The 71,516-nt window shown below is 47.5% G+C and overlaps 2 protein-coding genes and 1 pseudogene across 2 annotated transcripts; 1 reads left to right on the forward strand and 2 right to left on the reverse strand.

Moving 5' to 3' along the window:
* Positions 1 to 5,928: 5,928 nt before the first annotated feature.
* On the reverse strand, positions 5,929 to 7,737 carry LOC149404107 (uncharacterized). The gene has a single exon (XM_089607404.1). It carries the CDS (start codon positions 7,735 to 7,737, stop codon positions 5,929 to 5,931), a length of 1,809 nt encoding a protein of 602 aa, XP_089463530.1.
* Positions 7,738 to 35,845: 28,108 nt separating this feature from the next.
* LOC149404108 (uncharacterized) lies at positions 35,846 to 40,103 on the reverse strand (annotated as a pseudogene).
* Positions 40,104 to 49,770: 9,667 nt separating this feature from the next.
* LOC149404109 (uncharacterized) lies at positions 49,771 to 51,504 on the forward strand. The gene is made up of 2 exons (XM_089607406.1): positions 49,771 to 50,716; positions 51,470 to 51,504. Exons 1-2 carry the CDS (start codon positions 49,771 to 49,773, stop codon positions 51,502 to 51,504), a joined length of 981 nt encoding a protein of 326 aa, XP_089463532.1.
* The last annotated feature ends 20,012 nt before the right edge of the window (positions 51,505 to 71,516 follow it).

Genomic DNA, 71,516 nt, shown 5'->3' on the forward strand with positions numbered 1-71,516 from the left:
GTCCCACGGTTGTTGGTGTCGGCCAATCTTGTATTGCTTTAACCTTGGTGGTATCCACAGAGATTCCCTTTGCGCTGACTACAAAACCAAGAAACACAACTTCGTCCGTGCAAAAAGAACACTTGGACAGGTTAGCATACAATTTTTCTTTGCGCAAAACCTCAAAAACCATGTTTAAATGAATCATATGGTCATTTAAATTCAGACTATAAATCAATATGTCATCAAAATAAACAACCACAAAGTGTCCAATGAAAGGTCGTAAAACATGATTCATCAAGCGCATGAACGTACTTGGAGCATTAGTTAAACCAAAGGGCATGACTAACCACTCATATAAACCGTGTTTTGTTTTGAAAGCCGTTTTCCATTCATCACCTTCTTTCATTCTAATCTGATGATAACCGCTTCGCAAATCGATTTTTGTAAAAACACATGCACCATGTAATTCGTCAAGCATATCATCCAAACGGGGAATGGGAAAACGATACTTTACCGTGATGTAATTGATGGCACGACAATCTACACACATGCGCCAACTGCCGTCTTTTTTTGGTACGAGTAGAACGGGAACAGCACACGGGCTTAAACTCTCACGGATGTATCCTTTGGCAAGGAGCTCGTCAATTTGTCGTTGGAGCTCTTTCGTCTCGGTTGGGTTGACTCGGTATGCTGGTCTATTGGGGAGGGCAGCGCCTTGTACCAAGTCGATTTGATGTTCGATGCCTCGGAGTGGTGGCAAACCGGCGGGAACATCTTTGGGAAACACGTCCGCAAAATCCTGTAATAACTCAACAATACCACTTGGCAAATTTTTGTCAATCTGGTTAGTAAAAAGCAGGTTCCCTTTGAAGAGGAACATCAAAACAGATTTTTTTTGAAAAATTGCCTTTTTAACCTTGCTTGCACTCACTAGAAAATTTTGTTTTCTCTCAATCGTTTTGGCCAGAGTTTGATTGCCTTTTTCTTTGGTACTCTCGGCCTGTTTGGGAATGTGGGCTAGCTTTTCAATTTGGTTGGCATTTTGGTGGAGGTGAGCTTGATCTTTTAGGACTTGGGAAGGAGAGAGTGGGGGAAAGAATGACCTGGTGGTTTTTGTACATGAACTTGTATTTGTTGGAGTGGCCATCGTGAATAACGCGGCGGTCGAATTGCCAAGGCCGACCGAGGAGGATGTGGCATGCCTCCATTGGTGCAACGTCGCACAAAACCTCGTCCTCGTATTTGCCAATCTTGAAAGGAACAAGGACCTGTTCGGCGACACGAACTTCACCACTGTCGTTCAGCCAATGTAGCTTGTAAGGATGGGGGTGTTTCGTCGTTGTCAAGGACAGCTTGTGGACAAGTATGGTACTGGCGACGTTAGTGCAGCTGCCGCTATCGATAATAAGGCTGCAAACTTTGCCGAGGGTGTGGCAGCGCATGTGAAATATTGTGTCTCGCTGCGCTTGGTCGTCGTCGTCTTTCGCAGACACACTAAGCAACCTTCTGGTGACAAAGGTGAGGTGTTCATCTTCAACGCCATTGTTGTCGTAGATTGGTTCATCGTAGTCGGCGAAGTGGTGCAACTCTGCCTCATCTTCCGTCTCTACATTGCCATTGTCTCGTAGAATCATGGCTCGCTTGTTAGGGCAGTCAGAAGCAACATGTCCTTTCCCTCGACACTTGAAACACATTATGTCACGGTTACGGGAAGGAGTAGAAGCAGAAATAGGAGACCTGCCTTTGTTCACCATAGGTGTTGGTTGTGTTTGGGTGGATGTTGGTGGTGTAGAATGTTTGTCATCAGGTTTGGGGAAGGCTGGTTTCCACGGTGTTTTGTTGGGGAAGTGGCTGAACCGGGTTGAATCGGTTTTGAGTTGTTTCTCGACAGCGATTGCCATGTGCACCATATCTTCAATATCAACGAACTGTTGGAGCTCGACTTGGCGCGCAATATCTCTGTTTAGGCCCGTCAAGAAGCGAGCCATGGTTGCCTCTGGTTCCTCGTCAACCCCCGTGCGTATGAGAGTAATTTCCAAGTCTTGATAATACTCTTCAACAGTGCGTGACCCTTGGCGTAGGCGCTGAAGTCGGTTGAACATATCACGGTAATAGTGGCTGGGAATGAACCGCTTGCGCATGACAATTTTCATCTCGTCCCATGTGTCAATGGGTCGATCTCCGGTGCGTCGCCTACTGATGGACACCTGTTCCCACCAAATTAAGGCATAGTTGCTGAATACTGTGGCGGCCAGCCTCACCTTCTTCAACTCGGAATAATTGTGGCAGTCAAAGACGAGTTCCATCTCGCGTTCCCACTCAAAGTAAGCGTCGGGATCGTTTTTGCCGTTGAAGGAAGGGACACGCATCTTTATGCCTCTAAAATCGTCGTCCTCTCGGTGGCGTGGTGGAAAATTATGTCGGCGACGGTTGTCGAAGTCCCATGCATCGGCAGGAAAATGGTCATCATCGTTCTCATCAGCGTTCACCCAGCGGCCGCGGCGTGCGTGTGGTAGATTTCGGCATGGATGCCTCGGTTGTGGTGGGTTGTCTCGACGAGCTTGTCGTGGAGGAAGGGGTTCATGTGGTTGGTCGTGGAAGGGATTCTCAAACTCGGGTGTTTGGTGTTGTTGTTCTATTTCGTCAAGTCTTCTATGGATGGGATCGAGCATGCGTTGCATTGCTTGAACAATGTCTTCCATCGTCAAAAGTGGCTGAGAAGAGGAAGGACTATCGCGGTCACGGTAATTCGCCATGAATCTGTGCAAAACAGTAATATATATATATATAATATGTAGTGTTAAAGGACCTCACAAAACACTCCCTTACGTGTTTCACTCAAACAATGGAATCACTCGTGTTTATCACTCGTTTTTGGCTTTTTTAGAATGTGTTCTCTCATGCCTTTTTCCACTCGCATACTCTCTTGAAAACTTAAGCTCTAAACAAAGAACCGAACAAGGTAAAAACAAAGTGGCTGTGTGAATTCTAGGGTAAGAATGTGTTCTCTCGTTTTTTTTTTTTTTTTTTTGCTATGAACTGGAATGGTATATGCTAAAAGATTGTGGAGAAGAAGTATTCTAGGATATATAATTTGGAAGAAAGTATTTTGGAGTAAAGGAAAAGAGATAAATTAAAACACACAAAAAAATTAAGAAAAAAAAAGTTTTCTGGAGAGATAGAGTTTTCTGGAGGGATAAAACTTTCTGGAGAGAATAGCTTGCTGGAGGATTTTTTATTTTTTATTTTTTTTGCGTTTTTTTTGCGTTTTTTTGTTTCTTTTTTTCTTTTTTAATGAAAGAAAGAGTAATTCGATCCAAAAAAAAAAAAAATTGACTAATTGAGAGCCTAAGCTCTGATACCAAATGATGAGAACTTCGCTGCCTTTGCGATGAACGAAGCTCAAATCGTTGCGGAATTACGTGGGTTGCCTCAATAAGTCTTTGCTTCAATTTGGATGAAGGTTTGCTGTATTGTTGTTGTAGGGAATTTTTGGTGGTTTTTGGATAGGTTGAAAGGAAGGGTCGGTTTGGTGTTTTGGGTGGAGTACTGATAATCGCCACAATAGTTTGTAATTTGAACTATTGATAAGATTGAAAGGGAAATGAAAGACACCACAATAGTCTATGGAATGAAACTATTGATAAGTCTAGAACTCGAAGAACGCCACAAGTTATTTGTCTTGATAAGTTCAACGATTTAGAACCTAAGAAATTAGAGAGTATTTTCTCACAAAATGTTTTCAGAAATGTTGGTTGATTTTCATTCAGATTGAGTTGCCTATAAATACAACTTCAAATGATGGGTACAAGCATACCAAAAGACATAATTAAAACTTTAAACACTAACATAAATTCAAATGAAAACGAAAAGACTTAGGAAAAGAAAAGTCTTTTGGAAATGAAAAGTTTTGTAAGTGAAAAGTCTTTGAAAATGAAAAGACTTGTGGAAAATGAAAAGTCTTCTTGTAATGGACGTCCAAATGAAGAAGTTGGCTGATTGTGTTGATTTGTGGACCTGGATGAACTTCAAATTGGGCTGTCCAAGACTTTATTTTGGGCTGAAATGATGTTGAGTATTTTTGACTCATCAAAGTCAATGTTTTGAGCTTGGAACTTGCTGAGTAGAATGGATACGTCCTCTTTGACTCTCTTTGCTCGGGCTCGCGTCAATGGGCCATCTGAAGTATCAATGTTTGTGCGAGGCTGATTGTTATTGGTGATGTCCTCATCACATTCTCCTTGAGTTGAGCCTTGCTCCTCGAGTCGAGTCATTCTCCTCAAATCGAGCCTTGCTCCTCGAGTCAAGTCACTCTCCTCAAGTCGAGCCTTGATCCTCGAGTCGAGTCACTCTCCTCAAGTCGAGCCTTGCTCCTCGAGACAAGTCATTCTCCTCGAGTCGAGTCACTCTCCTCGAGTCGAGCCTTGCTCCTCGAGTCGAGTCATTCTCGCTCCTCGAGTCGAGTCAAGCCTTGCTCCTCGAGACGAGTCATTCTCCTCGAGTCGAGCCTCGCTCCTCGAGTCGAGTCACTCTCCTCGAGGCGAGCCTTGCTCCTCTAACCATAAACTTGTTTCAACTTTATTTCAGCAAGATGTCTCTCAACCCTCTCTCCCATCCTTTCCTCAAACAAACTCGAAGGCAAAAACTACGTTGATTGTAAACGTAAATTCTACATCGTCCTTACCGTTGACAAGCACAAGTGGGTACTCACCACCGCGTGTCGTCCTCAGACGAAGGATAATTCGACTCTGGCTCCGCTCGGATGAGATTGCAAGGACACCTTGGCAGCCTGGCTCCGCTCGGATGAGATTGCAAGGACGCCTTAGCATGTATGAACAATGTGCTCCAGCAGCAACATTGTGACACTGGGACAGCCGCTGACATACTCTATAATCTCCATGAGATGTTTGGAGGGAAAGGGCGTCAGACCAGACATCAAGTAGTCCGACAATTTATAAACTGTCGCATGAAGGCTAGGACTCCTGTTAGGCAACATATGATGTTGATCATTAGTTACCTAAATCAGATGGAAATCCTAGGATCCGAAATCGATGGGGAGACCAAAATAGATATGATCTTGGAAACTCTCCTCGAATCTTTCTATACGTTCAAGCTGAACTACTCCATGAACAAGCTAGAGTACACTGTTACCGAGCTTATGACGGAGCTTCACAATGCTGAGGGTGTCACAAAGAAAAAGAGGACTCAAGGAGAGGCGCATGCTACTGAGCACAAAGCCTCCACCTCTGGATCTCAGAAGAGACCTCGCAAGGGCAAGAATAAGAACCAAAGCAAGGATCATAAGAAGAAGAAGCCCCAGGCAATCAAAGTGGACAAGTCTAACGAAAAATGCCACCACTGCAATGAACCCGAACATTGGTACATGATCAGTCATGCCTACCTCAAAGCTAAGGAAATATTTATTACTGAAGCATGCTTAGTACGTAGTGTTATCTCACGAAAATGAACAACTATTATCTACCTCGGGCGGTTCGATCCTAGGCCGGACCAAGTGATCGCACCCGGGCCAAAAGTGTGAACTCGAAAGTCTCGAGCTAGGCTTTCTCCGATCAACCCGCCTCTCAGAAGAGGGTAGGGATGTGGAGGAGGAGTGACCGTGCCTTTGTGGTGTAGGCTGCCTACGTACCCGTGTGTGGGATCAGGTCAGAACGTAGTTCAGGCGTGTGTAACGCTGTGTGAGGCGCGGAGCCTTAATGGAGAAGCGTACTCGACGAAGGAGACGGTGCGTGGAGGAGTCCTCGGTGACGTCTCAGAACTTCAGAGATCGCGAGCGCGAGAGAGAATGTGTGTTTTCTCTCTTTTGGAGACGTGGAAGACTCTAAGTTAAGAGTTCCTTGTTGTGACGGAGATTCCGGACGCGTAGGCGATTTCTAGTCGGAAATGCCGGACGCGTAGGCGATTTCTTGTCAGAAATGGTGGGCGCGTCTAGGGTGCTAGACGCGTTGCTCGCGTGATATCTCTCTTTGTGGCATATGGGCTTTGTTTTCTCTCAGGTTTGCTCTCTTTGGCTAGAACTTGTCTCTCTTGTTTTCTCTCTTTGGGTTGTGTTTGATTTTCTTGTTTTCTCTCATTTTTCTTTTGTTCACTCAATTTGTGTGATCTGTTTTGATCCTCAAAAACTTCATATGGGGTCAGTGGTGCAAGAATGATTTTGCGTTCTTTGTGGAAGAATGAGTGTTTGTTGGTGAAGCCATCATGTTGAACCCGACGATCGAATTGCCATGGCCTTCCCAAGAGAAGATGCCCAGCTTGCATTGGCACTACATCACATTTCACTTCATCTTCATACTTCCCGATTTTGAATGGTACCAAAACCTGCTTTGTTACCCTAACTTCTCCACTATCATTTAGCCATTGAAGCTTGTATGGTCGGGGATGTTTCAGTGTTTTAAGTCCAAGTTTCTCCACCATTGCTGCTCTAGCAACATTAGTGCAACTCCCTCCATCTATGATGACACTGCAAACCTTTTCTTTCACATGGCACCGGGTGTGAAATATGTTCTCACGCCGAACCTTCTCATCGTCTTCTTTGGCATGAGTACTCAAAGCTCTTCTTGAGATCAATAAGAAATCTCCATGTTCAGCACCAAACTCTTCATCTTCCACCGATGCATCCTCCAATTCTGGCATATCCGGATCTACTTCTTCACTCGCCTCTGACTCAATCTCTCCATTCTCTCGGATCACCATAACTCGCTGATTGGGGCATTGATTTGCGATGTGCCCTCTTCCTTGACATTTGAAACACTTGATCTCACTAGATCGAGTTTGTGTAGTCGGCGGTTTAACATTATCCGGGGCTGTCGGTGGGGCTGCCTTTTGCTCAAATCTTCCCTTTGAACTTGAAGGGGCTTCTTCTTTTTTTGGGTTCTTAGATCTCCAAGGATGTGGTGTTGAGTTTTGTTGCACTTGTCTATGACGCATATTACTTTGTTTTAATTGCCTTTCCACCTTCAATACCATATGGACTAGATCCTCCATCTCCACATAATGGTGTAGCTCTATCGCATCCCCAATCTCCCTGTTTAGGCCATTTAGGAACCTAGCCATCGTTGCTTCCCGATCCTCCTCGACATTGGCCCTGATCAACGTCACCTCCATCTCCTTGTGGTACTCATCCACGCTGCGACTACCTTGTCGTAGACTTTGTAATTTGAGGAGTAAATCGCGCCGGTAATGACTTGGCACAAATCTTTTCCTCATCGCCCTCTTCATCTCAGCCCAACTTTCAATGGGTAGTTCACCATCATACCTCCGATTAGTGGTCAGCTTATCGCACCAAACAATGGCATACTCGGTGAACTCAATGGTTGCCAGCTTTACTTTCTTCAACTCGGAGTAGTTATGACAATCGAAAACCAACTCCATCTTCCTTTCCCACTCCAAGTACTCCTCCGGATCTGTTCTTCCTCGAAACGTTGGAATATTCACTTTAATGCTCCCCAGATTATTGTCAACTTCATTACGGTTTCCTCTATCACGTCTTTGGCCATTCCTCCTATGACTCCCTGCAGACTCTCTTTCAAATCTTTCCTCCAAATCGCTCGCGTCAGATTGATCATGGGGATTTTGAGGTTGTTCTCGCTGACCACGTTCTTCAACAAGTTCAAGACGGTTGCTGATGCGATCCACTTCCTGCCTCATTATTCTCCTTACTTCTCCCATGATAGCCTCAACTTGGAAACGGTTGTTATTGTTTTGTGGCTGGTCGTTGTCATTTCCGGACCCCGACATGCTTGTTTAGTTCCTGCACAAGTCAGCAAACGGTGAAATAAAAGGACCTCACAACACTCGCTCATGTGTTTCACTCGTATTATGAAATTCACACAACTTCCACTCGTGTTTTGCAATCAATTATTCGGCTTTTACCCTCTAATGATCTCACTCACTCTTGCCTATTTCCACTCAAATTCTCTTTCGTTTCTTTGAAAACTAGACGAACAATAATGGAAAGCAATTCCTTATACCGATCAAAATCACAACAAGCCAAGCGAAGAAGTACGAACGACAACAACACAAAGAGAGTATATGGTAAAATCTGGACGAATTTGAAAATACATCAAGGGAGCGAAAGAAAATAATGATATTTAACACGAAGATCTAAAGAGAAGCACTTAATTTCAATTCAGGAATTTTTTTTTTCTTGATTCAGGATTCTTCTTCTTTTTTCTTTTTTGATCAGATTGATGATCAGAAAAGGATTTTTTTTCTTTTTTTGGAAGTTTGATATAACAATATAAAAGATAGATTGAACCTTGATGAACTCAAATTAGCTCTGATACCAACTGATGCGAACCAAGCCAACAATGTGACTATGACCCTTCTCAATTTGTTGGATTGGATCAGACCCAAGGATCCTTCGAGATCAGATTCGGTGAATCCGCGACCCGTAGCTTATGTTGAAGCTCGAACTTTGGAATGATGAAGACGCCACAAACGAGAGTGGAAATTCGCTTGATAAGTCAGATTCGAACGCCACAAGAAATTCCCTTGATAAGTTCAGTATAGTTTCTTCAAGAAACAAAGAGAAATCTCTCACAAATTCATTCAAAGTGTTCTGAAAAACTATTCAGACTATTACAACCATTATAAAACGTTTTTCAAAGCTAACAAAGGAAAAAGAAACTGAAATGAAATAAACACACTTAAAGACAATTAAAACTAGACATTAAATGCCATAAAACATGAATCTGATGACATTCCTTGTGAAATTCGGAATCCCCTTTGTTGCTGCTCTAAATGGTGTCATAAATGGCTAATTATGCCTCTCCTTAGATGCCATAAGCCTTCTCTAATCAGATGTTGTTTGGAGAACTAGGTACAACTCTTTATTAGACTTAAAAGAGTGTATTTGGGCTGCTTGTTTTTTGGCCTCATGGATAAAGTTCTCCATCTCCTCATTGAGCTGTTTAGCTCTTGATCTTGTCATTGGTCCTGGTTGATCTTGGATTAAGTCCTTCTTTACTTGTTTATGAATTGAATCCATCTTGACTTGATCTTCATGCGAATCCATCTTGATGTCCACATCATAGGCTTCCTTTGTCATGGCGTTTTTGATGCCCAGAGGGTAAGTTTCCCTCTGTTTGTTTGTTTTTTTTCGCTTTCTTTTGCAATAGTCTCGTTTTGCAATAGTCTTGCTCGAGGAGCGGGACTCGACTCGAGGAGAATGACTCGACTAGAGGAGCAAGGCTCAACTTGAGGAGACTGACTCGACTCGAGGAGCGACGCTCGACTCGAGGAGTAAGACTCGACTCGAGGAGAATGACTTGACTTCGAGGAGCAAGACTCGACTCGAGGAGAATGACTCGACTTGAGGAGCAAGACTCGACTCGAGGAGAATGACTCGATTCGAGGAGTAAGACTCGACTCGAGGAGAATGACTCGACCCGAGGAGTAAGACTCGACTCGAGGAGAATGACTCGACTCGAGGACCAAGGCTCGACTCGAGGGAGTGACTTGACTCGAGAAGCAAGGCTCGACTTGAGGGAGTGTTGTCGCTCGTTTTCGGATAACCATTTAGGAGCCCAAAGTGGTTAGACCCAAGGCCGGACCAAGTGGTCTCACTTCGGCTCGAGCGTGTCGGACTTGGTATCCCAAGTCGTCCCTTAGCTGTGAATGTCCCTTGAGTTCGTCCAAGTACCTGAAAAGGAAGAAAGAACAGGTGAACTAGGAAGGGAAAACAGAAGGGGTGCCTCTGTTTACCTCTCCGACGCCCAACATTGGTAGGATTGAGGTGGAGTCTAGTGGTTTTAGAGGTGGTGAGAAGCCAAAGATGAGAGAAACGAGTGAAGTACGATTTCGACAGCGTTTTGGGACTCAAAATTGGATTATCTATACGAAGGGAGGGGCCCTTGTATTTATAGGCGTGGTTTTAAGACCCCTTTGGCCGAGTAGAGCATGAGGGGGGCGAGTGGAGGTTGAGCACGGGAGGGCGAGCGGAGGTTGAGCCCGGGAGGGCGAGCGGAGGTTGAGCAGGAGAGGACGAGCGGAGGTTGAGCCCGAGAGGGCGAGTGGAGGCCGAGCCCGGGAGGCCGAGTGGAGGACGAGTGGAGCTTGAGCCCGAGAGGGCGAGTGGAGGTTGAGCCCGAGACGGCGAGTGGAGGTTGCGCCCGGGAGGGCGAGTGGAGGTCGCGCCCGGGAGGGCGAGTGGAGGTCGAGCCCGGGAGGGCGAGTGGAGGCCGAGCCCGGGAGGCCGAGTGGAGGTTGAGCCCGAGAGGGCGAGTGGAGGCCGAGCCCGGGAGGCCGAGCCCGGGAGGGCAAGTGGAGGCAGAGCCCGAGAGGGCGAGTGGAGGTCGAGCCCGGGAGGGCGAGTGGAGGCCGAGCCCGGGAGGCCGAGAGAGGGAGAGTGGAGGTCGAGCCCGGGAGGGCGAGTGGAGACCGAGCCTGGGAGGCCGAGTGGAGGCCGAGCCCGGGAGGGCGAGTGGAGGCCGAGCCCGGGAGGCCGAGTGGAGGTTGAGCCCGAGAGGGCGAGTGGAGGTTGAGCCCGAGACGGCGAGTGGAGGCCGAACCCGGGAGGCCGAGTGGAGGTTGAGCCCGGGAGGGCGAGTGGAGCCCGAGCCCGGGAGGCCGAGTGGAGGTGGAGCCCGAGAGGGCGAGTGGAGGTGGAGCCCGGGAGGGCGAGTTGAGGCCGAGCCCGGGAGGGCGAGTTGAGGCCGAGCCCGGGAGGCCGAGTGGAGGCCGAGCCCGGGAGGGCAAGTGGAGGCCGAGCCCGAGAGGGCGAGTGGAGGTTGAGCCCGAGAGGGCGAGTGGAGGTTGAGCCCGGGAGGCCGAGTGGAGGTCGAGCCCGGGAGGCCGAGCCCGGGAGGCCGAGCCCGGGAGGGCAAGTGGAGGCCGAGCCCGAGAGGGCGAGTGGAGGTTGAGCCCGAGAGGGCGAGTGGAGGCCGAGCCCGGGAGGCCGAGTGGAGGTTGAGCCCGGGAGGTCGAGCCCGGGAGGGCGAGTAGAGGCCGAGCCCGGGAGGCCGAGTGGAGGGTGAGCCCGAGAGGGAGAGTGGAGGTCGAGCTCGGGAGGGCGAGTGGAGGCCGAGCCCGGGAGGCCGAGTGGAGGTTGAGCCCGGGAGGGCGAGTGGAGGCCGAGCCCGGGAGGCCGAGTGGAGGTCGAGCCCGGGAGGGCGAGTGGAGGCCGAGCCCGGGAGGCCGAGTGGAGGTCGAGCCCGGGAGGCCGAGTGGAGGCCGAGCCCGGGAGGCCGAGTGCAGGTTGAGCCCGAGACGGCGAGTGGAGGCTGAGCCTCGACCTCCCAAGCATCGGCCGAGTGGGGCGTCCTCGACCTCCCGGGCGCCGGCCGAGAGCCGACCGGACGGGACGTGGCCGGCCGAGAGTCAGCCGGTCGGGACTTGGCCAGCCGGGACTTGGCCGGCCGGGACTTGGCCGGCCCGGAGTCGGCCGGACGAGACATGGCCGGCCGGAAGTCGGCCGGACGGGATTTGTCCGGCCGGGAGTCGACCGGACGGGACTTGGCCGGCCGGGAGTCGACCGGACGGGATTTGGCCGGCCGGGAGTCGACCGGACGCGACTTGGCCGGCCGGGAGTCGGCCTGACGGGATTTGGCCGGCCGGGAGTCGACCGGACGGGAATTGGCTGGCCGGGAGTCAGCCGGACGAGACTTGGCCGGTCGGGACGTGTTGTTACCGTTTTCTCTGATTTCTCCGAACTGGCCAATAATACAATGTTTTCAAGTGATTCTTCGAACCGTGACATCTATTGACATCTTTGCACCTGTCGGTTGTCGACAGGCCGACAACATTAGCCCCCCGAGTTTCCGGTCGAGCGCGGGTCGAGTGGAAACTCAATAGTTGCACCGATGCGCGGACTTGGGACGAACACTCTCGAGTTTGTGGTGGCACCGTAGAAGGACTTTTGATGCATCGCGAGGGATGGCGTTGGTGTGTCACGAGGGACGGCTTTTGTGCGTCGTGAGGGACGGCTTTGGTGCGGCGCGAGGGATGGCTTTTGTGCATTGCGTGGGACGGCTTTGGTGCGTCGCGTGAGACGGCTTTGGACGGCTCGTGTGTTACGTGTCTTGTCTTCTCGATATACTATCGTAATTGATTCGCACGGTTTTATCGATGCGCGTCTTATTTTCTCGATCTGTTGACGAAGGTGTAATCGATTTGCACGTCTCGAAGGTGCGTGGCTTATTTTCTCGACTTACCAATGAAGGCGTAATCGATTTGCACGGCTTTGTTGTGCGTGACTTATTTTCTCGACCTACCAATGAAGGCGTGATCGATTAGCACGGCTTGAGGGTGTGTGGCTTATTTTCTCGACCTACCAACGAAAGCGTGATCGATTTGCACGGCTCGGGCCTCGGGGGGCCTCGATGTCACATTTGTGTGACCGGGTTTTCCGGGTTTTCCGGGGACGCTGGCTAGACCAGTTACGTCCGGCGGGTGCATGCCTTTGAAACCCATATGTGACTCGCTGCCTATCGGCTCACGAGCTGGGCGGCGAGCGTGATGTCACATTTGTGTGACCAGGTTTTTCGTGGACGCTGGCTAGACCAGTTACGTCCGGCGGACGCAGGCCTTTTGAAACCCATTTGTGACTCGCTGCCTATCGGCTCACGAGCTGGGCTGCGAACGTGATGTCACATTTGTGTGACCAGGTTTTCCATGGACGCTGGCTAGACCAGTTACGTCCGGCGGACGCAGGCCTTTGAAACCCATTTGTGACTCGCTGCCTATCGGCTCACGAGCTGGGCGGCGAGCGTGATGTCACATTTGTGCGACCATTCCACCTCACGAGCGTGGCACCCTTGGGTGTGAGTGTCGTGTGATAGGCGGGGTTAGGTGTAGACTTGATCCCCCGGCGAGTGTGGCACCTTAGTGCACTGGTCGCGTTTTCGGGTTGAGTCTCTTGGGTCGAGTCTTGTGCCCTTGTGAATGTGACGCCATGGCGCGCGTTTCACGTTTGGGGACTCAATTGGCCCATTCTTTCTCTCAGGAGAGCGTCGTGGAGCGAATTTTGGTTTGCCGTTAGGGGCGATTTTTGTTGCTTGTGTGAGAGCATTTAGATTTATCATTGAATCTTGTGAGTCTACCGTTGACTGGTGACTGAGGAAGTTGTAGATTTTCGACACGAGGACTTTCAAGTCGATTCGTGGGTTTTGGGAATCAACTTGAGGAATAGACTCGACTCGAGGAGTTACACGTAAGGTCGACTCGAGGGCTAGTAAGGTGTAGAGCTGGCACGATGACTTATCAGTCGACTCGTGGACTCAGACCTATCCTCGAGGAGTGATCTCAACTCGAGGAGTCATGTAGAGTCGGCACAAGGAGTAGTTAGTCGACTTCGTGGACTCGGTATTCGACTCGAGGAGCGAACTCAACTCGAGGAATGAACCCAACTCGAGGAGCGAGCTCAACTCGAGGAGTCATGTGGAGTCGGCACGAGGAGTAGTTAGTCGACTCGTGGACTCGGTATTCGACTCGAGGGGCGAACTCAACTCGAGGAGCGATCTCAACTCGAGGAGTCATGTGGAGTCGACGTGAGGAGTAGTTAGTCGACTCGCGGACTCGGTACTCGACTCGAGGAGCGAGCTCAACTCGACGAGTCATGTGGAGTCGGCACGAGGAGTAGTTAGTCGACTCGTGGACTCGGTATTCGACTCGAGGAGCGAACTCAACTCGAGGAGCGATCTCAACTCGAGGAGTCATATGGAGTCGGCGCGAGGAGTAGTTAGTCGACTCGTGGACTCGGTATTCGACTCGAGGAGCGAACTCAACTCGAGGAATGAACTCAACTCGAGGAGCGAGCTCAACTCGAGGAGTCATGTGTAGATTGTCTATCTTTGGGACCTCCGGCCTAACCATCGGCCCCTTGAGACTTTCTTATACTTTTTGTTTTTGTTTTTGTTTTGTTTTGAGTATTGCTCCCTATTAGCCCCCCGAGTTTCTTGCGTTTGTGAGGCAAAAAGCAGGAAATTCTCGTGTAGGGGATATACAATAATACGTTACAATGTGTGGAATAACTCTTTATTGCGATAAAGGAGGTCGTTACAGGTTGCCGTGGCACTTGGCCTTCTTTGAAAAAAGAAAATTACATGTTTGAAGCAAAGTGATCACAAAGTCGAGCGAGTTCGGGCATGAGTTAAGTGGCGAAAGCTGTGTCGGTCGTGGCCGCAAATGCTAGGCGCATGTTAGGCAGTGCTCATCGTCTCATTGTCTTTGTGCTCGAGGAATCTCCCCTTTTGACAAGTCGGCCGCTCGGTCGGGGTTGTCACCTCGCTAGCGAATGTGATGAACTCTTTGAGATGCCCGTCTCGAATCAGGGAATCAATCTGCTTCCTAAGCTGATAGCATTCAGTCGTCACGTGTCCGTGGTCTTGGTGATATTCGCATTGCTTGCTTCTGTCTTGTGCTGCGGGGTCCGTCTTCAACTGGGGCGGAGACCCTAGCTTCTCCCTGTGTAAGCTCAGGATCCGGTCGGGTGTTGCGTTGAGAGGGACGATGGATTGCTTTGGGGCCGGAGAACGATGGTCATTAGGGACTTGACCATTTCTACGCCTCTTTCTTTTCGGGCCGGGACCGGTGGCCGGTGCTATGAGTGTGGCGGCGCGCTTTTTGTTAGATGCACGGTCAGCAACGTTGGGTGATTGATGTCCCAAGGCAGCCTGCTCTCTTACGGTTTCGCGTCGGGCGTTGTGCTTCTCTCTCAAGTCGCATCCATGGGATTCCCTTCGGGAATCGAGGTGGTCTCTCAAGTCTCCGTTGGCCGTCCCTATCACCCTTGGCAAGGATATGTCGTTCAAGCGACGTCCTCGACGGGCGCCACGACCTTTGATGTCGTCATCTCTTCGGACGCAAATGGTGAGCTTGGAGCATCCCTTTCGGGACCACGAGATTGAGCGTCCTCGGGTATTGTGCGAGCTTTGACGCCTTGACGTGGTCTCTCGAGGGTGTCCCCTCGGGGGCGCACGTGCGTGTTCACCCAACGATTGACGCCTTGACGCGATCGCCTGAGGGTGTCCCCTTGAAGGCGTGCGTGCGCTCTCACTCTCGTGAGTAGCGTGGACGGCGTTCGTCTCGCTGGTTTTTGATTCCGCCACATGGTAGGGATCTTTGTTATTATGGCTGACGTCGTCGACGTTGTTGTAGCCAAGGAGGTCGGTGATGAGTGCGCCATCGAAGCCGGGACGGTCTAGGAGCTCGGCAAGCCTTCGAGCCGTGTCCTCTCGGAGCGCGGCCTTGGGGTCATTCGCCGAGCCACGGGGCTGGCTCTCGTTGTCACGAGGTTGCCCTCCTAGACGGTGCGCGAGGTTTCGGGGGCCGTACCTCGAGCCCGTCGCTCGAGCGTCAGCGAAGGTAGCGGGAACTTGACTCATCTCTCGAGAGTCGTAGAAGTGGGAAGAAAAGGATTGGAGGGGAGAGCGTCGCCAAGGTCGGGAGGTTCCCTCCTTCTAGCGCCAAAATGTTGTCGCTCGTTTTCGGACAACCATTTAGGAGCCCAAAGTGGTTAGACCCAAGGCCGGACCAAGTGGTCTCACTTCGGCTCGACCGTGTCGGACTTGGTATCCCAAGTCGTCCCTAAGCTGTGAATGTCCCTTGAGTTCGTCCAAGTACCTGAAAAGGAAGAAAGAACAGGTGAACTAGGAAGGGAAAACAGAGGGGGTGACTCTGTTTACCTCTCCGACGCTCAACATTAGTAAGATTGAGGTGGAGTATAGTGGTTTAAGAGGTGGTGATAAGCCAAAGATGAGCGAAACGAGTGAAGTACGAGTTCGACAGCGTTTCGGGACTCAAAATTGGATTACCTATACCAAGGGAGGGGCCCTTGTATTTATAGGCGTGGTTTGAAGACCCCTTTGGCCGAGTAGATCATGAGGGGGGCGAGTGAAGGTTGAGCCCGGGAGGACGAGCGGAGGTTGAGCCCGGGAGGGCGAGCGGAGGTTGAGCCCGAGAGGGCGAGCGGAGGTTGAGCCCGGGAGGGCGAGCGGAGGTTGAGACCGAGAGGGCGAGCGGAGGTTGAGCCCGAGAGGGCGAGCGGAGGTTGAGCCCGAGAGGGCGAGCGGAGGTTGAGCCCGAGAGGGCGAGCGGAGGTTGAGCCCGAGAAGGCGAGCGGAGGCCGAACCCGAGAGGGCGAGCGGAGGCCGAGCCCGGGAGGGCGAGCGGAGGTCGAGCCCGAGAGGGCGAGCGGAGGTCGAGCCCGGGAGGCCGAGCGGAGGTCGGGCCCGGGAGGCCGAGCGGAGGTCGAGCCCGAGAGGGCGAGTGGAGGCCGAGCCCGGGAGGGAGAGTGGAGGCCGAGCCCGGGAGGCCGAGTGGAGGTCGAGCCCGGGAGGGCGAGTGGAGGCCGAGCCCGGGAGGCCGAGTGGAGGTTGAGCCCGGGATGGCGAGTGGAGGCCGAGCCCGGGAGGCCGAGTGGAGGTTGAGCCCGAGAGGGCGAGTGGAGGTTGAGCCCGGGAGGGCGAGTGGAGGCCGAGGCCGGGAGGCCGAGTGGAGGTTGAGCCCGGGAGGGCGAGTGGAGGCCGAGCCCGGGAGGCCGAGTGGAGCTTGAGCCCGAGAGGGCGAGTGGAGGTCAAGCCCGGGAGTGCGAGTGGAGGCCGAGCCCTGGAGGCCGAGTGGAGGTTGAGCCCGAGAGGGCGAGTGGAGGTCGAGCCCGGGAGGGCGAGTGGAGGCCGAGCCCGGGAGGCCGAGGGGAAATTGAGACCGAGAGGGCGATTGGAGGCCGAGCCCGGGAGGCCGAGTGGAGGTTGAGCCCGAGAGGGCGAGCGGAGGTCGAGCCCGAGAGGGCGAGTGGAGGCCGAGCCCGGGAGGCCGAGTGGAGGTTGAGCCCGGGAAGGTGAGTGGAGGCCGAACCCGGGAGGCCGAGTGGAGGTTGAGCCCGAGAGGGCGAGTTTAGGTCGAGCCCGGGATGGCGAGTGGAGGCCGAGCTCGGGAGGCCGAGTGGAGGTTGAGCCCGAGAGGGCGAGTGGAGGTTGAGCCCGAGAGGGCGAGTGGAGGTTGAGCCCGAGAGGGCGAGTGGAGGCCGAGCCCGGGAGGCCGAGTGGAGGTTGAGCCCGGGAGGGCGAGTGGAGGCCGAGCCCGGGAGGCCGAGTGGAGGTTGAGCCCGAGAGGGCGAGTGGAGGTCGAGCCCGGGAGTGCGAGTGGAGGCCGAGCTCGGGAGGCCGAGTGGAGGTTGAGCCCGAGAGGGCGAGTGGAGGTCGAGCCCGGGAGGGCGACTGGAGGCCGAGCCCGGGAGGCTGAGGGGAAATTGAGCCCGAGAGGGGGAGTGGAGGTCGAGCCTGGGAGGGCGAGTGGAGGCCGAGCCCGGGAGGCGGAGTGGAGGTTGAGTCCGAGAGGGCGAGTGGAGGCTGAGCCTCGACCTCCCAAGCATCGCCCGAGTGGGGCGTCCTCGACCTCCCGGGTGCCGGCCGAGAGTCAACCGGACGGGACGTGGCCGGCCGGGAGTCAGCCGGTCGGGAGTCGACCGGACGAGACTTGGCCGGCCGGGAGTCGGCCGTATGGGATTTGGCCGGCCGGTAGTCGATCGGACGGGACTTGGCCGGCCGGGAGTCAGCCGGACGAGACTTGGCCGGCCGGGACGTGTTGTTACCGTTTTCTCTGGTTTCTCCGAACTGGCCAATAATACAATGTTTTCAAGTGATTCTCCGAACCGTGACATCTATTGACATCTTTGCACCTGTCGGTTGTCGACAGGCCGACAACAGGGAGTGACTAGGCTCGAGGAGAAAGGCTCGACTCGAGGAGGGTGACTCGACTCGAGGAGCAAGACTCTATTCTAGGAGTAAGACTCGAATCAAGGAGAATGACTCGAATCGAGGAGAATGACTCGACTCGAGGAGAATGACTCGACTCGAGGAGAATGACTCGACTCGAGGAGTAAGACTCGACTCGACTCGAATGACTCGACTCGAGGAGCAAGGCTCGACTCGAGGAGAATGACTCGTCTCGAGGAGAATGACACGACTCGAAGAGCAAGACTCGACTCGAGGAGAATGACTCGACTCGAGGAGAGTGACTCGACTCGAGGAGCAAGACTCGACTCGAGGAGAATGACTCGACTCGAGAAGCAAAACTCGACTCGAGGAGAATGACTCGTCTCGAGGAGAATGACTCGACTCGAGGAGCAAGACTCGACTCAAGGAGAATGACTTGACTCGAGGAGCAAAGCTCGACTCGAGGAGGGTGACTCGACCCGAGGAGCGAGGCTCGACTCGAGGAGATTCCACACGACCTCGTTCATCGCTTGGGACTCTTCCAAGGGGAGCTTGCTCGAATGAAGTCTCAGCTAGCTCAGGTCGAGCGAGGTTCTGGCTCAGAGGTGGAGTTCGCAAGTCTTTACGAGCAGCTTCAATTAGCTCGCATGGAATGGGGAGTCTTCCAAGGCGAGTGTGATCGTGTTCAGTGGACGGTGGCGAAGATGGCATGAACTGCGCCTAGTATGGCGGTTCAGGTGCGCCTTGTGGCGACTTCGAGTGCGTTGTGATTAGTCATCATACTCTGCACCTTGCGGCGACTTAGAGCGCGTCGTGGGAGACGGCTTCGTGCGTCGTGTAGGTGTCTTAGGCACATCGCAAGGTATGACTTAGACGCGCCGTGCGCTATGTAGGCGTCTTTGGTGCGTCGCGATGGACGGCTTGGATGCGCCATGTGGGCGTCTTACATGCGCCATGTAGGCGTCTTAGGTGCATCACGAGAGAAGACTTGGTTGCGCCATGTAGGCGTCTTACGTGCGCCATGTAGGCGTCTTAGGTGCGTCACGAGGGATGACTTGGTTGCGCCATGTAGGCGTCATACGTGCGCCATGTAGGCGTCTTAGCTGCGCCATGTAGGCATCTTAGGTGCGCCATGTAGGCGTCTTACGTGCGCCATGTAGGCGTCTTAGCTGCGCCATGTAGGCATCTTAGGTGCGCCATGTAGGCGCCTTACGTGCGCCACGAGGGATGACTTGGTTGCGCCATGTGGGCGTATAAGTAAAACAGAGATAAAGAGATGTGCAGAATTGATATTTTCTCATTAGCATCAGACGTGTATTTATACACATTACAAGGAAAGGGAAATAAACAAATAAGGAAACCTAATCCTACTATACAAGGAAACAAATAATCAGCTGTTGACAACTAAGGATAGCTAAGAAAAAACGTGTACAGCTAAGGGAATTAATCCCACACACTAACCAGCTCTAACTAAAAAAGGAGAAAAATAAAGCCCATCTAACAATCAACCTAATGGGCCTTTTAGCAATGTTACACGTTAATTAGACTATTCTGGAGAGTATACACGAAATTAACATAATATTTTAACACTCCCCCTCAAGTTGGTGCAAAGATATCTATCATGCCTAACTTGCTTAAAAAATCTTCAAACTTTGTCTTGTAAAGCCCTTTGGTGAGAACATCTGCTAGCTGCTCTGATGTTGGAACGAATGGCATGCAAATTTCCCCCCTTTCTAGCTTCTCTTTGATAAAGTGACGATCTATCTCCACGTGTTTTGTCCGGTCATGTTGAACCGGATTGTTGGCGATGCTGATGGCAGACTTGTTATCACAAAACAGCTTCATGGGAACTGTGAACTTAACCCGGAGCTCATTTAAGATGCCTCGGATCCAAATGATCTCACAAATACCTTGCGCCATAGCTCGAAACTCTGCCTCTACACTACTTCGAGATACAACAGCTTGCTTCTTACTTCTCCACGTCACAAGATTACCCCAAACAAAGGTACAATAGGCTGAGGTTGATCGCCGGTCATCTGAACACCCGGCATAGTCAGCATCTGTGAACACTTCAATCTGCCTCCCATCATCCTTCTTGAATAAAACTCCTTTTCCCGGACTTCCTTTGAGGTAGTGTAGAATGCGATACACAGGCTCTAAATGATTCTTGGATGGATTGTGCATGTGTTGACTTACAAGGCTCTCTGCAAATGCAATGCGTGGCCGTGTGTGAGCCAAGTAAATCAATTTCCCAACCAGCCTTTGATACCTTTTCTTGTCTGCCGGATCCTCATCATCATTTGTCGTTGTGAGCTTATGATTTGGATCAATTGGAGTAGAGGTAGGTCTGCAGCCGAGTAGACATGTTTCCTTGAGTAGATCGAGCACGTACTTTCGTTGTGAGATTGCAATCCCCTTTGAGGACCTGGCCACTTCCATACCTAGAAAGTATTTGAGACTTCCTAGGTCTTTCACTTCAAATTGCTGAGCTAGGAATCTTGTCAACTTGCTGAGTTCAGCCTCATCATCACCTGTCATCACAATGTCATCCACATAAACAATCAATATGGCGAGTTTACCATTTAGAGAATGTTTGTAGAACATGGTATGATCACTGTGGGCTTGCGTGTATTGCTGATCCTTCATCGCCTTAGTAAATCTGCCAAACCAAGCTCGTGGAGATTGCTTGAGTCCATACAGTGCCTTCTTAAGAAAGCACACTTTCCCATTGGCCGTGTGATCAAATCCCGGAGGTGGCTGCATAAAGACTTCTTCCTCTAGTTCTTCGTTGAGGAAGGCATTCTTGACGTCAAATTGTCGTAGTGGCCAGTCAAGATTCACGGCAAGAGAGGGTAGGACTCTGACGGTGTTTAGTTTGGCAACCGGAGCAAAGGTCTCCTCGTAATCCAGCCCATAGGTTTGAGTGAACCCACGAGCAACCAGCCTTGCTTTGTACCTGTCAATTTCTCCCTCGGCATTATACTTGATAGTAAATATCCATTTGCAATCAACTGTTCTTTTTCCTGCAGGCAACACAGTCAGTTCCTAAGTCTCATTCTTTTTTAAAGCTCTCATTTCCTCTAAAACAGCCTCTTTCCACTTAGGAATACTTAGAGCTTCATAAATAGAACTAGGTATCTCATCAATCAACAAATTTGTGGTAAAGGCTCTAAAGGCAGAAGACACATTTTTATATGAGACATAATTAGACAAGGGGTACATGGGAAACTTCTCGGCTTGTCTAGTGGTGCAATTTCTGGTTCCTTTTCTAAGGGCAATTGGCTCATCTAGAATTTCAAGTGTACCTATACTCTCGGCTGACTCATCAAGAATGGGTGAATTTGAGATGAAAGGAGAAGAATTACCTTGATCCGTGTTTGGTTCTGATGATGACAGTGCTGGAGTTTCAACTTCACTTTCTGATTGCACTCTTGAGTTAACACGGAAATAAGATATTGGTTCCTCATTTGAATCAGTTCCATTTTCATTATATGATGACATTTCATTTTGATCATTTGGAGCATTTGGGACATTTTGTATACGGCTAGAAATATTAGGCAGATCCAAAATAGGCAGAGAATGATTTAAATCCCAAAAACACTCTTCAATATTATTCTCCCCCTGAAGAGGGATTTTGTTAAAAAAAGGTTGGTTTTCAAAAAATGTGACATCCATACTTACAAAGAATTTACCCGAGCTAGGGTCATAACACTTAAAACCTTTTTGAGTTGGTGAAAAACCAAGAAAAATGCATTTAATTGCTCTAGGATCCAATTTTCCTCTAGCATGATCATGAACATGTACAAAGGCAGTACACCCAAAGATTTTAGGATTTAGATGTGTGAAACATTTGTTCTCCGGAAAAAAAAATTTAAGTGTAGAAATGAGAGTTTTATAGCTAAGGATTTTGCTTGGCATTCTATTAATTAGATATGTAGCAGTTAACAAAACTTCTCCCCAAAAACGTTTTGGAACATTCATAGAAAACATTATAGCTCGAGTAACTTCAAGAAGATGTCTATTTTTCCTTTCGGCAACTCCATTTTGTTGAGGTGTATAAACACAAGAACTCTGATGGATTATGCCTTTTTCATTTAAAAACTCACCAAGGATTTTGTTAAAATATTCTCTACCATTATCAGTTCTCAAAATCTGAATACGGCTATCAAATTGAGTTTCAACCATGTTGTAAAAAATTTTGAAAGTGTTTTCAGCCTCAGATTTATCCTTTAAAAGGTATATCCATGTGGTTCTAGTGTGATCATCAATAAAGGTAATGAACCAGCGAGTGTTGGTTAAAGATTTTACACGAGATGGCCCCCAAATATCACTATGAATTAAAGCAAAAGGTTTAGAAGGTGTATATTTCAAAGCAGGAAAATGAGACCTTTTATGTTTTGCCAATTGACAGATTTCACATTGCAAAAAATCAATATTCTTATTATGAAACATAGAGGGAAACAAATGCTTTAAATAACCAAAACTTGGATGTCCCAAACCAAAATGCCACAACATAATGTCATCAGATACGGAAAATAAACTAGAACAAAGAGGTTTCTGAATTTGTTTACTCAAGGTGGTCTCGGATGTGAAGTAGTAGAGCCCTCCATTTTCTTCAGCACTGTCAATCATCTTCCCCGAACTTAGATTCTGAAAATTACAACCAGAAGGAGTAAAAATGAGGTTGCATTGTGAATCCCTTGTCAATTTATGAACGGATAAGAGGTTATAGGCAAGTTTAGGAACATGGAGAACATTAGAAAGAGTAATGGATGGTGATAAAATAATTGAACCTTTCCCAGCGATGGCTGAAAGAGATCCATCTGCAATTTTCACTTTTTCATGACCAGAACAAGGATAATATGTATGGAAAAGATTTGATGAGGCAGTCATGTGGTTTGTAGCACCAGAATCTAAAATCCAAGGATTGGAGTTTTCTAAGGTTGTTTTAAGGGCTGCTACATGAATTCCTTTTTTAGCTAAGGTTGTTGTTGATTGATGAGAGGACCACATCTTAAGCATTTGCTCTAAATCTCCTTTAGTGAAAGAAGACTGATCTTGAGTTGATGAGGAATTTCCAGTAAAACTGGTATTATTGGACTCGGCCATGGTGTATGATCACGAGTACCTATATGTGTTTTAGGGTTTTGTGTAGCTCTGATATCATATAAGTAAAACAGAGATAAAGAGATGTGCGGAATTGATATTTTCTCATTAGCATCAGACGTGTATTTATACACATTACAAGGAAAGGGAAATAAACAAATAAGGAAACCTAATCCTACTATACAAGGAAACAAATAATCAGCTGTTGACAATTAAGGACAGCTAAGAAAAAACGTGTACAGCTAAGGGAATTAATCCCACACACTAATCAGCTCTAACTAAAAAAGGAGAAAAATAAAGCCCATCTAACAATCAACCTAATGGGCCTTTTAGCAATGTTACACGTTAATTAGACTATTCTGGAGAGTATACACGAAATTAACATAATATTTTAACAGGGCGTCTTACGTGTGCCATGTAGGCTTCTTAGGTGCGCCATGTAGGCGTCTTACGTACGCCATGTAGGCGTCTTAGCTGCGTCACGAGGGACGACTTTAGCCTGCATCTCTTGGATGACTTATGGCGCGCTGCGGAGGCGTTTTAAGCCTTCATCTCTTGGGGACTATGGCGCGCAACGGAGGCGTCTTTAGCCTGCATCTCATGGATGTCTTATGGCGCACCGCGGAGGCGTCTTAAGCCTGCATCTCATGGATGTCTTATGGCGCGCCGCAGAGGCGTCTTAAGCCTGCATCTCGTGGATGTCTTACGGCGCGCCGCAGAGGCATCTCACTAGTACAAAACAGACCTTTGGGTGCGACTTTTTTCGCACCCAAAAGTGATGCAGGGCAAACTGGGCTACAGTTTCAAGAATGTTGAGATCATCGAAACGGACAAAAGAGTAGTTTTTTCTGAGTGGAATCGACCTAGTAGACAAGACCCACAACGTGCGGTCTCGGGATTTAAGCCTAATTCTGACGTTGAGGCTTTCAAAATGGACAGTTTAGTTTCTGCCCGATTTTGTAACTCTTCAGTTTTTATTTTTAATTTTCGAGGTATTAATGTGTGTTGAATTGTATTTATTCCTAATTACATTCATCGGTTTTTGGTATGTAAAAGGTCTCAAGATGCACTATAAATCTTGGTGACTTGTTTTGTAAAAGATAGATTTTTGATGAAATGAAAGCTTGAAATATATATGAAAAAAAGTGTGTTTGTGTGTTTGTGTGTTTAGAGAGGATTCTCTTAGTCTAGAACTTATCAAGAATTTGTGCTCGAAATTCTTGTGGCGTTCGTCCGATTTATCGACGGGAATTCCGCAACCCATCGTGGCATCATTCGATCCATCCTAATTCGAAGGTTTCGAGCACGAAAGCTTCGTCTATATCCAAACCTTCCGATAGACGGTCCGCTCAAATTGAATTCCGACGAATCTCTCCGACGAATTCACATCAAGTGGTATCAGAGCCAATTTCTATCAAAGGTTATATCCTAGAATACCTCTTCTCCACCAAAAAAAAAAAAAAAAAAAAAAAAAAAAAAAAAAAATTCTCCAGAATACTTTCCTCCAGAAAGTTTTCCTCCAGAAAGTTTTTGTCCCTCCAGAAAACTTTATTTCTCCAGGAAACTTTTTATATTTTTTTTGTGTGTTTTAATTTATCTCTTTTCCTTTCCTCCAAAATACCTTCTTCCAGATTATATATCCTAGAATACTTCTTCTCCACAATCTTTTGGGCTATACCATTCCAGTTCGTAAAAAAAAAGAAAAAAAAAGAAGAAAAAAAGAAAAAAAAAAAAAAGAAGAAAAAAAGAAAAAAAAAACAAAAAAAAAACAAAAAAGGTTTATCAGAGCCGAAGACGGTCGTGAATCATGCAACTTTTTGCTGGATTCATTGACGACGACTCACACGTGTTCAAGATTGATGTCGAAGAAAAAGAATATTTCTTTGATCCAATCGGTGATCCTATCTACGATGAAAGCGACGATGAAGAAGAAATAATTGGTGAGCAATTGAGCAGTCCAAATTTTTATGAAGAACAAGAAGATGACGAAGAAAAACAAGAAGTCGTGAAGATAGCTATCGCTCCAACGATTAATAGTCAAGCCGATCGAGCCCATGATGACTTCGTTGATGTGCCTTTTTTGTTTGAAGTGGTGTTTCGATCATCAGAATTCAAGAATACCATCATCCTCCTTCCACACCACCTAAAGATGCATCGAATTCGAGGACGAATTCTGTCAAACACGGGGAGAATGATGCAGGGCAAACTGGGCTACAGTTTCAAGAATGTTGAGATCACCGAAACGGACAAAAGAGTAGTGTTTTCTGAGTGGAATCGACCTAGTAAACAAGACCCACGATGTGGGGTCTCGGGATTTAAGCCTAATTCTGACGTTGAGGCTTTCAAAATGGACAGTTTAGTTTCTGCCCGATTTTGTAACTCTTCAGTTTTTATTTTTAATTTTCGAGGTATTAATGTGTGTTGAATTGTATTTATTCCTAATTACATTCATCGGTTTTTGGTATGTAAAAGGTCTCAAGATGCACTATAAATCTTGGTGACTTGTTTTGTAAAAGATAGATTTTTGATGAAATGAAAGCTTGAAATATATATGAAAAAAAGTGTGTTTGTGTGTTTAGAGAGGATTCTATTAGTCTAGAACTTATCAAGAATTTGTGCTCGAAATTCTTGTGGCGTTCGTCCGATTTATCGACGGGAATTCCGCAACCCATCGTGGCATCATTCGATCCATCCTAATTCGAAGGTTTCGCGCACGAAAGCTTCGTCTATATCCAAACCTTCCGATAGACGGTCCGCTCAAATTGAATTCCGACGAATCTCTCCGACGAATTCACATCAAAAAGTCAATTTTCGCATCCAAAGATATCTTTAGGTGCGACTCTGGGTGCGACATTTCCGCACCCGAAAGTTCGCACCTAAAAGTCTTGGGTGCGAAAAAGTCGCACCCAAAAGTCTTGACTTTCGGGTGCGAAAAGTCGCACCCCAAAAGTCTTGACTTTCGGGTGCGACATTTCGGTGCGACTTTCCGCACCTAAAGTCGCACCTAAAATGTCACCAAAATCCGTGGAAAAGGCGGGTAAAAGAGCATTGGGTGCGACTTTGTCTCACCCGATAGTCAAAAGTCGCACCCGATAATCAGTTTTGGGAAAAAAAAATAGTACTTTAGACGTCGCTCTATTATAAAGTGACTTTAAATCTTTGAAAAACGTAATTATTATCCATGCTTTAGTTGTCACCTGATTTAAAAGTGACTTCGATTCTTAATTTATTTATAAAAATAAAAAGAAATTAAATACATGCACACAAACACCAACCGAGCCACAAAACACTCTAGAATCATCAAACTAATCTAAAAAATTAAAAACCCCAAATCATAATTCCTCAACCCTAATTTTTTTCCAATTTTCGGCCAAAAAGTCAAACACACGCTTAAAATTCCCAGCTTTAAAACCCTGTTTTCAAAAATTCATAACTCACTCAAATCTCAACGGATTTACACGTTCTTGGTCATTTTAGAAAGCCCATAACGTCTACTTTCCAGGAAAAATATCAACAAATCCAAATTAAATAGGTATCGAACTGCCCACGTCAATTTACAGAGGCTGTTCAAAACTAACAATTCTCAGATTATTGGTTTTATATTCACAGCCAAACAATTCACACGGCCAAGAATTCACACGGACAAGCTCAATATTCAAAACCCAGATTAAATGAAAAGTAAACAACCTCGGCATGCTCGCGGCGGTGCTCACTCAACCTCGGCGTGCTCGAAGTGGTTGTATCAGTCTGCAATATAAAACATATGTACTTTTGAGTTGAACACCAAATAAGTTGAAATCATTAACGAAATGAAAGCTCTTCGTTAAGTTGATAAGCATATTTTTTTAATTATTTTTGAGTTGTGATTTAATGCATAAAAATTAATGCGACATCTACTACTCCAAAAACATGAAACACAAAACCGAAAAAATTGTTTACTGGTTAATAACCATGTTCATATATGTATGCAGAACAAGTGCTTGTGATGACGAGAACGCTAAATCATTAAATAGTTAGTTATAAGGCGTTAGCAGCAAAAGCAAAAGAACAGCTTACATACATACCTTATTTGTGGATGGAGAAGTTGGAATTTCCACATTTAGAGAACAAGTTTTGGGAAAAACCCCCTTTTCAATATCTCTAATAGCTGCATTAATCAATGGCAAGCACAACTGCATCTTTAAAATCACTTTCCTGGCTTTCATCCTTCTTCCTAAGGTATCAACAAAATATTACTTAGTTACTCTATATTTTGTTTTATTACATCAATCGTAATATGTGAACAAAAACTATTTTAACAAACTCACCAATTCAGAGAAATAGACAAAGATGGTACACCACAGATCATTGCTTCTCTAGCCCTAGCAACAACACCAGAGTAATATCTGGCAAATTAATAGCATAATAATCAACTTCTCAACAAAGTTTGTAACTTGTAAGACAAATTATAATAAAGACAAAAAAAAACATTGGTGAAGAGAAAGAAAAGCAAAAGGAATCATTTACAGGTAAGTAAATGATGACGTACATGTGATGGCCACAGCTTGATCCCCTGTTTATTCCACTAATTACCTGAAACCATATTCCAAAACGTTCTTGAGAAAATTATGGGCACCTAAACACATTCACCATTTTGAATATGACTTCATACAAATGCTAACCAGCAAAGGCTTTGTCCAAGAGAACAGTGCTCCGGACAATGCTAGTGAAACACAGTGCGCCGAGAAACCTATCATTATTAATTACAAAAACCCTAACAGGAAATAAAGTATATTGATTAAACTTTAAATATCTTTAAACCAAAGCTCAAACAACATTACCCCATTTCACAGCCAAACAAAATACCAACAAACTCTCAATAAATTTGTGTCCTCTACTTAAATTTCCAGTTGGTGGCACAGTTTCACAATAGGAAATTCCCCTCAGTTAAACCGAGACAAAGCAATGAAATTTTGGTCCAAAGTTCTCATACGCACACATAGATAGATAAACCTGTACCTGAAACTTCATAAGCTGTGGCACCATTAATCTCAGCAGAACTCACAGCTATCGTTTCTCGAACTGTCACGGAATGGCTAGAGACTGATTTATCCCTATAATAAACCAAACCAAATTCCAAAATTCTTACTGAATAAGCATCAACAAGCACAAGAATCATATAGAAATATGAAAAACAGACATCTAAATACAACTTTATTTCAATGAACTACTATAAACAAAAAGAATCAAAGCATGATGATATTAATCCGAATTAAGAAGTGGGGAACAAAAAACCCCCAAATTCCTAAAACGAACCCTAGAATCTGAATTAAGAAGTGGGGAAGAAGATTTTCTTTACCTTGCTTCCCGAAATCCAGTCTCCTCGGCGCCGTCTCCCTCTTTTCCCGGCGTCCTCGGCGTGCTCGCGGCGGCGCTCGCTCCTTCTCGGCCGCGCGCGCGAGGTGATGCTCGGTCTCGGTGGCTGCTGTCGGCCGCGCGTCCTCTCCCTCGGTGGCTCTCCTTCTCAGTCTCGCTTTCTCGCTCCCCCTCAATCTCTCTTTCTCTCTCTCAGCCGCTCAGCCTCTTCTTCTTCTTTTCTTTTCTCTTCTTCTCTTTCCTTTCTCTTCTTCTTCTAATGAGATAGAATTTGGCAGAGTAAGTAAAGACACGGAACGAAATTTTAGAAGCGAAATAAGAGGGAACAAAATCCCGCTAAATTTTCCAAATGTTTTGGACTTTTGGGTGCGACTTTGTCGCACCCAAAGGTATGATATGCTTCTGGGTGCGACTTTTCGCACCCAAATTTAAAAAAAATCAGCGAAATTTTTTGGTTACTTCAGTGATATTTGGGTGCGAAAAGTCGCACCCGAAAGTAATTTTTGGTGCGACTTTTAGGTGCGAAAAGTCGCACCCAAAAGTCATCCGCACCGAAAAACTGTATTTGTAGTAGTGTCTTTAGCCTGCATCTCATGGATGTCTTACGGCGCGCCGCGGAGGCGTCTTTAGCCTGCATCTTTTGGATGTCTTATGGCGCGCCGCGGAGGCGTCTTAAGCCTGCATCTCGTGGATGTCTTACGGCGCGCCGCAGAGGTGTCTTTAGCCTGCATCTCTTGGATGTCTTATGGTACGCCGCGGAGGCGTCTTAAGCCTGCATCTCATGGATGTCTTATGGCGCGCCGTGGAGGCGTCTTAAGCCTGCATCTCGTGGATGTCTTACGGTGCTCCGCAGAGGCGTCTTTAGCCTACATCTCATAGATGTCTTATGGCGCGCCGCAGAGGCGTCTTTAGCCTGCATCTCTTGGATGTCTTATGGCATGCCGCGGAGGAGTCTTAAGGCTGCATCTCATGGATGTCTTACGGCGCGCCGCGAAGGCGTCTTTAGCCTGCATCTCTTGGATGTCTTATGGCGCGCCGCGAAGGCGTCTTTAGTGCACGCTTGCTCCCGTTTATTTTCGGGTGTTTTGTTTTGGTGGAGCGTACTTTCTTGAGGATTTCGAGCGTACTTACAGTTGCCTATGTCACTAGCCCCCCGAGTTTTGGGTTTACAAGTGTTATCTTGATGATCAAAAACTTTGATAAAGTGGATTTTGAATGAAAAACTTCAAACTTTATTAATATTAAAAATATTTGAAATCCTAAAACATTGGCTCGTAGGCCTTATTGAATGTTGGAAAGCAAAGAAATAAAATGGGGGGAAGCGCTGGCGACTTGATGTCTCAAGTGTTCCCCATTCCACAGGCGATAGATCGGTGTCTCGTCCGTGTACTTGATGTAGCAGGTCCTGTCATGTATGACTTGGCAGACTTTGTGGGGTCCCTCCCTATTTGGGATGAGGACGCCAGCACCTTGCACTTGGGTGTCATGCAGATGTCTTCGTGGATTTCGCGGAGGACCTTGGTCGACTCGACGCTGTCTCTTAGCTGGAAGATCGTGTTAACCGTCTTTCTAGCGGTTTTTCCATCGATTCCTTGGATGTAGCATATTCTGGCTTGGGATTGATCGCCAGCCATGATGCCGATTCCATCCTTGGTATTAAACTTCACCAGTAGGTGGTATGTAGAAGTAATGGCCCTTAGTCGATTCAGCGTGGGTCGCCCAATGATTACATTGTAGGGCGACTCCTGATGAACCACTAGGAATGGGACCATGTGAATGACTTCAATGCCTCCGAGAGTTCCGAAGGTGACAGGTAGATCGATGATGGCTTCGGTCATGACTCTGTCCCCAGTGAACCTAAATGAGGGTGTTTGGGTCGGAGTTGGGCATAGCCCCCCGAGCTTCATGCGCTCTAGAGTGGTCTTGAAGATTATGTCGGAAGCACTGCCGTTGTCGATAAGAACCCTCTTCACCAGGTTATTAGCCACTTTGGCCTTGAGCACTATCGCGTCATTGTGCGGATGCACTACTCGCTTGGCCTCTTCGTTGGTGAAGTACGTCATCTCGTGAGGTACGGACGGAGGTTCCTCGTAAGTGAGGTTGACGTGCATAGCAGCGTCTTCTTGAGCCACGGCCCTTAGGAAACTTTTCCTTTGTCGGGCTGAATCTCCATCTTGTGGACCACCTAGTATGGTGGTTACAACGTGGAGCTATGGATTGGCGACAACAGTTGCTGTGGCTCGGTCGGCGGTAGCCGATGCTCCTCCTTCTTTGCTAGACAGTGGTCTGCTTGAGGTGGGGCCGGCAACGCTAATCATGCGCAACACGAACTCTTTTAGCTCACCTCGTTGGATCAGAGCTTCGATTTGCCTTTTGAGATTGTGGCACTCGGAGGTCAGGATTCCTGATGGAACTCGCAATATCTAGACCGGTCTCGAGTCGCGGGGTCATTTTTCATTGGAGCCGGGGCGATGAACTTGTCACGTGCCAAAGCCAGGATTTGATCCGGCGCCGTGTTCAACGGTGTGAACGATGAATAGCCCTTAAAGTCTTCCGCAAGTCACAGCTTTTGGGGCATCGGAGGTATTGTATTAGAAGTCTGACCTCCTCTGTTTCGCCTTTTGCGGGAGTTGCCCTGCTCGTTGCTAGGTTCGTCTCAGTGGTGAGGGCTTTGACTATTGCCCTTGCGGTTATCGAGGTAATCTTCGACTCCCATAAATGTCTTGGCTCAAGTCATTAACTCGGCCATGGTAGAAGGGACACGGCCAACGACGGACTTGAGGAAGTCACTTTGTGCGCAAGCCTTTAATGATGGCAGTGATTGCGTCTTTGTCGTCAAAGCGGTCGACCTTATTCGATTCTTTAGTTAATCGGGCGAGGTATCGTCTAAGAGACTCGCCACTCTCTTACCTGATTGACCACAGGTACATCTTGGTCTTCTTTTGGACCATAGATGTAGCGAAGCGTGCTAGGAACATGTCCTTTAGGTCTTTGAACGATTCGGATGCTTCCCGGCCTTAAGTTCTTGAACCACTCGAAGCCGGGTCCGGCGAGGGTAAGACTAAAAGCTTAGCACATGGCGCCCGGAGCGACACCCTGCATCGTCATCCAGGTTTCATAATGCTGGATATGGTAAGCGGGATCCGCTTTCCCATCATAGGGAGAGAGGTTTGGGAGTTTGAAATTTCCCGTACATACCTCGGCCAATATCTGAGCCGTGAAAGGCGAGGAATTCTCCTCAACGACCCCGTAGGCACTTCCGCCTATTCCATATTCTCGTAGATCTCGTACTTCATTTCGAAGATTGTGGATCATAGTGATCACATCGAGACCGGTAGTCGGAGTAACTCCCTGTTCGAGAGGAGTCATATGTCGCCTCTCATTAGACCCTTGACCCGTGCGGCGATTCCCGTTAGTTGCGGCTGCTACGGGGACATTCGACCGAGAGCTTAGTCGCTCTCTTAGGTCATCGACACGCTTGTTGCGTTGGGCAGTAAGATGATCCCTAAGGTCCGGGCTTGCCGCACGGAGGCGCAAGCTTCGTCTGAGACGGCGCGCCTTTCGCGTGCCCTGACTTTCCGCAACGTTCTCCCTTTAACCAAGTCGGTCATGGGCCGAACGTCGGGAGCTCCCTTCTTGGGAGGCTGCAGGCTGCAGGTGCCTTTCGCGCGTCTTGGGTGAAGGATCCGAAGGACCGGCTTCATTCACAGCGGGGAGTTCCCCGTCCTTTGTGAGAGAAGTCTCTATATCCTCTGAATCATCAGCACCCTCATAATCTAGGTTGCGGTCACGACTTTCCTCATTGAGGTTATCGGGATCCCCGTTGGGGATCACCGCGTTATGCGCGGGTTGCTTCGCAGCCAGTCGGCTGTGGTACCTCGCGTTCTTCGCCTTTAGTTGGCGGACATTCTCCTCCAACTCCATGATGCGGTCATCCCTGCTATCTGGAGTTGGAGATGGTGAGCGGGTCGAGCTCTCTTCGTGGAGCGACTCTTCTTCAGAGCGCAAGAAATATTTTTTGGTCCCAGTGACGCTATCGGGGTTGTTAACACCCTCGGAACGTACGGGTGGCTGATTACTCATCTTTTCTCGAGTCCGAGAAAGTTGAATTTCCAAGAGAAAAGAAGAAGATGAACAGAAGGGATTTCGGGCTGAACAGGTCGGGAAGTCCCCTCCTTCTAGCGCAAAAATGTTGTCGCACGAAAATGAACAACGATTGAATACCTCGGGCGGTTCGATCCAAGGCCGGACCAAGTGATCGCACCCGGGCCAAAAGTATGAACTCGAAAGTCTCGAGCTACGTTCTCTCCGATCAACCCACCTCTCTGAGGACGAAATCGGTGAGGAGGAGGAGTGACCGTGCCTTTTGTCTATAGGCTGCCTACGTACCCATGTGTGGGATCAGGTCAGAACGTAGTTCAGGTCGTGTGTGACGCAGCGTGAGGCGCGGAGTCTTGACGGAGAAGCGTACTCGACGAAGGGGACGGTGCGCGGAGGAGTCGAGGGGCAACGTCTTAGAACTTCAGAGATCCCGTACGCGTCTAGCATGTTAGACGCGTTAAGGGACTCTAGTTGAGAACCCTTGGAGCGTGCCTAGGCACTGGAGGGCGTTCGATCAGAGGGAGCGACGCCCGGGAGTCCCCGAGAGTGCTTCAGAACCTTTGAGAACGAGAGAGACTTGTGGGAGTGCTTCAGGCCAAAGTTGGCATCAAAAGAAGCAGAGGAGAGCGAGAATTCGAGCGTATCGATCGGAAAAGATGGGATAGCTTCCCCCTCAGTGAGAGGAGGTATTTATAGGTGTTTGAAGGCCTTAGGAGGGTCCTCTTTCGTCCATGTGGGACTAGGGGCCGGCGCGCACATCATCAAAAGGAGGCGCGCAACGCGCGGCGCACAACGCGCGGTGCGCAGGACACCGGGCGCGGCGAGGGATGCGCGGCGCATGAAGCGCGCAGCGCGGGCGTGTCTTGGCGCGGCGCGCGGCCTGCCTGGCGCGGCACAGGGCCTGCTTGGCTGGCCGGCGCGGCTTGCTGCTCGCGCGGTTTCTTTGAGGGGCGCGTGGTGCACGGCCTGTCTTGTCGGACTCTTGTGGTCTTCGGATATCACGCTTGTCACGCGAAATATGAAGATTTCTACTTGAGGAGGGTGACTCGACTCGATGAGCAAGGCTCAACTCGACGAGAGTGAGTCGAAGCTCGACCCGAGGGGGACGATTCGAGGCTCGACTCGAGGAGTAGGACTCGAGGCTCGACTCGAGGAGAACGACTCGAGGAGCGACCTGAGGCTCGACTCGAGGAGAACTACTCGAGGCTCGACTCGAGGAGAACGAATCGAGGCTCGACTCGAGGAGAATGACTCAACTCAAGGAGCGAGGCTCGACTTGAGGAGCCGAGAGTTTGGCACGAGGAGTTTCCAGTCGACTCGTGACGGAAGGCTTGCCACTCCTCAGGACCTCCGGCCTGACCACCGGCCCTTAGAGCGGCGCGTCTTCTCGGCGTTCCGGGTTTTCCGAAAACGACCGACAACACAACAAAAAGAAAAAGCGAGACCAATTTTGTGAATTAATGTATCAAGATACTTTCCAAAAGAAAAAGAGGAAACAAATTTCCTCTAACTTTGAAAGGGAGATCGGCCAACGCAAGGGAAAGAGAGAAGCAAGATAAAAGTGGAAACAAATCCAAGGACTTGCTTGGATTGGTTTTGGCCGTGTGACTATATTGGGGGAAGAGCAAATTTTGCTCATGAATATTTTATATTCTATAGAAGAAGAAACTACATTATTGAAGGTAATCCCTCCCTTATTAATAGAGGCCTCATTCCTCTCATTTTATTCATTCCAAAGTTTTAGAGATTGAGAGCTTCTCTCTCTAGAACCCTTAGCCGCCCCTCTCCCTCTCTCTCTCTCTCTTGTTTTCTTTTGTTTTTGTTTTGGCACCTAGGTCCACATTTGACCTAGTGTTTTTGGTCTTCGACTCATAGACTTGTTCTTGAGTCGTCGTGTTTAAAAGTGCCCACACACTAATTCCTTTCTTTCTCGAGTGATTATTGTGATAGAAACTTTCATCGTTGCTCGAGTTTCCGAGGAAAGAAGAGAGACGTGTTGCGTGGGGAGACGAACGTTTCAACCTTCTGTTGTCAATGGTGCCCACAAGAAGAGTTGTAGTCTTTATTTTGTACATTTGATGTAATAAAGTCTCACGAAGACTCTTGCTTGTAATTGCTTATTCATTACTAAAAAGTTGAAACGTTCATTCATTCTTCTTCGTCTGTTTGAAGCTTTATGATAAAACATTAGTCTTTAGTCCATAAATAAACTTAACAACTTATGAAGAGACACATGTAGATTTGCATGACAAACCCTTCGTAGTTTGCTTAAAACGATATATTCGCAATCTAAGGGTCGAAGGACTATATACCTCAGATTGTTAGGAGAATCTATGATGTCTGGTTATGGGGCATTGAGAGTTGGAGATTTTATAGTTCTTCTATGTATCTTTCGAAGGTACTGAATTGACCAGTGCACTTCTAGACACAAGATAAGAACAAACCATTTAACCTCTTATGTCTCGAAGTCACTTCGTATGAATTGCATCGTGCTTACCTTATTCCTGAAATAAGACATGCCATTTCACAGCTTACGTATTCTCATTTGAGAAAGTCAGAGTTCGGACTTACTATGTGATTCTGAACAGGACCTATTGGTGAAGTACTAAGTTGTGAAGATGTCATGAGTAACTTTGTGAAGTTCTCATAGATATGGAATTCATGTACAAGATTGCTTAAATGCAATGTATATCACCTCATGCTTTGTTCCTTGGAATGTGAATAAATGAACTGGCCAGTGTCCAAATTGAGTCTTGACTCTTTTGGATGAAACAACGTCACTTGTTAGCTCCTCGTCAATACATTGTTTCTAACTTATTCACAAGCCACAAAGAAGTTGAGGAAATAACAGCTAGAAGGGTAAAATGGTAATTTTGTAAATCCCGACTAGCTGATGATATTCATGAAGGGTAAACATAGATAATATTCTGATACGAACCTCGGCCGACTAAGCTCCGAGACCCGATACCCCAATAGCACAGCGACGGATCGTCTACAAATTAGGAACGAAGGTGGATCGAATGACGCCACGGACAGATGCGAATGGCCGTCTGATGAGTCGGTCTCGAAATCCTACACGCACCGCTTTGTAAGAGACTCGAATAGTTCTAAACGAACCAAAGAGAGAATGATATCCTCACAGAAAGTGTTTAACTCGAAAATCCAAATTGTATGTCTTCCATTCAGCCTAAAGGCTTAATTTATAGAGTTTACAAAGGCAAATTCGCAGCTCCATGGGCCCCATAACCTAATAAGCCCATTTAGCCTTATTTAAGCACTAATAAACATAAAACAAAGGACCAGCCCAATACAAACACATATGGGCTTTTTAAATAACATGTCTTGGCCCAAATAACATAAACTGAAAATAGAAAAATAGGAATAGTCCGACTAATTCAATTCAGCCCAAATAACGTTCTTCATTGGTGTTTCTTGGCTTCCTTGAATCCTCTCCTTTGCGAGCTTGTCCCCTTCTTCATATTGGAGCTTGATGATCAGATTGTTAAGCTCCTCCTTGAATCTCCTCGCTCGAGCTCTCGTCACGGGTCCTTCCGGCACTTGGTATTTTGCTTGCGGCTCCTTTTGGGGCATGTCCTCATCATTCCCCTCGTCTTGAAAAGGATTTGCCCTCAAATCATGATCTGCATCAAAAGGAGATAAGTCAGTCACATTGAATGTAGCACTAACATTATACTCACCTGGAAGATCCAATTTGTAGGCATTATCGTTGATCCTGCGAATAACTTGGAAAGGTCCATCGCCACGCGGTTGTAGTTTGGACTTGTGTTGCTCCGGAAATCGCTCCTTGCGCATATGTAACCAGTCCCAATCACCGGGTTCAAAAATCACTCTCTTGCGGCCCTTGTTGGCTTGCTGCGCATACTGCTCCGTTCTTCTCTCAATGTTGAGTCGTGCCCTCTCGTGAAGCTGCTTAACAAGCTTTGCTTTCTGTTCACCATCTAAATTCACATGCTCAGACATAGGAATAGGAGATAAATCCAACGGCGTTAGTGGGTTAAAACCATAGACAATCTCAAACGGTGAGAACGTAGTAGATGAATGAATAGCGCGGTTATAAGGAAACTCAACATGTGGTAAACAATCTTCCCAAGTTTTGATATTCTTCTTAATTATTGCCCTCAACAAAGTCGACAAGGTCCTATTAACTACTTCGGTCTGACCATCAGTTTGGGGGTGACAAGTAGTCGAAAACAACAACCTAGTACCCAACTTAGCCCATAAGGTCTTCCAAAAGTAACTTAAGAACTTGATATCCCTATCCGAGACAATCGTCCTAGGCATGCCATGCAACCTAACAATCTCCCGAAAGAACAGATCAGCAACATTAGAAGCATCATCGGTTTTGTGACATGGGATAAAATGTACCATCTTTGAAAACCTATCAACCACTACAAAAACATAATCACGACCTCGCTTAGTCCTAGGCAAGCCTAACACAAAATCCATAGATATATCTACCCAAGGTGAGCTAGGAATAGGCAAAGGTGTATACATACCGTGTGATTGAACTTTCGACTTAGCTTTCCTAAATGTGACACAATTACCACAGATCCTCTCAACATCACGCTTCATGCGAGGGCAATAAAAGTGCTCCTGGATCACTCCTAGAGTTTTTGCTATCCCGAAATGTCCCATAAGGCCCCCACCATGAGCTTCCCTAACTAACAACTCCCTAAGAGAACAACTAGGCACACAAAGTCTACCAAGCCTGAACGAAAATCCATCATGCCTAAAGTAATCTCCCGACGCCATCTTCTCACACTTCGTAAATATCTCACTAAACTCTCGGTCGTCTGGATACAACTCTTTGATATGTTCAAAACCAAGCAGTTTAGCATCTAAAGTGGAAAGTTAGACATACCTTCGAGAAAGGGCATCAGCTACCACATTCTCCTTACCTTGTTTGTACTTGATGACATATGGAAACGGCTCGATGAACTCCATCCATTGCGCATGCCATTTGTTGAGCTTTTGTTGTCCCTTCAAGTACTTCAGTGACTCATGGTCGTTGTGGACCATGAACTCTCTTGGAAAAAGGTAGTGCTGCCAAGTCTCTAAAGCTCGAATCAATGCGTACATCTCCTTGTCGTAAGTGGGGTAATTAAGGGTGGCCCCACTCAATTTTTAGCTAAAATACGCAATCGGCCGTCGATCTTGCATGAGAACTGCTCCGATTCCCACGCCGGACGCATCACACTCAACCTCGAATGGTTTATCGAAGTTAGGTAAAGCGAGACAAGGAGAGTTGACTAAGTTTCCCTTGATTGCGGTGAACGCCTCCTCTTGTGCTTGCCCCCACGCGAACGTCACATGTTTCTTCATCACCTCCGTGAGCGGGGCAGCGATCGTGCTAAAATCTCTGACAAAGCGCCTATAAAAGCTCGCTAAGCCATGAAAACTCCGTACTTGTGCTACATTTGTCGGTGTCGGCCACTCTTGAATAGCTTTCACCTTTTCCTCATCTACCTGCACTCCTTTAGAACTTACAACAAAACCCAAGAAAACAACGTGATCGGTGCAAAAGGTGCACTTGTCAAGGTTAGCAAATAACTGTTCACGTTTGAGTACAATAAAAACCTCACGCAAGTGTAAGACATGATCATCTAGGGTCTTGCTATAAATCAAAATATCGTCAAAGTATACCACCACAAATTTACCAATGAACGAACGCAAAACATGATTCATAAGTCGCATAAATGTGCTAGGTGCATTAGTCAAACCAAAAGGCATTACTAACCATTCATACAACCCAAGTTTAGTTTTAAAAGCGGTTTTCCATTCATCCCCCTCTTTCATTCTAATTTGGTGGTACCCACTCTTTAAATCAATTTTAGAGAAAACACGCGCACCATGTAAATCGTCTAGCATGTCATCCAATCTAGGAATAGGAAATCGATACCTGACCGTGATGTTGTTCATGGCTCGGCAATCCACGCATATCCTCTGGGACCCATCCTTCTTTGGAACTAGTAGAACTGGTACGGCGCACGGGCTCATGCTCTCTCTAATGTACCCCTTTGACAAAAGTTCCTCGACTTGTCGTTGCAACTCCTTCGTTTCCTCAGGGTTGGTTCGGTAGGCCGGTCTGTTTGGAAGCGAGGCTCCGGGTACAAGGTCAATCTGGTGCTCAATCCCTCGAATCGGTGGTAGTCCCGTAGGCATGTCTCGAATAACAACGTCTTTGAACTCCTGCAAAAGAGAAACAATGGCAGTAGGTAGGACCTGGCCATGTTGGTTAGTGAATAAGGCAGCCTCCTTGTACACAAGTAAAATCATCGGCTGTTTGGCAAAGAAGGCTTTCCTCACATCACCCTTTCCCGCAAAGAAGTTGTTTTGTTTTCTCTCACCGATTTTGTTTTTCATGACCCCATCTTTTCTTTCACTCCCCACTTCTCTCTCGGGTTTTCTCTCTGTTTTTACCTCATCCCTTGGTTCTTTTCCCTTCTCTAGTGCCCTAAACCTTTCCCTCTCTTGTTGCATCTTCAGTTGATCTTCATGAACTTGCTTTGGAGTAAGGGGTGCGAGGGTGATGGTACGATTCTTGTGCCTGAGGGAGTACTTGTTGGTGTAGCCGTCATGAGTCACCCTCCGATCGAATTGCCACGGCCGCCCCAAAAGTATATGCCCCGCGTCCATTGGTGCCATGTCACAGAGCACTGAGTCCTCATAGCTGCCAATCCGAAAACTGATAAGGACTTATTTGTAGACACGTACCTCTTCACCATCATTAAACCACTGAAGCTTGTAAGAACGAGGGAGGTTTGTCGTGGGAAGTCCAAGCTTCTTCACTACAGCAACGCTGGCTATGTTCGTACAACTCCCTCCATCGACGATAACACTGAACACCTTCTCACCAATATGGCACCTGGTGTGAAAGATGTTTTCACGCTGCTCCTCATCATCTCGTACAACCTGTGCGTTCATAGTTCGTCGAGAGACCAACACGAGCTCTGCTGGTGCCTCAATTTCCTCGTCTGACTCTTCTCCGGTACACTCTTGATCTTCCTCTTCATCGTCGGTAACCATCTCTCCGGTCGGAAGAATCGTCATGCTCCTCTTATTCGGGCATTGATTTTCGAAGTGACCAACTCCCTGGCACTTGAAGCACTTGATATCACCATTTCGCTGAAATGACGTCTCCGGTTTCTTTTGAGCACTGGGACCAGGACTAGATGTGGTTGGGGCCGTGGAAGTGCTTGGCTTGGCTACGTCCCCTCGTGGTTTGAAACTGCTCTTCTCGTCTCGGTTGAAGGTCTTCTTCCATGCAGGTTGTTCTGAGAATCGGTTTCCCCGCATGCTACCCCTCGTCTTGAGCTGCTTCTCAATCTTGACGGCCAAGTGAACCAAATCCTCCATCTCGACATAATGCTGCAACTCCACCTTGTCCGCTATGTCAGGGTTCAGCCCGTTGATAAATCTGGCCATGGTAGACTCGCGATCTTCCTCTATGTTTGCTTCGATCATGGCAACCTCCATTTCTCGGTAGTACTCCTCAACACTACGAGTGCCTTGCCGTAGACGCTGAAGCTTCTGATAGAGCTCTCGGTAATAGTGGCGAGGCACGAATCTCTTCCTCATGATGGCCTTCATCTCATCCCAAGTCTCTATCGGCTCCTCTCCATCCCGTTGCCTACTCGTCACCAGCTGATCCCACCAAACAATAGCATAATCAGTGAATTCAGCGGCAGCAAGTATTACCTTCTTGCGTTCGGTGTAGTTGTAGCAATTGAACACAAACTGGGCTTTCGTCTCCCATTCAAAGTAGGCGTCCGGGTCACTTTTCCCTTGGAATGTTGGAATCTTCTTCTTGATGCCACCAATTCCTCCGTCTTCTCTGTCCCTTCCTCCTTGTCTTCTTTCGAACATTCTCTCGTTTCGTCCTCCTCTCCTATAATCCTCCTCTTCAAAATCATTCTCCATCTCATCTTCTGTCTCCTCCCTAGGTTGTCTTCGTCTTCCTCTGTTGGGAGCTTGTTGGCCTTCCTCCACTCTCTCAACACGTTCTCGTAGTGGCTCCAACTCTTCCCTCATCATCCTCCGCATCTCTCCTATCATGGCTTGCATCATCAGCCTCCGGTCTGGAATTCCTTCGTTTTCGTCGCCATTGTTGGACATGGTTGCTGCAAGATATTGTTAGTAAAAAGAGAAACCTCACAAAAATCACTCCCTCACGTGTTTACACTCAAAGTATCACTCTGCACTCGTGTTTGATAATGGCGATAGTTATTCTCTCTGCCTTTTACCACTTACTCAAACTCTCTATAGGCTCGTGCCGAACTACTCAGAGACCAGGAAGGTGATGAAAGGAAATTCGAAAACGATACACCAAAACGACACCCAAACGACACAAACGACACCCAAACGACACGAACGGGAAAACGACACCACGGGGAGTTATGACTAGGGTCTTAGATAAGTCCCAAAAACAATTCTCCCAAGGTGCGACAATCAGCCCACAATTGACAAATGGCGACACCAAAAAATATCGATAGGATGTAGGGTACCTAAAAACGCTCCAAAACACACAAGGAATCTATCAGGAAAATAAAATTTCTTGAGGTAAAAAATACTCTTCTTTCTTTTTCTTTTTTTTTCGGATCCTCTTTCTTCTTTTTTTTTCGGATCCTCTTTCTTCTTTTTTTTTTTTTTTGATATCCGGGAGGTAATGCTAATTCGGAATTAAATGTGAAATGTCGAAATTGATTGTGAACACACACAAACAGGAAACGAATGAAAGGGGAATTAAATGGGAAATGATTCTGGAAATAAAGGAAACTAAAAGAAATCCTGAATTAAATGAAATTGAATGTCGAAATTGATTGTGAACACACAAAACAGGAAATGCAAGAGAAAGGATTCGGGAAATAAAAGCAAATAAATGGAAACCGATTTCAGGAAACTAGGAATCAATGACATTTCCGAAATTAAGTGATAAAATCCGGAAACTGATTAAAAAAATGGACTTCCTAAAACAGACTGCGATAATTAGAATTGATCTCCACTGAATAAGAATTGAAGTCCACGGATTCTCTTTCTTTTTTTTCTTTTTTTTTTGTTCGGATCTTTTCTCTTTTTTTTTTCTTTTTTTTTTTTTGACGCTCAAGAACACAGACCTAGCACGAAAAGAACACAGACCCAACACAACAAATACGTACGTACGGAATGAACACAACACAAACGAAGAAAAGAAAACAAAGAAAACGAAACAAAGGATAAGCAGACCTAAAAGTAGAGACTAGCTCTGATACCACTTGATACGAACCTCAGCCGACTAAGCTCCGAGACCCGATACCCCAATAGCACAGCGACGGATCGTCTACAAATTAGGAACGAAGGTGGATCGAATGACGCCACGGACGGATGCGAATGGCCGTCTGATGAGTCGGTCTCGATCTCCTACACGCACCACTTTGTAAGAGACTCGAATAGTTCTAAACGAACCAAAGAGAGAATGATATCCTCACCGAAAGTGTTTAACTCGAAAATCCAAATTGTGTGTCTTCCATTCAGCCTAAAGGCTTAATTTATAGAGTTTACAAAGGCAAATTCGCAGCTCCATGGGCCCCATAACCTAATAAGCCCATTTAGCCTTATTTAAGCACTAATAAACATAAAACAAAGGACCAGCCCAATACAAACACATATGGGCTTTTTAAATAACATGTCTTGGCCCAAATAACATAAACTGAAAATATAAAAATAGGAATAGTCCGACTAATTCAATTCAGCCCAAATAACGTTCTTCATTGGTGTTTCTTGGCTTCCTTGAATCCTCTCCTTTGCGAGCTTGTCCCCTTCTTCATCTTGGAGCTTGATGATCAGATTGTTAAGCTCCTCCTTGAATCTCCTCGCTCGAGCTCTCGTCACGGGTCCTTCCGGCACTTGGTATTTTGCTTGCGGCTCCTTTTGGGGCATGTCCTCATCATATTCAATGGATCCGCTCATCATAATTTGGTTGAATTCTTGAGTAGAAAATAAATTCATTTGAACCGAGAGATTTTCAGTGTCATCTCTTTAGTGGAGTCAGTTGACATTAAGCTAAACTTGGAAAAGGTTTGTGAACTTTTGAGTCCAAGTATTTAGATTGTCCCCTTCTTCATCCTGGAGCTTGATGATCAGATTGTTAAGCTCCTCCTTGAATCTCCTCGCTCGAGCCCTCGTCACGGGTCCTTCAGGCACTTGGTATTTTGCTTGCAGCCCTCGTCACGGGTCCTTCAGATTGTTAAGGTTTGTGAACTTTTGGGTCCAAGTGTTTAGCTCAAGCTTTGTTCATTTGGGTCCATGAGGTCACTGTCACAAATCACATCGAGTGGGAATAGTTAAACTAGAAGCTAAGTCAAAACAAGAACGAGACAAGTTTCACGAAAATTGTCAAAAGGGTATTTTTGTCTTTTTGGACATAGGATGAAATGAATGTCAATAAATTTTTTGATATGGTCATTTGATTACTTACATCCACTCGGCCAAATTAATTAGTTTGGGCCTTGTGGATTAATTTCATTTCATAAGAATTTTATTGAAAATTCTTAATGGGCCTTTTTCATGTTGTCATGAACAAATAGAAAAGCTTCTAGAAGCCCTTTCTAGAAGATTTTGGAGATTGAGAGCTTCTCTCTCTAGCTTGGCCGCCCCTCTCTCCTTCTCTCTCTAAGTTCTTTTCGTTTTTGTTTTTGCACCTAGGTTCTCATTTGACCTAGCGAGTTTAGCTCTTTGACTTTGAGACTTGTTCTTGAGTCAAAGTGTTTAAAAGTGCCCAGACACTAATTCCTATTTTTCTCGAGTGATTATAGTGGTAGAAACTTTCGTGGTTGCTCGAGTTGGCGAGGAAAGAAAAGAGACGTCTTGCGAGGGAGACGAACGTTTTCAACCTTCCGAAGGCTCATCAACGTTCAAGCTTCTAAAAGATTAGTAAATTATTTATGCTCATAATAGTTTTTTATTTACATGTGTTTGCTCTTTGTCTAGGTTAGTAAAATCGTTTTACTTGTCAAAAGAAATTTTTTAAAATTCTGCCGCTTACCGAAGCGTTAAACTTTTTCTTAAAACCTAGATGAATTCCAACACCTTCCTACGGCTTCTCAACGTTCAAGCTACTCAAAGGTTAGTAAACAAATAATTCTCATTAATAGTTTTAATTTATATGTACTTGCTCTTTGTCTAGGTTAGTAAAAACGTTTTACTTGTTTTAAAGAAAATTTTTAAATTCCGTCGCTTGCTCGAAGCGTTAAATCTTTTCTTAACCCTAGATCAATTCACACAGTTGTTAAAGCTTTTATATGTGTTTTATGAACATGGTAATAACATTGTATAAAAGAAAATAACAACAAACACAAAACGAAACGACTACATAAACGAAACTAGCAGGACAATATAACTAGTCACAAAATTACCCGAAAATTAAAAACTTTTAGAACTCATTCTAATGTGTTTTAATAACATACCAAGGTTATAGAAAATCAACATGACTTTTTGAAAACGATTTTCAAGCTCATAGTTTTAATCACATGTACATGCATATATTTGACCATAGCTCTGATACCATTTGTTGGAATTGATCTAGGGTTAAGAAAACATTTAACGATTCGAGCAAGCGGCGGAATTTTAAAATTTTCTTTTAAACAAGTAAAACGATTTTACTAACCTAGACAAAGAGCAAGCAATTGTTTATATTGAATCGCTTGTCTCCCCATGCACCTCGTCTTTCTTCGTTCTTCGGGAACCTTGAGTAACCATGAAAGTTTCTATCACATGAATCACTCGAGAAAGAAAGGAATTAGTGTGTGGCCACTTTTAAACACAACAACTCAAGAACAATTCTTAGAGTCGAAGAGCTAAAACACTAGGTCAAATGTGGACCTAGGTGCAAAAAAAAAACGAAAAGAACTTAGAGAGAGAGAGAGAGAGAGAGAGAGATGAGTTAGGCGGCCATAAGGTCTAGAGAGAGAAGCTCTCAATCTCTAACTTATGTGGAATGAGAAAACAATGAGAATGAGGCCTCTATTTATTGAGGAGGGATTACCTTCAACAAGGTAGTTTCCTCTTCTATAGAATATCACATATTCATGAGCAAATATTGCCTTTTCCTTCTCTCCCTTTGGACGTGCAAAGAGTTGCTTCTAGAAGCAAAATTGATTCCTTTTTTTTATTGCCTTCTCTTACCTTTGGCCGCCCACCTTAGTTTCCTCATAGAGGAAATTTGTTTCCTCTTTTTCTTTTGGCAAATATCTTCATACATCAATGCACAAAATAATCTCTTTCTCTTGGGCTTGGGCGTGTACACCTTCTAGAAGGAGTTTCTAGATTTTTCTTCATTTTTTCATGATGACATAAGAAAAGCCCATCAATGCAAGATTGCTTAATTGTCAAAACAAGTCATATCGAGTAGGAATAGTTAAACTAGAAGCTAAGTCAAAACAAGAACTAGACAAGTTTTACGAAAATTGTCTAAAGGGTATTTTTGTTTTTTAGGACATCGGACGAAATGAATGTCAATAAAAAAGTTTTTTTTGATACGTTTCATATGATGACAATGAATTGATCCACACGGCCAACTTAATGGGTCTTTCGTATGTTGTCATGAACAAATGAAGAAACATCTAGAAGCTCTTTCTAGAAGACCCTTGCTCGTCCAAACCAAAGAAAGAGAGACCAATTTTGTGCATTAATGTATAAAGATACTTGCCAAAAGAAAAAGAGGAAACGAATTTCTTCTATATGGAAAGAGAGAATTCGGCCAAGACAAGAGAGGAAGCAAAAGAAGAAACAAATCCAACTCCTTCTATAAGCACCCTTGGCCGTGTGACTTAAGAGGAAGAAGAGCAATATTTGCTCATGAATATGTGATATTATATGAAGAGGAAACTACCTTGTTGAAGGTAATTCTTCTCCTATAAATAGGGCCCTCATTCTCATTGTTTCTCTATCTAGAATTGGCCGCCCACTTCAAACTCTCTCTCTCTCTAACTCTTTTCGTTTTTGTTTTGCACCTAGGTCCACATTTGACCTAGCGTTTATTTTAGCTCTTCGACTCTTAGACTTGTTCTTGAGTCGTTGTGTTTTAAAAGTGCCCACATACTTATTCCTTCTTCCTTCGTGTGATTTATGTGTAGAAACTTTCGTGGTTGCTCGAATTCCCGAAGAACGAAGAAAGACGAGCTGCGTGGGGAGACGAGCGATTCAACCTCCACAAGCTTCTCAACGATCAAGCTACATAAAGGTTAGTAAATGCGTAATCGCTCTTAGATAGTTTTAATAATAACATGTGCTTGCTCTTTGTCTAGGTTAGTAAAAATCGTTTTACTTGTTTAAAAGAAATTTTTTATTTTCAGCCGCTTGCTAGAAGCGTTAAATCTTTTCTTAACCCTAGATCATTTCCAAAAAATGGTATCAAAGCTATGGTCAAAGTTAAGCATATACATATGATTAAAACTATGAGCTTGAAAATCGTTTTCGAAAGATTACTCGTTTTTTGACAAGTTATAATTGTTTTCTTAGATTTTTTTATTTTTTGCTCGTGCCTTTAAATTAAAAATCATGTTGATTTTCTATGACTTTGGGATGTTATTAAATCATATCATAATCAGTTCTAAAAGTTTTTAATTTTTCATAATGAAAAACGTGTTTTTAAATGTTGAGGAATTTCGGGTAATTTTATGACTAGTTATATTGTTTTGCTACTTTTGTTTGTTTACTCGATTCGTTTTATGTTTGTTGTTATTTACTTTTATACTATGTTTTTACCACGTTAACAAAACACATATAAAATATTTAACAACTCTCTAAAACGTTCTGTTACATTCGATTCTTTTGCACTCAAGTCCGAACATTAACTATTTCAAGTTTTCTTAGAATTCGAAATTTGATGATTCTTAAATCAAATTAAAAGTCTGTTTGTCCTCTTTCCAATGCAATTGGTATTAGGTCAAAAGGATGTTGGAGCCGCCATGTTTGGCGATTTTACTCCGAGGTGCGCGGCTGTTTTGAAAGTCCAGTTTTTTAGAATTCCGGATTTCAGACCCCACTCTATGAGTTATAGAACTCTAATAAGAAAATTTCCTTGAGAAAATTGTTTTTCATAAGATAATAAACATAATGTGAAAGATTAAAATGTTTTTACTTTTGAAAAATTTACTTATATCGTTTTTTTAAAACAAGTTTGAATTTTGAAAAACCGTTTTCACTTTCAAACTTGAAAATATTTTGTCATCAAAATCAAATAAGTTTTCAAAATGTTTTCAAAACTATATCTATATCACATTTGTTCAAAATCTATATGCTCTTGAAAATTGAGTGGGAGGTCTCCTCGTAGACGAGCTGAAAAATAAAATGTGTAATCTCAAACTTTCAAGTGTTCGAGTGAGTTGAAGTTCACACTTTCCCCATGCACTTTCCCAAATAGAAAATAGGAAAATGTCCGAGTATGTACCTTGTGTCTTTATGCACTAACACTGCTCTTTCTTGAACATGAAGATCTAGGATTCCTTTCTAGAAGTGCACTCTATCTCTTGAACCACTAGCAAAGCATGTTTTTGAAATATATTAGAGACGATGTACCTTTTTTATCATGCGGCTAGTCAAATATGAGAGTAAAGTGTCATTTCGTTCATAACAGCTTTGGACTTTTCCTGTCTTGTTCATCCTAAAAAATTAATCAAACTTAAATCCTAAATCAAAAGACTAATCATAAACCTGTTTCAACTTTTCAGCATAATGTCTTTCAACCCTCTCTCAACCATCTTTTCATCGAACAAACTCGAAGGGAAAAATTACGTCGACTTGAAATGTAACCTGGACATAGTCCTTACCGTGGACAAGCACAAATGGGTACTCACCACCCCCTGTCCTCAAACGAATGATGATTCGACACAAAAGGAAAATGACGCCTTGGCGGCCTGGCTCCAAACCGATGAGATTGCGAGGTGCTATATCTTAGCATCAATGAATAATGTGTGCAACAACAACATCGTGACATCGAGATTGTCGCCGATATGCTCTACAATCTCCATGAGATGTTTGGAGGGCAAGGGCGTCAAGCAAGGAAACAAGCGGTCCATCGCATGAAGGCTGAAACTCCCGTTAGAGATCATATGATGCTGATCATTAGCTATCTAAATGAAATAAAGATCCTTGGATCAGAGATTGATGGGGAGACTAAAATGGATATGATCTTGGAAACTCTCCCCGAGTATTTTGATACCTTCAAGCTGTACTACTCCATGAACAAGCTAGAGTACATTGTTACCGAGCTTATGAAGGAGCTTCACACCACTGAGGGTCTCACTAAGAAGAAGAGGACTCAAGGAGAGGTACATGCTATTGCCTCCACCTCTAGATCTAAGCTGGGACAGTCTAACGACAAGTGCCACCACTGCAACGAGCCTGGTCACTGGCGTACGAACTATCCTGCCTATGTCAAGACTAAGGAAAAATGTATTGTACTTATTACTGATGCTTGCTTAGTAGCTGATAATGTATCAACGTGGATTCTTGACTCCGCTGCTACTAACCATATTTGCTGCTCCTTGACTGGTTTTAGGAAAAGCAAAAGCATAGAGGTAGGCGAGTTCTACTTCAAGTGGGGTGATGGAAGCTTAGTGTCTGCAAAGGCTGTGGGATCCGTGACGCTGTCTTTTGAAGACCGCACTTTAAATTTGAATAATGTTTATTATGTTCCTTCCTTTGGGAAAAACCTAATATCTGCTGCTCGTCTTTTTTAGCAATATTATTGTTTAAAGTTTATAAAGAATGGAATTCGTATTTCTTATTCAAATTCTTTTGTCATTGATGCATTTATGAAGAATGCTCTCTTTTACATTTATCCCACGCAACCTTCTCTTTTAGACACTAAAATAGATAATGATCTAGTTAGGGAGAAAAAGAGGATCAAACTATCTGAATCCTCCGATCTAATAAAATCAACATATCTCTGGCACTTAAGACTTGGTCATATCAGGCTAGATAGGATTAAGAGCCTCTTGAGGGACGGTCCACTCCAAGCCTCTGCAATAGGTTCACTACCTACTTGTGAATCTTGTATAGAAGGAAAAATGACTAAGCGACCTTTCTCAGCTAAGGGTCGAAGAGGAACTGAGTTGCTGGAACTTGTACATTCTGATGTATGTGGTCCGCTCAGTACACAGGCACCGGGAGGATACAAATACTTCGTTACCTTCACCGATGATTACTCAAGATACGGTTTTGTCTATTTGCTCGAACACAAATTCCGAGACCATTAACGTATTTAAGGTCTTTAGGGCTTTTGTAGGAAAGCAAACTGGCAAACAGATCAAAACCCTTCGATCCGATCGAGGTGGTGAGTATATGTCTGGAGAGTTCGATTACTTTCTTAAAGAATAAGGTACGCTTTTCTGCTTACAACACCTGGCACACCTCAACAAAACGGAGTGTTAGAGAGAAGGAATCGAACTCTGATGGAGATGGTTAGATCAATGAGAAGTTACTCATCACTCTCTCTTTCCTATTAGGGATATGCCCTCGAATCAGCAGCCTACATTTTGAACCAAGTTCCGTCTAAAACGGTTCCAGGTACTCCTTACGAACGATGGACTGGCCGTAAAGTAAATCTAGGCCACATCCGAATTTGGGGTTGCCCTGCACATGTGCTAAGGCAAAAGACTAGCAAGTTGGCTAGTAGGTTAGAATTGTGTCTGTTTGTTGGATATCCAAAGGAAACCAAAGGTTTCACATACTATAGTCCCGACGACGACAAGAATTTCGTTAGCACAAACGCTCATTTCCTTGAGGAGAACTTTATGAAAGATGTAAAACCTAGAAGCAAAATTGTACTTGAAGAAAAGTGGGGTGAGGATGCTTCTACCTCGTCTGTAAGAACTGTTCTTACCCCAACTCAAACACAGCCTAACTCATCAGAACCTCATAAGGTAGTACTTCAACGTAGTGGGAGGGCTAGTCAAAAGCCTGACAGGTACATATCTTACGGAGATACTCTCGTAGCCGTCTCTGACATGGATAACCCTATTTCCTACAGCCATGCAATGGCTGGTTCTGAATCAAACCATTGGTTGCACGCCATGAAAGTTGAAATGCATTCGATGTACATCAACAAAGTCTGAAAACTTGTAGACCTTCCCGAAGGGATTAAACCCGTAGGGTGTAAGTGAATATACAAGACGAATAGGGGTTCGGATGGGAACGTCGAGACATTCAAAGCACGACTAGTTGCTAAGGGTTATACCCAAAAAGAAGGTATTGACTATGAAGAAACTTTCTAGCCAGTTGCGATGTTTAAATCCATCCGCATACTTCTATCCATACCTGCAGCACTCGATTATGAGATCTGGCAAATGAATGTCAAGACTGCCTTCCTAAATGGCAATCTTGACGAGCGCATTTATATGGCTCAACCAGACGGTTTCGTGGAAGAAAGTCAAGAGACCAAGGTTTGTTAAAGTATTATATCAATTCCGCACATCTCTTTATCTCTGTTTTACTTTTATGGTATCAGAGCTACACAAAACCCTAAAACACATATAGGTACTCGTGATCATACACCATGGCCGAGTCCAATAATACCAGTTTTATTGGAAATTCTTCTTCTTCTCAACTTGGGATTAATCCTATTATCTCAGCTGACAATTCTTCTCATTCCATCACTTCCCATAAATTGAATGGGAGTAATTTCATGGAGTGGTCTCAATCAGTCAAACTCTTCGTTCAAGGGAGAGGCAAATTTGGCTATTTGTCTGGAATCACAACCAAACCAGACGTGAAGGAAGATGCAGCCAAATATGGCGTTTGGGAGGCTGAAAATTCCATGATTATGTCATGGCTCATTAATTCTATGGATGCAGGTCTAGGGAGGACGTATCTTTTTCTTCCTACAACAAGTGACATCTGGACGGCGGTTAGAGAGACGTACTCTGATCTTGGCAACGCTGGCACACTCTTTGAGATAGAAACTCAATTGAGCAAGGCTAGACAAGGCGAGAAGTCAGTGACAAAGTACTACACCGACCTGAAGATGCTTTGGCAAGAGGAAGACCTTTATTGCAACCACGAGTGGAGCTGCCCAAAGGACAGCGCCTTGTACCAGAAGCTCGTGGAGAAAGGAAGAGTTTTTAAATTTTTGGTTGGCTTGAATGCAGATCTTGATGAAGTCAGAGGAAGGATTCTTGGCCGAGACCCTCTCCCAAGCACCCGGGAGGTTTTTTCGGAAGTCCGGAGAGAGGAAACTCGTCGCCAAGTCATGCTGGGATCCGGAAAGAATGAGGCTGCACCAACACATTCAGAAACGAGTGCAATGGTGTCTTCCAAGCCTAATTACAACAACAACAATAACAACAACAACAACCGGAACCCAAGAAATTCCTCTGGCCGCTACAACAACAATGCTCCAACTTGTGAATACTGCAAAAAGATAGGGCACATCAAAGCAAAGTGCTGGAAGCTTCACGGCAAACCTGATGATCTTCCACAGCCCTTCAACAACAACAACAAGGGTGCCTGATACGAACCTCGGCCGACTAAGCTCCGAGACCCGATACCCCAATAGCACAGCGGCGGATCGTCTACAATTTAGGAACGAAGGTGGATCGAATGACGCCACGAACGGTTGCGAAAGACCGTCTGATGTGTCGGGTTTGAACGCCACAAGACTAGTCTTGATATGTTCGATAAAAGTTCATAAGAACTCAAGAGAAGACTCTCATATTTTTTTTATAAAAATCTGGATGCCCTTTCATTCAGCTTGAAACCTCCTTTAAATAGGAAAATACAAAGCAAATTCGGAGTACATTGTTGCCCTAGTTTAAATGGGCCTACAAAACATTATTTAGGCCTGATAACATTAAAATTAAAAACCTAACTTAATACCTAACACATATAGGCTTCATTAAGCATAACTAAAGCCCAAAAACACTTTAAAAAGACTCTAACTTCATCTATTATTTTAAACTACGAAAATAACAAATAAATAGCTCAAACTGCTTAAAATAACGTGAATAAGCTTTCCTTTATTTGTGCCGCCCTTGGCCTCGTGGTTGGGTTTTCTTCTTGCGTAGCTTTTGGCTCTAGCTTTATATTTCTTCCATTCAGCTTTGTTCAAACCATGAAACTGTTTGTTGAAGTCTTGTACTCTTGAATTAGGAATAGGCTCGATGAAGCGCCTTTGTTCCTTTGCACGTGGGATCACGTCATTCTCTCTCTCTCTTGAAGAAGATTTGTCCTCAAATCTTGTACGTTGTTGAAATCAGATATGGGAGAGAAAGTCTTGACCATCTTCGTTTGATACGAAATTAATTTGTCATCCATGTTCTTGTTATCCTCAAAATAAAGAACTGCCAAATTCGGGACTTCTAATTTTATGGGAATAGTCTCCTCGATTAGCGTAGTTACTAACTCCTCTTCCACAAGAATTTCCTTTTCTTCAACAACTTCCACATGTTGGGCATGTTTCTTCTTCTTTTGTTGGAAGGTCTGGTGTTCAAACCAGATACAAAATTTTTCTGTCAAAACATCCCATTTCTTTTCAAGGGCCTCTACCCTTTTCTTTTTAGCAACACTTTTGGATTGTTGATTTTCTTCAATTCGATCCAATCTCTTCATAATTTTTTTTGTTTCTTTCGAAATTATATCCTTTGCCACACTCAAAAAGTCATCAAAATCCATATTCTTCTTCTTTTTTTTTGGATTTTTTTTTTCAGACCCCCCTTTTTTTTTTTGAATCTGTATCTTTTTTTTTTCTTTTTTTTCGATTTTTTTTCTAGAAAAGGTACTTCAACAAAACAAAAAGGAATACAAATAAAATGAAAAAAAATAGAAAATTGGATAAACAGACCTAAACGTAGAGCACAGCTCTGATACCACTTGATACGAACCTCGGCCGACTAAGCTCCGAGACCCGATACCCCAATAGCACAGCGGCGGATCGTCTACAATTTAGGAACGAAGGTGGATCGAATGACGCCACGAACGGTTGCGAAAGACCGTCTGATGTGTCGGGTTTGAACGCCACAAGACTAGTCTTGATATGTTCGATAAAAGTTCATAAGAACTCAAGAGAAGACTCTCATATTTTTTTTATAAAAATCTGGATGCCCTTTCATTCAGCTTGAAACCTCCTTTAAATAGGAAAATACAAAGCAAATTCGGAGTACATTGTTGCCCTAGTTTAAATGGGCCTACAAAACATTATTTAGGCCTGATAACATTAAAATTAAAAACCTAACTTAATACCTAACACATATAGGCTTCATTAAGCATAACTAAAGCCCAAAAACACTTTAAAAAGACTCTAACTTCATCTATTATTTTAAACTACGAAAATAACAAATAAATAGCTCAAACTGCTTAAAATAACGTGAATAAGCTTTCCTTTATTTGTGCCGCCCTTGGCCTCGTGGTTGGGTTTTCTTCTTGCGTAGCTTTTGGCTCTAGCTTTATATTTCTTCCATTCAGCTTTGTTCAAACCATGAAACTGTTTGTTGAAGTCTTGTACTCTTGAATTAGGAATAGGCTCGTGAAGCGCCTTTGTTCCTTTGCACGTGGGATCACGTCAGTGCCTTTCAAGCCTCTCAGTCCACGGCACCCAAGTCTCAGCCAAGCAGCCCTAGAGCCTCTTCATCAACTCAAGATCAGTCTTCTTTCACTAAAGGAGATTTAGAGCAAATGCTTAAGATGTGGTCCTCTCATCAATCAACATCAACCTTAGCTAAAAAAGGTATTCATGTAGCAGCCCTTAAAACAACCTTAGAAAACTCCAATCCTTGGATTTTAGATTCTGGTGCTACAAACCACATGACTGACTCATCATATCTTTTCCATACATATTATCCTTGTTCTGGTCATGAAAAAGTGAAAATTGCAGATGGATCTCTTTCAGCCATCGCTGGGAAAGGTTCAATTATTCATGAAGGGTAAACATAGATAATATTCAATGGTTCCACTCATTACAATCAACTAGAATTCTTGAGTACAAAATAAATTCATTTGAGTCGAAAGTTTTCAGTGTCAACTCTTTATTGGAGTCAGTTGACATTAATCTAGGACTTGGAAAAGGTTTTTTTTACTTTTGAGTCCAAGTATGCTAGCTCAACCTTTGTTCATTTGGATCCATGAGGTCACTACCACAAGTCATTATAGTAGGATTGGTTAAATTAGAAGCTAAGTCAAAATAAGAACTGGACAAGTTTTACGAAAATTGTCTAAAGCGTAATTTTGTCCTTTTGGACATGGGATGGTATGAATGTCAATAAATAAGTGTTTTGATATTAGAGAATTAGGCCTTGAGGATTGAATTTCATTTCATGGAATTTTACTTGAAAATTCTTAATGGGCTTTTCTTATGTTGTTATGAACAAATAAAGAAACATCTAGAAGCTCCTTCTAGAAGACCCAAACCGTCCAACCCAAGGAAGAAAGAAGAATTATTTTATGCATTGATGTATGAAGATACTTGCCAAAAGAAAAAGAGGAAACAAATTTCCTCTAGAAGGAAATAGGTCACACGGCCAAGGAGAGAGGCAAGACAAATGAGGAAACAAATCCAAGGTGTCATGAAGACAAGGTTGGACGTCCATGAGGGTAGAAAAGAGGAAATAATATTTACTCATGAATATGTGATATTCAATAGAAAAGAGAGGAAACTACCTTTTGAAGGTAATCCTCCTCCTATAAATACCCCACCTCATTCACAACTCACAACACACAATTTTAGAGATTGAAAGATTCTCTCTCTAGAGAAGTGGCCGCCCATCTCTCTCTCTCTCTCTCTCTCTCTCTCTCTCTCTAACCCTTCTTGTTATTTTGTTTTGGCACCTAAGTACTCATAAGACCTAGAATTTGTTTTAGCTCTTTGGCTCCAAGACTTATTCTTGAGTCATCGTGTTTAAAAGTGCCCACACACTAAATCCAACCATTCTCTGAAGACTCTAGTGGTAGAAACTTTCGTGGTTGCTAACGGGTTCAAGAAGACTAGTGGGAGAGGTGAGCTGCATGGGGAGATGAAAGTTTCAACCTTCCAAAGGCTTCTCAATGTTCAAGCTCCATTCAAGGTTGGTACCGAGTAAAAACTAAATGTAGTTTTAAATTTTAAATTATATGTTTATGCACTTTGTCTAGGTTGTAAAATCATTTTACGTGTTTTAAAGATATTTTTTATATTCCGCCGCTTGCTAGAAGAGATAAATCTTTTCTTAAACCTAGATCTATTCCAACAAATGGTATCAGAGCTTTGGTCAAAGTATAAGCATGTGCATAGAATTTGAAATATGAGTTTGAAAATCGTTTTCATAATTTTACTCGAGTAATGGTTTTTCTAGAATTGTTATTAAAGATTTTTTTAATTTATTGCTCGTGTATATAAATTAAAAAGTATGTTAACTTTCTATACCTTTGGGATGATATTAAAACACATTAGAATCAGTTCTAAAAGTTTTTAATTTTTTCATAATCAAAATCGCATTTTGATAACTTTGAGAAATTTCGGGTTATTTTGTGGCAAGTAATATTGTCTTGCTTGCTTTGCTTATTTACTCGCTCGTTTTATTTTTGTTGTTATTATCTCTTATGCTATGCTATTAATATGTTAATAAGACACATCTCAAAGACTTAACAAATCAATAAAATGTTCTGTTACACTTAAATCTTTTGCACTTAAATCCCGACCGGAATTCTGTCCGGTTTTCCTTGAGCTTAACAAATACCTTCTGTAAAAGGGACGTATCTTTCTGTTTGGAACTTAGATTTGAATGGTTCTTGAATCAAATTAAAGGTTTCTGACTCTACATTCCAAGACAGTTAGAATTAGTTGAATTGGACATCGGAGTCGCCGTTTACGGCATTGTTACTCTCATGTATTCGCTGCATGTTATCGGCCCAGCGCGAACCGATAACGCTATCGGCCCCGTCGGGCGGCCGGACATTCTCACTCGGCCGTTGGCCGGCCCGGGCCCTTCACCCGGCCATTGGCCGACTGAGTCTCACTCGGCCAATGGCCGGCCCAACTCCTCACCTGGCCAATGGCCGGCCCGGGCCCTTCACCCGGCCATTGGCCGACCGAGTCTCACTCGGCCAATGGCCGGCCCAACTCCTCACCCGGCCAATGGCCGGCCCAGCCTTCACTCGGCCATTGGCCGGCCCGAGCCCTTCACCCGGCCATAGGCCGAATGAGTCTAACTCGGCCAATGGTCGGACCAACTCCTCACCCGGCCAATGGCCGGCCCAGCCCTCACTCGGCTTTTGGCCGGTCCGGGCCCTTCTCCCGACCATTGGCCGACCAAGTCTCACTCCGCCAATGGCCGGCCCAGCCTTTACTCAGCCATTGGTCGGCCCAGGTCCTTCATTCGGCCATTGGTCGACCGAGTTTCACTCGGCCAATGGCCGTCCAAACTCCCCACTCAGCCATTGACCGGCCGGGCCTCACTCGGTCGATGGCTGGCCCAATTTCACTCGCCCAAAGGGTTCTTCCAACGCCCTTTGGATGCCTATAAATACAAGGCTCGACCCCTCGAGATAGGTAATCTGAAATGGAGTACCGAAACTCTGCTGAACTCGTACCTCACTCTTTTCTCTCAAGCTTCGGCCCTCTAAACACCTAACCCCTTTTATCCTCCTTAATCCTACTAATGTTGAGCGTTTGAGAGGTAAATAGAGGCACCCCCTCTGTTTCCCCTTTGTAGTTGACATATTCTTTCCCACGTTTCCGGTGTTTGGACGAGGCAAGCATCACTGACAGCTAAGGGACGACTTCGGATACCAAGTCCGACACGCTCGAGCCGAAGCGAGATCACTTGGTCTGGTCTTGGGTCTAACCGCTTTAGGCTCCTAAATCATTGTCCGAAAATGAGCAACAACATTTTGGCGCTAGAAGGAGGGAACCTCCCGACCTTGGCGACGCTCTCCCTTCCAATCTCTTTTCTTGCAATCTTCACGACTCTCGAAAGATGAGTCAAGTCCCTACTACTTCTGAAACCTCAGAAACCTCGCGCACCGTCTAGGAGGGCAGCCTCGTGACAACGAGAGCCAGCCCCAAGACCTGGCGAATGACCCCGAGGCCACCCTCCGAGAGGACATGGCTCGGAGGCTCGCTGAGCTCCTAGACCGCCCCGACGTCGACGACACGCTTATCGCGGACCTTCTCAGCTACGATGTCGAAGATAGGATCGCCCAGGGAGACTCCGACCTCGACTATGAAGGGGAGTCGAGAAATGACGAGGCAACGCCCAGCCTCATCCAATCTCGGCCCGAAAAGACAAATGACGCCCCTGCCGGACCGTCTCATCCAGCGCGACGGTATGCGCGCTCCCACTCTCGGGGGCCTGGCCCTTCGGTTTCAAGGGGCGGCCGAACACGGCCCCTCGCCGAGGAGAGGGCCACCCTGGTGGACGATGGGGCCGACAGCCGAAGCGCCCGCCGGATAATCTGGCCGAGGGCAACCTCGCCTCGCCAAGCACCAAGCGGGGACCTGAGGGAGCGTCTGACTGTGTAGAGGAATTCTCGAGGGGAGGATCTCCGCCAAAGGCTCAACTTCCGAAGGGGCCGACCTCAAGCCAACGCCGGGGACGAAGCGTCCAATGAGCATTAGCAGGCGACTCGCGCGGCCCAGACGGTCAGCCCAGCCAACGGGCTCGACATGGTGACGATGATCCAAAGCCTCCAAAACCAGATCATCGAAATAAGGGAGTCGGGAAGACAGAGGCCCTACGGTGGGATCGAGGAGTCGTACTTTCCCTTCGCCGCTCAGATCTTAGCGCAGCCATGCGTAGGGAATTTTAAGCTACCGTCCATCCCTCCTTACGACCGACGGACGGACCCGAACTTCCACATCCAGCATTATGAGACATGGATGACGATGGAGGGACAATCGGACGCCACCCTGTGCCAAGCTTTCAGCCTGACCCTCACCGGGTCGGGATTCAAGTGGTTCCGGAGCCTAAGACCGGGGAGCATCTCGGCCTTCCGGGCCTTGGGAGAAGCCTTCCTAGCTCGGTTCGCCACTCTCGTGGCGCAAAAGAAATCAAAGACCTACCACCTGTCTATCCGGCAGGGAAGAGACGAGACCTTGGGGCAGTTTCTAACTCGCTTCACCGAAGAATCCCACAAGGTCGAAGGATTCGATGACAAGGACACCATCACGGCAATCACGGAGGGGGCTAGCACAAGCAACTTCCTCAAATCTATTGTCGGAAAGGTCCCGCGGGACATGGCGGAGATAATGTCGAGGGACCGCACGTACATGGGGATCGAGGACTACCTCGATGGTCGAGACGGTCGGAAAGCAGGAGGACAGGGCGGTCGCCGTTGCGACGATCAGGACGGGGATCGCCTCGACCCTCGAAAGAGGAGGAATAAGGGAAGCCAGGCCCCTAACGGTCGCTCCCTTCCCGGGCCAAGACCCTTACATGTCGACAGCTTCCGGAAGTTTTCGACATTCACCCCTCTAAACACTCCGCAAGAGCGGATCCTAGCTTTGTACCGCGATAAGCTGGGAAGCCCCGCCCCTCTCACGAAGGATCCCGCGAATCGGGACCGAAGTAAATTTTGTGAATACCATCAAGACAACGGGCACCTGATATCCGAATGGTACAAGCTCAAACGTCAGATCTAACCCCTTATCCAAGACGGGAAGTTGAAGAAATCGGGACGGCCGCGGAGGGCAGAGACCGCCCGCGGCAGGAAAGAAAGGGCCCAACGACGGTAACCGTCACTGATCGGACGACGAACGAGGAACCGGAGAGCTCAAAAATGCACGTTGTGGGCTCGATCATGGGCGGACCGGAGTTCGGGGACTCAAGCATGCAAAGAAAGAAATACGTGCGGGAAGTCTCCCAAGGGAAGATAGCACATAATATCAACCACACGTACGAGGCTCCGCCTCCACCCCGTTCAAGTCCATGTTCTTCACCAACCAGGACGCGGTGCGAGTGCTCCACCCGCATATTGACGCGATAGTCGTCTCGGCCCCGGTCGCTAACAACCTTGTCCGAAGGATCCTGATTGACAACGACAGCTCGGCCGACATCATCTTCAAATCAGCTTTGGATAGGATGAAGCTGACCGAGCTGAGACCGACCCCGATCTCGACCCCGCTCTTCGGCTTCTCCAGGGAGAGGGTCATGACGGAGGGCACCATCGACCTCCCGGTTACCTTAGGGACGCCTGGGGGGATCGAGGTCATCCACAACGTGTCCTTCTTGGTTGTGGATCAGCCGTCCGCGTACAACATCATCATAGGTCGTCCGACTCTCAATCGGCTAAAGGCCATAACTTCCACCTACCATCTGATGGTGAAATTCCCAACCGAGAAGGGAATCGCCATAATGTTAGGAGACCAATCGATGGCGAGAATGTGCTACATCCAGGGGGTGGATGGAAAGGCGAAGGGAAAGATGGTGAGCACCGTGCAAGATCGAGGAAGGAGGCACCTTCAGAGAACTGGACCAGAGGAACGATGTCGAGCGACGGAAGGTGGAGACACCGGATGACCTCTTTCCCGTTCTGCTGGACGACGCCAAGCCTGACCAAGTAGTCAAGGTGGGCGCCAAACTCCTGGCCGAGTTCAAAGACGTCTTCGCATGGACACAAGTCGACATGCCGGGGATCGATCTCGAGATAATGGTCCATCGCCTCAACGACGAAAAAAGAGTAACCGAACGCGTCCAACCAAGACGAGCATTCAGCGGGGAGAGATACCAGGCCATTGGGGAAGAAGTCGACAAGCTTCTCGCCGCCAATATCATTAGGGAGGCGGAACACCCCAAATGGGTGTCCAAAGATCTCAACAAGGCTTCCCCGAAGGACAGCTTTCCTCTCCCAAGAATCGAGCAACTCGTGGATGCCACGGCGGGCCACGAACTGCTAAGCTTCATGGACGCCTACTCGGGGTACAATCAGATCCGCATGCACGAGCCGGATCAGATTAAGACCACCTTCGTTACGAACCGCGGGCTCTACTGCTACAAGGTCATGCCTTTTGGCCTCAAAAACGCGGGTGCGACGTATCAAAGGTTGGTAAACCGAATGTTCGCCGACCAGATTGGCAAGACAAGGAAGTCTACGTGGACGACATGTTGGTCAAAAGCCTCAAAGCCCACGACCACGTCAAAGACCTCAGGGAGATGTTCACGATCCTGCGACGTTACAAGATGAAAGTCAACCCCAACAAGTGCGCTTTCGGGGTTGAGTCCGAGAAATTCCTGGGCTATATGGTGAGCCGCCGTGGGATCGAAGCTAATCCTGAAAAAATCAAGGCAATCTTGGGAATGAGGTCGCCGCAAAAAGTCAAAGAAGTGCAAAGTTTGACGGGAAGAATCGCCGCCCTAACGTGATTTGTTTCCAAGGCCACCGACTGGTGCCAACCATTCTTTAAGGCGTTGAAAAAATCCGACGAGTTCGTGTGGACGAAGGAGTGTGAAGAGGCGTTCCACAAAATGAAGACCTACTTCAGCTCCCCTCCGTTCCTTGCAACCCCCTTCATGGATGACGCCACTCATGGAGTACCTCAAACGAGAAGTCGTCCCCGAAAACAAGGAGAAAGCCAGAAAGCTGAAAAGCTTGGCGCCGAAGTACACGACAAGTTGAGACAACCTGTTCAAGAGAGGGTACTATATGCCCTTCCTCCGATGTTTGATCGAGGTCGAGGTGAAGAAAGCGCTCCGCAAGGTGCACGAGGGGCTGTGTGGGAACCAAGCCGCCGGACAGTCTCTGGCCCTGAAGCAGCTAAGCCTTGGATACTTTTGGCCGACCTTGAAAAGGACTCCCACGAGTGGGCCAAAAGATGTGACAAGTGCCAAAGATTCGCCCACATCCCGCGCCAGGCACCGGCTCCGCTATGCCCGATCATTGTGCCTCGACCATTAGCAAAGTAGGGAATCGACCTCACTGGGGATCAGCGAGACCTTCTCCTCTCCCCGTCATCCTCAGGCCAACGGCCAAGTCGAGGCAGTCAACAAAACGATCAAGGAGAACCTAAAGAAGAAGCTGGTAGAAAAAAAGGGAACGTGGGCCGAGGAGCTCCCCATGGTCCTGTGGGCGTACCGCACGACCACGCGGAACGCAACCGGCGAAACCACTTTCATACTTGCATTCGGCATCGAGACCGTGGTACCCGTCGAGACCAAGCTTCTGACCTTCCGCATCGAAGAATTCGAGGAAACCGCCAACAACGAAGCAATAAGGCTCGAGCTGGACCTCATAGATGAGAAGAGGGCGGAAGCGCTTACTCACCTTGCCGCACAAAAGAGGATGGTCGAGAAATACTACAACTCCAAGGTCAAGCTTCGGAAGTTCGCCGACGGAAGCCTCGTCCTCAGAAGGGTGTTCCAAAACACCAAGGTGCAGGGGTGGGGAGTACTGGGTCCCACCTGGGAAGGCCCGTATCATGTGCGCCGAGCCATCCATGGCGGCACATGCAAGCTCGAGAACCCGGAAAGACTCATGTTCACTCATCCGTGGAACGCCGAGCATCTGAGGCAATACTACCAATAGAAGCCCGCTCCCGACTCTTTACGCTTTTTGATTCCATTTTATTTCCAATTTTATTGAGTGACAATTTCAAGTTTAAATAAGGTCGATGGCCGAGGGATGTAACTTTAATTTGCTTGGACACAATAATGGGATTACATTTCGCCTCAAAAGCTTTGTCGTGTGTTATTATAATGTCTAGTCTCCTCTACGAGTACACGAGAAACTCGGGGGGCTAACAGGTACACATTTTTCGCGTGAGGCTCTCGCACGGTTCCATGCCTCACACGCCAAAAGGTATCGAGACGCCAAAGGGTCGCATCCGGGCACCGGATCGCTGATCCCGAGGCAGCAGTCAAAACCCAAAACCCAACACGCACACCGACAGGTACCGCGCTCGCTGGGACCTGCGCCTACTTCAAGCCCGTCCTGGCACATAACACGCACACCGACAGGTGGCGTACACCCCAGGAGAGAGGCATGCTAGCCATCCAGCTCGTGCGCCGAAAGGCAGCGAGTCACTACTTCAAGCCCGTCTTGGCACATAACACGCACTAGCCGAATTACGCAAATCGATTACGCTAAGTATAGTAAATCGAGAAAATAAGACACATAATAAACCGGAAAACTGCCTTTGACTCCTAAATCGTTGTCCGAAAAACTGCGACAACATTTTGGCGCTAGAAGGAGGGGACCACCGACCTTAGCACGCTCTCCCATCCATTTCCCCACTTTCATTACACCAACGACTCTCGAGAGATGAGTCACATTCCCACGACCTCCGCTAGCACCGAGCAACGAGCTCGAGGTACGGTCTTCGAAGCCTCGCTCACCGTCTTGAAGGGCAACCTCGTGATAACGAGAGCCAGCCCCAAGACCCGATGAACGACCCCGAGGCCGCGATCCGAGAGGATATGGCCCGGCGGCTCGAGGAGCTTCTTGACCGTCCCGGCGTCGACGGCTCGCTCATCGCTAATTGTTGTCGCACGAAAATGAACAACTATTTAAAACCTCGGGCGGTTCGATCCAAGGCCGGACCAAGTGATCGCACCCGGGCCAAGAGGGGGAACTCGATAGTCTCGAGCTAGGGTTTTCTCCGATCAACCCGCCTCTCGGGAGAGGTAGGGGATGAGGAGGAGGAGTGACCGTGCCTTGGTTGTCGGCTGCCTACGTACCCGTACGTGGGATCAGGTCAGAACGTAGTTCAAGCGTGAAAGACGCAGTATGAGGCGCGGAGCCTTGATGGAGAGGCGTGCTCGACGAAGGAGACGAGGCGCGAGGAGTCCTCGGCGGCGTCTCAGAACTTCGGAGATCGCGTAGGCGTCTAGCGTGTTAGACGCGCGAGGGTAGCTCAAGTTGAGAACCCTAGGGGCGTGCTTGAGCAGCGGAGAACGTTCGGTCAAAGGGAGCGACGTCCGGGAAGTCCCCGTGAGTGCTTCGGAACCTTTGAGAACGAGGGAGGGAGAAGAGAGTCTGCTTCAGGCCAAATATGGCATCCAGAGAAGCAGAGGCGAGTAAGAAATCGAGCGTGTCGATAGGAGATGAAGAGAATTATTGGATATTTTGGGATGATCTTTCCCCTCAATGAGAGAGGGTATTTATAGGTGTTTGGGAGCCTTAGAAGGTCCCTTTTTCGTCTATGTGGGACTAGGATCGCGCATGCCATCAAGTGGAGGCGCACGGCGCGCGCGGCGCAAGGGACACGGCGCGCGTGTCACCGGGCGCGGCGCGAGGGTCACCGGGCGCGGCGCAGGTCGCGCGGCGCATGGAGCGCACGGCGCGCGCCTGTCTGGCGCGGCGCGCCGTCTGCTGCACGGCCGGCCGGCGTTGCGCATTGTGTGCGCGATGGACGGCTCGTCTTGGCCGGGTTCTTGCGGGCCTTCGAATGTCATTCTTCCCATGTGAAATATGAAGCTTTCCTCTTGACGAGAGCGACTCGATTCGAGGAGCAAGGCTCGACTCGACGAGGGCGACTGGCGACTTGGCTCGAGGAGTGACTCGAGAATGACTCGAGGCTCGACTCGAGGAACAATTAAGGGCTCGACTCGAGGGGCGAAGCTCGACTCGAGGAGATTGACTCAAGGCTCGACTCGAGGAGCGAAGCTCGACTCGAGGAGTCAGGAGTTTGGGCGAGGGCTTGAAGATTTGCCGCTCTTCAGGACCTCCGGCCTGACCATCGGCCCTTTGAGCGACGTGCCTTCTTGGCGTCTCGGGTTTTCCGAAAACGAGCGACAACATTAGCCCCCCAAGTTCGTCGTTCGGGAGGCGTCCCAGCGATGAACTTTTTGTTCTTCTAGTTAGGTGTTTGAGGAAAATGTTTCCCGTGCCTTGTGGCCCCGAGGAAAATTTTTTCCTCTTCTTTTTTCTTCTTCTTCTTTTTTTTTTTGTTTTTTTCAGGGGGCCGCGCGGCGCGCGCCCTGGACGGCGCGGCGCGCGGTCTGTGCTGCATGACCCGCGCGGCGCGCCCCGTGCGCGGGGCTGGTTCGCTTCGCGCGGGAGAACTCCGACTTTTTGGAGTTTCTACTCCGAATTTGACCCTTGTGGGAGTAGGATTTCGACTCCTACCCCCCTAGAAGTCTATAAATAGACCCCCCCCTTCTCTTCTCTCCTCACTTTATTTTTCTTTTCTCTCTTTCTCTACGCTTGTTTCTTTTTACGTTTGCATTATGGGTGTTCCTCCCCTTTTCTCAACTGAGAGTCCCGAGATTGATTTCTCTCTCTTGTTTCAGGGTTCTGAACATGTAGAGGACGATCTCTTCGCGGGATTAGAGGAGATTCCTTTGCATGTGGAAGAGAATCCAAGCGGAGTAGAGCAGTGGCTCGAGGAAGGCGAGCCGGGCGCGACCGCGCCTGCTGCTCAGCCTCAAGAAGAGTGCGCCCCAGCTAGGCGCAACACCGGTGGGGAGTCTGATCAACCTGTGTTTGGGGGACCTGCCCCTCGCCTCGTGATCAACTTAGTTGGCGAGGGGGTCCGTGACAGAGCCTGCCTCGACGTGCCGCAGTCCGACTTGGACTCTCAAGGCGTGCCGGGAGATGCCGCGGGAGCGGATGCGGTGACCCCATTAGAATCGGTTCTCGACGAGATAGACTGCGTGGACGACTTTGGTCCCGAGTCGGAAGATCCCGGAGGTGAGTCAGAGACATGTCCGGGGGCCGAAGGCCTCGCATCGGAGCATCCCGAGGTACCGACGGCGGCTGCCGTGGTTGTGCCGGAGGGCAGGAGCCCTTCTGCGGGGTCAGGGGGTCCTCAGCCCGGGACCCCCGACGCGGAGGCGTTGGTATCGGCGAGGTCGCTTGCTAGGACGGAGTGGTATCCCGAGGAGGGCCTTGCTTCTCCCGAGGACTTCGATTATTCGGGGGTCGATGCTTCGCGCACGCTCACCTACCGGACATTCGTCGGTCTCCGGGAGGCTTTTGCCATTCCGTCGTCCGTGGCGCTTCTCCGTCCCTTAAAGGACGACCGTCCTTTCCTGCCTCGTCGTGGTTTTGCCGCAGTTTCAGTTGCGAGTCTTAACTGCGGGCTGCGGCTGCCGTTTCAACCCATCGTTCAACAGCTTCTCGCCCGTCTGGGGGTGCACGCATGTCAGATGAGCCCGGCGTTCTACCGCATAGTGGCGATGTGCCATATGGAGTGGCATTGCCAGACTGAGCGGGTAATGACCGTGAGTGATTTTCGCAATCTCATCGCGGTTTTCCCTGCGCCCGGGCAACCCAGTTTCTTTGTGGCCCGCGACCGCCGGAATACTAAGCTGATCATTGATTCAGAGAAGTACAATCGACGACCATGGGTGTGGGTCTCGGCGGAGGCTTTTGGTGACGCGCCGCTCCGGTTCGGCCCCTTGTCCGAGTTTCCCGCTAACGAGGGGGCCGACGACCTCGACTTTGTGAAGGAGATCCGGGGAATGTCGGAGGCTCGGAAAGCCGTCGAACGATTTCGTTCTCCTGAGCTGATGGCTTCCACTGGGTGGTTCCCGCCGTTTCCTCAGTGGACCGAGGGTGCCCCGAGTGCCGCATCATCTCTCTCGAGCGGCGATCCTCAAGGTATGTTGACGTTTCGTACTTCTTGCTTTTGTTTTTAGCTTAGGGTTTTGACTTTGTCGCTTTTGCAGTCTCTTCGGCTAGGGCAAGGGCTCGGGCTCGTCTAGCGAAGGCTTCCCGAGACCCGAAGTCGTTGGCGGCGGTTCGTCGTCGGATTGCTGCGCGGGATGGTCGGGAGAAACTCGAGACCGATCATCGGGCGGAGAACGGTCCTCACGCTTCTTTGAAGCGACCTTCCTCCTCGGCTTTGCCAGACACGTCTTCGGACTCTAAGCGCGTGAACTCGATGGTCGACGTGGAGGCCGCGGAGGTTAGGGGGGAATGTTCCCTGGGCCTTGCTCAATCTTCGATGAAGATGTGGAAGAGCGTTGTGGCCAGCAGTGACGTAGAGTTCTTTCGTCACGGCGTTTCCAATGCACAGAGAGTGAGTTTCCCCTCCCTCGTTTGCGATGAATCTGTCTTTTGCTAAACTGTCTTTTTGCCTTCTCAGGTGCTTGCTCGAGCGACCCGGGGCGAGAAGATCCTTCACAACCTCATCAGGCGGATGAGTCGCGCCCAGGAGGAGCTTGCTCAAGCGAAGTCTCAGCAGGCCCACGTCGAGCGAGGTTCTCACTCAAAGGCGGAGTTTGCGAGTCTCCGCGAGCAGCTTCAGGAGGCTCGCGTGGAATTGGGAGTTACCCGCGGCAAGTGCGACCGTGCTCAGGCGGCGGTGGCGAAGATGGCTGAGGAGCTAACGACGGAACGTCAAGCCCTTGAAGTGGCGACTCGGTCGACGGAGGTCTTCCGGAGCGAAGCGCGGGACCTTCGACGTCAGTTGGAATCGCGCACAGAAGAAGTTGGCATTCTTCAGGGCCAGCTTACATCGAGTGAGGCTGCCCGTGTTCGTGCGGAGCGTAAGCGCGACTCCTTGGCGGAGGAGGTGGTTCGGGTCACCGAGGAGAAAGCCGCGGCGGAGCAGCTTGCGTCCGACCTTCAAGACGACTTTGATGTCGGAGTCGAGGAGGCAAGGCACGCAGCGGCGGTGGAGTGTCGGGACGCCACAGCTGCCGAGAATGTTTCTCGGGGGGTCACCTTCGACTTCTTCGACTCGCTATTCCCACCACTCGACGGGGCCGACCCTGTGGGCGACGATCCCGCCGAGTGACCGTTTTCTTTCTTTATTTTTCATGCGCAAATGTTTTAGCGCGTGCTTTTTAGGTTTTTCCATTCAGCGCACTTGTCTTAGCGCTTGCTTACTAGGATATTTCCCTTTAGCGCAATTGTCTTAGCGCATGCTTTCTCGGTTTTGAGGCAGATGCCCCTTTCTTTTATGAGGAGTTATTCATTTATTTTTATGAATGTTTTCGCACATTCATCTTCTATGGCATGCATGGATGGTCACTTGTTTGTGTCAATGATTTTGTCCATCCTTTTACCTCGGCAGGATACTTTTTCAAACACGCCAGCCATTTAGATGGTTTGCGTTCTTAAGTATTTTCAACTGCGAGTCAGCCATGCTACGTAGGTGTCTTACGTGTGCCGGATTGTGCCACGTGGACGTCTCAAATCGCGCCATGTAGGCATCTTGGGTTGCGCCATGTAGGCGACTTACGTGTCCCATGTAGGCGTCTTAGGTTGCGCCATGTAGGCGTCTTACGGGCTGCGCCTTTACGCGACTTACGTGCGCCATGTAGGCGTCTTAGGTTGCGCCATGTAGGCGTCTTACGGGCTGCGCCTTTACGCGACTTACGTGCGCCATGTAGGCGTCTTAGGTTGCGCCATGTAGGCGTCTTACGGGCTGCGCCTTTACGCGACTTACGTGCGCCATGTAGGCGTCTTAGGTTGCGCCATGTAGGCGTCTTACGGGCTGCGCCTTTACGCGACTTACGTGCGCCATGTAGGCGTCTTAGGTTGCGCCATGTAGGCGTCTTACGGGCTGCGCCTTTACGCGACTTACGTGCGCCATGTAGGCGTCTTAGGTTGCGCCATGTAGGCGTCTTACGGGCTGCGCCTTTACGCGACTTACGTGCGCCATGTAGGCGTCTTAGGTTGCGCCATGTAGGCGTCTTACGGGCTGCGCCTTTACGCGACTTACGTGCGCCATGTAGGCGTCTTAGGTTGCGCCATGTAGGCGTCTTACGGGCTGCGTCTTTACGCGACTTACGTGCGCCATGTAGGCGTCTTAGGTTGCGCCATGTAGGCGTCTTACGGGCTGCGCCTTTACGCGACTTACGTGCGCCATGTAGGCGTCTTAGGTTGCGTCATGTAGGCGTCTTACGGGCTACGCCTTTACGCGACTTACGTGCGCCATGTAGGCGTCTTAGGTTGCGCCATGTAGGCGTCTTACGGGCTGCGCCTTTACGCGACTTACGTGCGCCATGTAGGCGTCTTAGGTTGCGCCATGTAGGCGTCTTACGGGCTGCGCCTTTACGCGACTTACGTGCGCCATGTAGGCGTCTTTGGTTGCGCCATGTAGGCGTCTTACGGGCTGCGCCTTTACGCGACTTACGTGCGCCATGTAGGCGTCTTAGGTTGCGCCATGTAAGCGTCTTACGGGCTGCGCCTTTACGCGACTTACGTGCGCCATGTAGGCGTCTTAGGTTGCGCCATGTAGGCGTCTTACGGGCTGCGCCTTTACGCGACTTACGTGCGCCATGTAGGCGTCTTAAGTGCGCCATGTAGGCGTCTTATGGGTTGCGCCTTTACGCGACTTACGTGCGCCATGTAGGCGTATTAGGTTGCGCCATGTAGGCGTCTTACGGGCTGCGCCTTTACGCGACTTACGTGCGCCATGTAGGCGTCTTAGGTTGCGCCATGTAGGCGTCTTACGGGCTGCGCCTTTACGCGACTTACGTGCACCATGTAGGCGTCTTAGGTTGCGCCATGTAGGCGTCTTACGGGCTGCTCCTTTACGTGACTTGCGTGCGCCATGTAGGCGTCTTATGGGTTGCGCATTTACGCGACTTACGTGCGCCATGTAGGCGTCTTAAGTTTTTTGGTGGAGCGTGTTCTTTTGAGAGTTTCCTTACCATAGCTAGCCCCCCCAAGTTTTTGGGTTATAAGTTAATTGTTTGATAACCAGAAAACTTGCATAAAACAAAATTTGAAACGGAAAACTTGAGTTTTATTACTTTTGCGAAAAAACTTGCGAGAAAATTTAAATCCTAAAACATTGGCTCGTAGGCCTTATTGGAAACGGGAAATAAAAGCGATAAAAACGCGGGGGACGCTAGCTACTGATAGTACTGCCTCAAGTGCTCCGCGTTCCACGGGTGGCGAATCGGAGTTCCGTCCGTGTGCTCGATGTAGTATGTCCCGTCGTGAATGACTTTGATGACTCTGTAAGGGCCTTCCCAGTTCGGGCCTAGGACGTCGGCGCCTTGGACTTGTGTGTTCTGGAACACTCGTCTGAGGACGAGGCTTCCGACGGCGAAGGTTCGCCTTTTGATCTTGGAGTTGTAGTATCTTTCGACCTTGCGCTTCTGTGCGGCGAGGCGTCTGAATGCTTCTGTTCTCTTTTCATCGATCAGGTCCAACTCAAGGCGCATGGCCTCGTCATTGTCCGCTTCGTCGAATGTATCGACTCGGAACGTGGGTACCTCAGTTTCAATTGGAACCACGGCCTCGACCCCATATGCAAGGGAGAATGGCGTCTCGCCGGTGGCGTTTCGCGCGGTCGTCCTATGTGCCCATAGGACGAATGGCAATTCCTCGGCCTAGGCGCCTTTCTTGTCTTCGAGCTTCTTTTTCAGGTTGCTTTTGATTGTCTTGTTGACTGCCTCGACTTGGCCGTTGGCCTGAGGATGACGCGGCGAGGAGAAGGTCTTGCTGATCTTCAGTTGATCGCAGATATCTCTTACTCGCGCGTTGTCAAATTGTGCCCCGTTGTCGGTCACAATTGAGGCGGGGATACCGTGCCTGCATATGATGTTCTTCCAGATGAAGTTTGTCGTGTTTGCTTCAGTTATTCTGGCAAGCGGCTCGGCCTCTACCCACTTAGTGAAGTAGTCGATGGCGATAATGGCGTACTCGTATTGCCTTGGCGCTCTAGGGAGCTTGCCAATGATGTCCACGCCCCACTTAGCAAAGGGACGTGGGACAACGATGCTGCTTAACGGGGTCGGGGGCTGTCGCGGAATTTCCGCGAAGCGCTGGCATTTATCGCAACGCCTTGCCCATTCGCAAGCATCTCGCTTCATGGTAGGCCAGAAATAGCCTTGCTTAAGCGCTTTGAGCGCAAGGGAAGTTCCAGCGGCGTGGTTTCCGCAGATGCCCTCATGGATTTCGCGGAGGACCTTGGTCGACTCAACGCTATCGAGGCATCGGAGCAGCGGTGTCGAGTAACCGCGCTTGTAGAGTGTGCCCTCCCGGAGCGTGTATTTGGATGCTAAGAGCATCTTTAATGGTTTCTTGCTTAAGAATTGTAGGGATTTGCTTGCAAATATCAAAAATATTTAGCTAGTTGCTTAACCATTGTTTTGCATATTGGCTATTGATTTAGCTAAGCAAATCTAAGCAAATTGGCTAATTTAAGCTAGTTGCTTGACTATTTAGCTCTAAAAAATCTATGTGGCAAAAATACTATTTAGCTAAGCAATATCCTAAGCTAAACCATTAAAGATGCTCTAAGGCCCTCAGTTTATCGGCTTCCTTGCGGTCTTCGGGGAGTTCCCCTCTTCGCAAAAACTCGACAATTGAGTCCATCCAAGTAGGCTGAGGTGTCATCTCTATGGCCCCGACTTCGTCTCGGGAGACGGATGGTCGTGGGAGAGATTCAATGGGCACGGTCCCCAATCCGTCTTCGTCGATGCCAGATCCGAGGCGAGCAAGCGCGTCAGCCTCCGAATTTTGTTCTCTCGGGATTTGGTGAATCTCGAACCAAGAGAAGGCATCGAGTTTGGAATTCGTCTTAGCCAGGCACGCGACCATGTTGGGCTCCTTGGCGATGTAATCTCCTTTAACCTGGTTTACGATCAACTGCGAGTCGCAGTGTATTTGGAGGTTATGGGATCCGAGCTTCTGTGCCAGCTCTATCCCTACAATGAGCGCTTCGTATTCAGCTTCATTGTTGGAGGCTTGGAAGCCGTAGTGAAGGGCATATCGCAGCTTTTCCCTATCGGGGTTAATCAGGATTATTCCGGCGCCAGCCCCCCGAGCATTAGATGCTCCATCTACGTATAACTCCCAGATGGGACCCGTTGGGTCTACCTTCCTTTTCCGAGTTAGCTCGTTATCTTTCAAGTCAGTTTCCGCTCTTCCCATATCGGGAGCGTAGGAGAATTCTGCCACGAAGTCGGCTAAGGCCTGCCCCTTTATAGCCGTTCTTGGGTGGAACTCAATCCCGTACTCGCTCAATTCTTGGGACCAGATCGCCATGCGAGTCGACGTTCCCTTCTGAAGAGCTTTACCGATTGGATGCTCAGTTCGCACCGCAATTGGGTGAGCTTGGAAGTACGGTCGTAGCTTCTTTGCTGCCGTTACGAGAGCCAGAGAAAGCTTCTCAATCTCGGTGTAGCGCGTTTCCGTGTCGAGTAAGGCTTTGCTTACGTAGTAGATTGGCCATTGGACCTTATTTTCTTCGCGGACAAGGACGGCACTTACCGCTCTTTCAGAGACGGCGAGATACACGTACAGCGTCTCGCCCTCTTTCGGTTTAGAGAGGAATGGTGGGGACCCAAAGTAAGCCTTCATTTCTTGGAAGGCACTTTCGCATTCGTCCGTCCACTCAAAGCCGTCCGTCTTCTTCAGAGCTTTGAAGAACGGTTGACACTTGTCGGTGGCTTTAGACACGAAGCGTGTCAGAGCGGCAATCCGACCGGTCAGGCTTTGCACTTCTTTGACTCGTCTTGGCGACTTCATTTCAAGGAGTGCCTTGATTTTTTTCGGGTTCGCCTCTATGCCTCGTCAGCTGACGATATAACCAAGGAACTTTCCGGATTCAACCCCGAATACGCATTTGTTGGGGTTGAGCTTCATTTTATATCGGCGGAGGATTGTGAACATCTCCCTAAGGTCGCGTACGTGATTAGTTGCCAGTAGGCTTTTAACGAGCATGTCATCCACGTACACTTCCATCGTCTTGCCGATTTGATCGGCGAAGATCCGATTGACCAAGCGTTGGTATGTTGCTCCCGCGTTCTTAAGGCCGAAAGGCATGACCTTGTAACAGTAGAGACCACGATCAGTGACAAAGGTCGTCTTAATTTGATCGGGCTCGTGCATTCGAATTTGGTTGTAGCCGGAATAGGCGTCCATGAAACTTAGAAGTTCATGGCCGGCCGTGGCGTCCACCAGTTGTTCGATGCGCGGGAGTGGAAAGCAGTCCTTAGGGCAGGCTTTGTTAAGATCTTTGTAGTCTATACAAATTCGCCACTTCCCGTTGGGCTTTTTTACCATTACCACGTTGGCGACCCACTTGGGGTACTTAGCCTCTCCAATGAAGTTTGCGGCGAGGAGTTTCTCGACCTCTTCATTTATGGCCAGGTATCGTTCTGGGTTTAACGTTCGTCTAGCCTGCACTTTTTCGGCGACTTTTGGGTCGTCGTTCAGTCGGTGCACTATTACCTCGGGATCGATTCCGGGCATGTCCACATGAGTCCACGCAAAAACATCCTTGAACTCCCTAAGGAAGGCAGTAAGCTGAGTTTTGATGGCGAGTGGAAGTCGGGTGCCGACCTTTACAACCTGATCAGGTTTGGACTCGTCCAGGACGATTGGCACAAGATCATCAGAGGTTTCCACCTTAAGTCTTTCGATTTCGTCACGGGGGTCAAGTTCTCCGAATTTCCTTGCATCCCTTGGGTTGCATCGGTAATCGTCTTC

The sequence above is a fragment of the Urtica dioica genome, chromosome 2 (genome assembly GCF_054948205.1).
Source record: "Urtica dioica subsp. dioica isolate 48M chromosome 2, U.dioica_male_clone48M_v1_H2, whole genome shotgun sequence".
Lineage (NCBI taxonomy): Eukaryota > Viridiplantae > Streptophyta > Magnoliopsida > Rosales > Urticaceae > Urtica > Urtica dioica.

What these genes read in the sequence shown, in the direction of transcription:
- LOC149404107 (XM_089607404.1), bottom strand. Translation starts at nt 7,737, where the DNA reads ATGTCGGGGTCCGGAAATGACAACGACCAGCCACAAAACAATAACAAC.
- LOC149404109 (XM_089607406.1), top strand. Translation starts at nt 49,771, where the DNA reads ATGGCCGAGTCCAATAATACCAGTTTTATTGGAAATTCTTCTTCTTCT. An exon ending in CTTCAACAACAACAACAAGG is followed by an intron (nt 50,717 to 51,469) that starts GTGCCTGATACG and finishes TGTTGAAATCAG; the next exon opens with ATATGGGAGAGAAAGTCTTG.